The sequence below is a fragment of the Rutidosis leptorrhynchoides genome, chromosome 4 (genome assembly GCF_046630445.1).
Source record: "Rutidosis leptorrhynchoides isolate AG116_Rl617_1_P2 chromosome 4, CSIRO_AGI_Rlap_v1, whole genome shotgun sequence".
NCBI lineage: Eukaryota > Viridiplantae > Streptophyta > Magnoliopsida > Asterales > Asteraceae > Rutidosis > Rutidosis leptorrhynchoides.
Window position 1 is genome coordinate 162,741,604 of NC_092336.1, and position 72,089 is coordinate 162,813,692.

Sequence of the window (72,089 nt, forward strand, 5' to 3'; positions counted from 1 at the left end):
TCAATACTGAGATACGTATACACTGGATCGTGGATTGATTCAAGATAATATTTATCAATTTATTTCTGTACATCTAACTGTGGACAACTAATTGTAGGTTACTAACGAGGACAGCTGACTTAATAAACTTAAAACATCAAAATGTATAAAAAGTTTTGTAAATATATTTTGAACATACTTTGATATATATGTATATATTGTTATAGGTTTGTGAATCAACCAGTGGCCAAGTCTTACTTCCCGACGAAGTAAAAATCTGTGAAAGTGAGTTATAGTCCCACTTTTAAAATCTAATATTTTTGGGATGAGAATACATGCAGGTTTTATAAATGATTTACAAAATAGACACAAGTACGTGAAACTACATTCTATGGTTGAATTATCGAAATCGAATAAGCCCCTTTTTATTAAGTCTGGTAATCTAAGAATTAGGGAACAGACACCCTAATTGACGCGAATCCTAAAGATAGATCTATTGAGCCTAACAAACCCCATCCAAAGTACCGGATGCTTTAGTACTTCAAAATTTATATCATATCCGAAAGGTGTCCCGGAATGATGGGGATATTCTTATATATACATCTTGTTAATGTCGGTTACCAGGTGTTCACCATATGAATGATTTTTATCTCTATGTATGGGATGTGTATTGAAATATGAAATCTTGTGGTCTATTGTTACGATTTGATATATATATAGGTTAAACCTATAACTCACCAACATTTTTGTTGATGTTTAAAGCATGTTTATTCTCAGGTGAATACTAAGAGTTTCTGCTGTTGCATACTAAAATAAGGACAAGATTTGGAGTCCATGTTTGTATGATATTGTGTAAAAACTGCATTCAAGAAACTGATTTTGATGTAACATATTTGTATTATAAACCATTATGTAATGGTCGTGTGTAAATAGGATATTTTAGATTATCATTATTTGATAATCTACGTAAAGCTTTATAAACCTTTATTTATGAAATAAAGGTTATGGTTTGTTTTAAAAATGAATGCAGTCTTTGAAAAACGTCTCATATAGAGGTCAAAACCTCGTAACGAAATCATTTAATATGGAACGTTTTTAATCAATAAGAACGGGACATTTCAGTTGGTATCCGAGCGTTGGTCTTAGAGAACCAGAAAAATTTGCATTAGTGTGTCTTATCGAGTTTGTTAGGATGCATTAGTAGTCTGGACTTCGACCGTGTTTTCTTTAAAAATGATTGCTTAACATTTTTGTTGGAAACTATATATTATTAACATGTAAATATTATGTGATATATTAATCTCTTAACGTGTTTGATATTATGTGATAGATGTCTACCTCTAGAACAAGTCCCATTGACTCACCTAATAATAATGAAGAGTCAAATGTAAATTGGAATAATTCGTGGACTGATTCACAAGTTCCCGAAGAGGAACCGGAAGAAGAGTCAGAACCGAAAGAAGAGTCAGAACCGGAAGAAGAATCGGAACCGAAAGAAGAATCGGAACCTGAAGAAGAAATAGAACCAGTGGGAGAAATAATAAAACGGTTAAGTAGAAGAAAATCCTCAACCAACCGACCAAAGTTAATTATGGTCAATGGTGTTTCCGCCAAGGAAGCAAAGTATTGGGAGGATTACCAATTCTCCGATGAATCGGATCCCGACAAGGAACCCGATGATGTTATAGAAATTACCCCAACACAATTTAATAAGGCAAAAGAGAACAATAAGGGAAAGGCATAAAAATAGAGAAATTTGATTCCAAACCCGATGAACTTTATATGCATCGTCAACACCCGTATTTCTTAAGTTGTGACAATAACCCAGGAACCTCTAAACCACCAGGTTTTTCTAAATCAATGTGGAAAACGACGGCTCGTATTAGGGGAACATCATATATCCCTAGAAACTTTTCAAAACGAACCAAAACCGAAGAAGAAGAAACGAGCGAGTCGGAATAAGATAGTTGTATTCGTGTGGTGTAATATATGTAATATAGTGTGCTTATGCTTTATGATATATGTAAAAATTGCTTGTATTAATAAGTATTTTTTTTTTATTAATCTAACACTTATCTATTTTACAGTATAGAAACACAAAATGGATAGACAACCCAATATTTTAAGACACCTACCCGGAGACATGATTGATGAAATCTTGTCTAGAGTCGGTCAGAATTCCTCGGCACAACTATTTAAGGCGAGATCAGTTTGTAAGACATTCGAAGAACGTTCCAAGAATTCCTTGGTTTATAAAAGGCTTTCGTTCGAAAGATGGGGGATATCACATTGGGAAATCCATAAGTTACGATGTGTTTACTTTGACGCATATATTGCGGGGAACCCAAATGCTATTTTACGCAACGGGTTAAGAAATTATTTTGACTCAATATATCCGAATATAGGACTTTGTGATTTAGAAAAAGCGGCTAACATGCAACATAAAGAAGCATGTTATACTTACGGGTTAGTAATGTTCGCTTCTCACCAAAGTGAGAACAAGAACATCGGGATACAACTATTAAACAAAACGTTCCCACAAGTGACGGAGTCGGTAATTGGGGTAAGAAATGAGGTTTTTAGATTGTTAAGGGACTGTTGGATATTAGGTAACCCTCGTCCCTTTGATGACTTTACAACACGCTGTCTTATCAACGGCCATAACGGTTATGTTCCACAAGACCAAGGATGAGAAGTAGTCCTAGTAAAACCAGAATGCATGACTTGTTTCTGGAAGTATGAATTACGTGTCTTTATTGCCTTTACTGAACGACTTGTGTACTAGCTAGAATTATCTTCACAACTATCTCGTATCAAAGTTATTGTGTGCTATATTTCATGATATATGTAAAATAAGCGGTATTGTAAGTTTGTAAAATATTGTGTAAAAGTTTGAACGCGAAATATTATTATAATCAGTTTTTCATATAGAATTGTAGTAGTTGAATTGTATATTAGCTACTAAGTATGAATTTAACGGGTAGGTACTACCCGAATTTAAACTTATAAAATGCTAATATGAAGAAAAAGCTTTTATAAATGAGTTCATATTATGCTACGAGATACTATTGACTACTCTTAATATTCTGTATGATTAACTTGTTTCATTTGACTATTTGAAGGAAATGGCACCGACTACTCGACAAACCTTGAATATGAGCGAAGAGGAATTTTATGCCTTTCTTGCTTCAAACATAGCCGCAGTACAGGCTGTGCTACATACCAACAATAACCTTGGATCTAGCAGTACAGGAAATCGTGTAGGATGCACCTACAAAGAATTCACTACCTGCAAACCTTTGGAATTTGATGGAACCAAAGGACCGATCGGATTGAAACGGTGGACCGAGAAGGTCGAATCGGTGTTTGCCATAAGTAAGTGTACTGAAGAGGATAAAGTGAAGTACGCTACGCATACCTTCACAGGTTCTGCGTTAACATGGTGGAATACCTATCTAGAGCAAGTGGGACAAGATGATGCTTACGCACTACCGTGGGCAGCATTCAAGCACTTGATGAACGAGAAGTACCGTCCCAGAACCGAGGTCAATAAGCTCAAGACTGAACTTAGAGGGTTACGAACCCAAGGATTTGATATTACCACGTACGAAAGACGATTCACAGAATTGTGCCTATTGTGTCCGGGAGCGTTCGAAGATGAGGAAGAGAAGATCGACGCGTTTGTAAAAGGATTACGGGAAAGAATCCAAGAAGATATAAGTTCACACGAGCCCGCCTCCATACAACAGGCATGTAGAATGGCTCACAAACTAGTGAACCAGATTGAAGAAAGAATTAAAGAACAGACTGCTGAAGAGGCCAATGTGAAGCAAGTCAAAAGAAAGTGGGATGAAAACGGTGATAAAAATCACCAATATAACAATAACAGTAATTACAACAATAATCGCAACAACTATCCCAACAATCACAACATCAATCGTAACTACAACAAACGGCCCAACAACAACAACAACAACAACAACAACAGCAGCAACAGCAACTACAACAATCATCCCAACAATAATAATAACCGCAACAACAACAACAATCAGAAGCAGCTATGCCAAAGGTGTGAAAAGTATCACTCGGGGTTCTGCACCAAATTTTGCAACAAGTGTAAAAGAAATGGTCATAGTGCGGCGAAGTGTGAGGTCTACGGACCAGGGGTTAACAGAACGAAAGGAACAAATGGTGTCGGAACGAGTAATGGCGGAGCAAGTAGTGTCAGACCAAGTTATGCCAATGTAGTTTATTATAAATGTGGAAAACCGGGCCACATTATTAGAAATTGCCCGAACCAGGAGAACACGAATTGACAAGGCCGTGGAAGAGTTTTCAATATTAATGTGGCAGAGGCACAGGAAGACCCGGGGCTTGTTACGGGTACGTTTCTTATTGACAATAAATCTGCTTACGTTTTATTTGATTCGGGTGCGGATAGAAGCTATATGAGTAGAGATTTTTGTGCTAAATTAAGTTGTCCATTGATGCCTTTGGATAGTAAATTTTTACTCGAATTAGCAAATGGTAAATTAATTTCAGCAGATAATATATGTCGGAATCGAGAAATTAAACTGGTTAGCGAAACATTTAAGATTGACTTGATACCAGTAGAGTTAAGGAGTTTTGATGTGATAATCGGTATGGACTGGTTGAAAGAAGTGAAAGCAGAGATCGTTTGTTACAAAAATGCAATTCGCATTATACGAGAAAAAGGAAAACCCTTAATGGTGTACGGAGAAAAGGGCAACACGAAGCTACATCTTATTAGTAATTTGAAGGCACAAAAACTAATAAGAAAAGGTTGCTATGCTATTCTAGCACACGTCGAGAAAGTACAAACTGAAGAAAAGAGCATCAATGATGTTCCCATCGCAAAAGAATTTCCCGATGTATTTCCGAAAGAATTACCCGGATTACCCCCACATCGATCTGTTGAATTTTAAATAGATCTTGTACCAGGAGCTGCACCAATAGCTTGTGCTCCTTACAGGCTCTCACCCAGCGAGATGAAAGAACTGTAAAATCAATTACAAGAACTTTTAGAACGTGGTTTCATTCGACCAAGCACATCACCGTGGAGAGCTCCTGTTTTGTTTGTCAAGAAGAAAGATGGTACATTCAGGTTGTGTATCGACTACCGAGAGTTGAACAAACTTACCATCAAGAACCGCTACCCACTACCGAGAATCGACGACTTATTTGATCAACTACAAGGCTCGTCTGTTTATTTAAAGATTGACTTACGTTCCGGGTATCATCAAATGCGGGTGAAAGAAGATGATATTCCAAAGACTGCTTTTAGGACTCGTTATGGTCATTACGAGTTTATGGTTATGCCGTTTGGATTGACTAACGTACCAGCTATGTTCATGGAACTTATGAACCGAGTGTGTGGGCCATATCTTGACAAGTTTGTCATTATTTACTCAAAGAATGACCAAGAACACGGTGAACATTTGAGAAAGGTGTTAGAAGTATTGAGGAAGGAAGAATTGTACGCTAAGTTTTCAAAGTGTGCATTTTAGTTGGAAGAAGTTCAATTCCTCGGTCACATAGTGAACAAAGAAGGTATTAAGGTGGATCCGGCAAAGATAGAAACTGTTGAAAAGTGGGAAAACTCGAAAACTCCGAAACACATACGCCAATTTTTAGGACTAGCTGGTTACTACAGAAGGTTTATCAAAGACTTTTCCAGAATAGCAAAACCCTTGACTGCATTAACGCATAAAGGGAAGAAATTTGAATGGAAGGATGAACAAGAGAAAGCGTTCCAGTTATTGAAGAAAAAGCTAACTACGGCACCTATATTGTCATTGCCTGAAGGGAATGATGATTTTGTGATTTATTGTGACGCATCAAAGCAAGGTCTCGGTTGTGTATTAATGCAACGAACGAAGGTGATTGCTTATGCGTCTAGACAATTGAAGATTCACGAACAAAATTATACGACGCATGATTTGGAATTACGCGCGGTTGTTTTTGTATTAAAGACTTGGAGGCACTACTTATATGGGGTCAAAAGTATTATATATACCGACCACAAAAGTCTTCAACACATATTTAATCAGAAACGACTCAATATGAGGCAGCGTAGGTGGATTGAATTGTTGAATGATTACGACTTTGAGATTCGTTACCACCCGGGGAAGGCAAATGTGGTAGCCGATGCCTTGAGCAGGAAGGACAGGGAACCCATTCGAGTAAAATCTATGAATATAATGATTCACAATAACCTTACTACTCAAATAAAGGAGGCGCAACAAGGAGTTTTAAAAGACGGAAATTTAAAGGATGAAATACCCAAAGGATCGAAGAAGCATCTTAATATTCAGGAAGACGGAACCTGGTATAGGGCTAAAAGGATTTGGGTACCAAAATTTGGAGATATGAGAGAAATGGTACTTAGAGAAGCTCATAAAACCAGATACTCAATATATCCTGGAACGGGGATGATGTACAAGGATCTCAAGAAACATTTTTGGTTGCCGGGTATGAAAGCCGATGTTGCTAAATACATAGGAGAATGTTTGACGTGTTCTAAGGTCAAAGCTGAGCATCAGAAACCATCAGGTCTACTTCAACAACCCGAAATCCCGGAATGGAAATGGGAAAACATTACCATGGATTTCATCACTAAATTGCCAAGGACTGCAAGTGGTTTTGATACTATTTGGGTAATAGTTGATCGTCTCACCAAATCAGCACACTTCCTGCCAATAACAGAAGATGACAAGATGGAGAAGTTAGTACGACTGTATTTGAAGGAAGTCGTCTCCAGATATGGAATACCAATCTCTATTATCTCTGATAGGGATGGCAGATTTATTTCAAGATTCTGGCAGACATAACAGCAAGCATTAGGAACTCGTCTAGACATGAGTACTGCCTATCATCCACAAACTGATGGGCAGAGCGAAAGGACGATACAAACGCTTGAAGACATGCTACGAGCATGTGTTATTGATTTCGGAAACAGTTGGGATCGAAATCTACCGTTAGCAGAATTTTCCTACAACAACAGCTATCATTCAAGTATTGAGATAGTGCCATTTGAAGCACTTTATGGTAGAAAGTGTAGGTCTCCAATTTTTTGGAGTGAAGTGGGGGATAGACAGATTACGGGACCGGAGATAATACAAGAAACTACCGAGAAGATCATCCAAATTCAACAACGGTTGAAAACCGCCCAAAGTCGACAAAAGAGCTACGCCGACATTAAAAGAAAATATATAGAATTTGAAATTGGAGAGATGGTCATGCTTAAGGTTGCACCTTGGAAAGGCGTTGTTCGATTTGGTAAACGAGGTAAATTAAATCCAAGGTATATTGGACCATTCAAGATTATTGATCGTGTCCGACCAGTAGCTTACCGACTTGAGTTACCTCAACAACTCGAGGCTGTACATAACACTTTCCACGTCTCGAATTTGAAGAAATGTTTTGCTAAAGAAGATCTCACTATTCCGTTAGACGAAATCCAAATCAACGAAAAACTTCAATTCATCGAAGAACCCGTCGAAATAAAGGATCGTGAGGTTAAAAGACTTAAACAAAACAAGATACCAATTTTTAAGGTTCGATGGAATGCTCGTAGAGGACCCGAGTTCACCTGGGAATGAGAAGATCAGATGAAAAAGAAATACCCGCACTTATTTCCAGAAGATACGTCAACACCTCCAACTGCTTAAAATTTCGGGACGAAATTTATTTAACGGGTAGGTACTGTAGTGACCCGAACTTTTCCATGTTTATATATATATTAAATGAAATTGTTATTTACATGATTAAATGTTTCCAACATGTTAAGCAATCAAACTTGTTAAGACTTGATTAATTGAAATAGGTTTCATATAGACAATTGACCACCCAAGTTGATCGGTGATTCACGAACGTTAAAACTTGTAAAAACTATATGATGACATATATATGGATATATAGATATAGTTAACATGATATTATGATAAGTAAACATATCATTAAGTATATTAACAATGAACTAAATATGTAAAAGCAAGACTACTAACTTAATGATTTTGAAACGAGACATATATGTAACGATAATCGTTGTAACGACATTTAATGTATATATATCATATTAAGAGATATTCATACATAATATTATCATGATAATATAATAATTTAAGATCTCATTTGATATTATAAACATTAGGTTAACAACATTTAACAAGATCGTTAACCTAAGGGTTTTAAAACAACACTTACATGTAACGACTAACGATGACTTAACGACTCAGTTAAAATGTATATACATGTAGTGTTTTAATATGTATTCATACACTTTTGAAAGACTTCAAGACACTTATCAAAATACTTCTACTTAACAAAAATGCTTACAATTACATCCTCGTTCAGTTTCATCAACAATTCTACTCGTATGCACCCGTATTCGTACTCGTACAATACACAGCTTTTAGATGTATGTACTATTGGTATATACACTCCAATGATCAGCTCTTAGCAGCCCATGTAAGTCACCTAACATATGTAGGAAATATCATTTGGCAACTAACATGAAATATCTCATAAAATTACAAAAATATGAGTAATCATTCATGACTTATTTACATGAAAACAAAATTACATATCCTTTATATCTAATCCATACACCGACGACCAAAAACACCTACAAATACTTTCATTCTTCAATTTTCTTTATCTAATTGATCTCTCTCAAGTTCTATCTTCAAGTTCTAAGTGTTCTTCATAAATTCCAAAAGTTCTAGTTTCATAAAATCAAGAATACTTCCAAGATTTCAAGTTTACTTCCAAGTTTTCTAAATCCATTCCAAGTAATCATCCAAGATCAAGAAACCTTTGTTACTTACAGTAGGTTATCTTTCTAATACAAGGTAATAATCATATTCAAACTTTAATTCAATTTCTATAACTATAAAAATCTTATTTCGGGTGGAAATCTTACTTGAAATTGTTTTCGTGTCATGATTCTGCTTCAAGAACTTTCAAGCCATCCAAGGATCCTTTAAATCTAGATCTATTTTTCTCATTTCCAGTAGGTTTATCCAAGGAACTTGAGGTAGTAATGATATTCATAACATCATTCGATTCATACATAAAAAGCTGCCTTATTCAACGTTATAAACTTGTAATCACTATAACATAGTTTAGTTAATTTTAAACTTGTTCGCAAATAAAGTTAATCCTTCTAACTAGACTTTTAAAATCAACTAAACACATGTTCTATATCTATATGATATGCTAACTTAATGATTTAAAACCCGGAAACAAGATAAACACCATAAAACTGGATATACGCCGTCGTAGTAAAACCGGGGCTGTTTTGGTTGGGGTAATTAAAAGCTAAGAAGAACTTTGATTTAAAAGCTATACTTCTGGAAAAATGATTTTTATTATGAACATGAAACTATATCCAAAATTTATGGTTAAACTCAAAGTGAAAGTATGTTTTTCAAAATGGTCATCAAGATGTCGTTCTTTCGACGAAAATGACTACCTCTTTTAAAAATGACTTGTAATTTGTATTTCCGACTATAAAATTATACTTTTTCTATTTAGATTCATAAAGTTAAGTTCAATACGAAACCGTGGCCACTGGAATCACTTAAAACGGATTAGAAACGAAGAAATGGCGAGTAAAACAAGATTGATAAAAACTACTCATTTTACGTACGTGAAAGTTAGTAATAAATCTATTCCAACCATAACCTAATCAACTTATATTGTATATTATGTAATCTTGAGATACCATAGACACGTATACAATGTTTCGACCTATCATGTCGACCCATCTATATATATATTGCGGAACAACCATAGACACTCTATATGTGAATGTTGGAGTTAGCTATACAGGGTTGAGGTTGATTCCAAAATATATATATAGTTTGAGTTGTGATCAATACTGAGATACGTATACACTGGGTCGTGGATTGATTCAAGATAATATTTATCGATTTATTTATGTACATCTAACTGTGGACAACTAGTTGTAGGTTACTAACGAGGACAGTTGACTTAATAAACTTAAAACATCAAAATGTATTAAAAGTTTTGTAAATATATTTTGAACATACTTTGATATATATGTATATATTGTTATAGGTTTGTGAATCAACCAGTGGCCAAGTCTTACTTCCCGACGAAGTAAAAATCTGTGAAAGTGAGTTATAGTCCCACTTTTAAAATCTAATATATTTGGGATGAGAATACATGCAGGTTTTATAAATGATTTACAAAATAGACACAAGTACGTGAAACTACATTCTATGGTTGAATTATCGAAATCAAATATGCCCCTTTTTATTAAGTCTGGTAATCTAAGAATTAGGGAACAGACACCCTAATTGACGCAAATCCTAAAAATAGATCTATTGGGCCTAACAAACCCCATCCAAAGTACCGGATGCTTTAGTACTTCGAAATTTATATCATATCCGAAGGGTATCCCGGAATGATGGGGATATTCTTATATATGCATCTTGTTAATGTCGGTTACCAGGTGTTCACCATATGAATGATTTTTATCTCTATGTATGGGATGTGTATTGAAATATGAAATCTTGTGGTCTATTGTTACAATTTGATATATATATATATAGGTTAAACCTATAACTCATTAACATTTTTGTTGATGTTTAAAGCATGTTTATTCTCAGGTGAATACTAAGAGCTTCCGCTGTTGCATACTAAAATAAGGACAAGATTTGGAGTCCATGTTTGTATGATATTGTGTAAAAACTGCATTCAAGAAACTGATTTCGATGTAACATATTTGTATTGTAAACCATTATGTAATGGTCGTGTGTAAACAGGATATTTTAGATTATCATTATTTGATAATCTACGTAAAGCTTTTTAAACATTTATTTATAAAATAAAGGTTATGGTTTGTTTTAAAAATGAATGCAGTCTTTGAAAAACGTCTCATATAGAGGTCAAAACCTCGCAACGAAATCAATTAATATGGAACATTTTTAATCAATAAGAACGGGACATTTCATGACTCGTCCTAATCCATCCAGACGAAGTCCATATCGATTATAAACGATTAACAACAGTTGATTACATCGCGAGGTACTTGACCTCTATATGAAAAGACAATCTTTCATTACATCAAAAGTTGACGACAGGCATACCATTTCATAATATATCTAACTATAATTGACTTAATAATAATCTTGATGAATGCAACGACTCAAATGCAACGTCTTTTGAAATATGTCATGAATGACTCCAAGTAATATCTCTAAGATGAGCAAATGCACAGCGGAAGATTTCTTTCATACATGAGAATAAACATGCTTTAAAGTGTCAACCAAAAGGTTGGTGAGTTCATTAGTTTATCATAAATATTTATTTTCATCATTTTAATAGACCACAAGATTTTCATTTCTCATAAATATACGTCCCATGCATAGAGACAAAAATAATCATTCATATGGATTGAACACCTGGTAACCGACATTAACAAGATGCATATAAGAATATCCCCTATCATTCTGAGAAATCCTACGGATATGATATAAAACAACATCGAAGTACTAAAGCATCCGGTACTTTGGATGGGGTTCGTCGGGCCCATAGATCTATCTTTAGGATTCGAGTCAATTAGGCGTGCACTAATTCTCAAAATTAGTGATGTTCCCTAATTCTTAGGCTACCAAGCAAAAAGGGGCATATTCGGCTTCGATCATTCAACCATATAATGTAGTTTCGATTACTTGTGTCTATTTCGTAAAATATTTATAAAAATTGCGCATGTATTATCAGCCCAAAAATATAAAGGGTAAAAAGGCAAATGAAACTCACCTAATGTATTTTGTAGTAAAAATACATATGACTATATTGAACAACTGAACAATGCAGGGTTGGCATCAGATTCACGAACCTATATAATTTGTATATATATATTAAGACATTTAATCGTAACTGAACCAATTTATTTATTATATCCTTAATTTATATCTTATTTATTTTTAATTTGCATATATATTCAGAATGGTTAATATTTATATAGTTATATTAATTTATTTGTATACATACTTGTTTAATATTATTTTTAAAAATCGATAGTTTGCTATTTATAAGTATTTATATAAATAATCTTAGTAGGTTTAATATATATAGTTATGTGAAATTCTAATATAAGTATAGTATATATAATAAGTATATTTTTATGTACTTAATATTTATCTGCTTAAAATAATAGTGTTGCTGTTAATGATTTACCAATAATAATAATAATAACTTTATTAAAAAAATGATAATATTAATGATAATAATAATATTGATATTGTTAATAATAATATTAATAGTTACAAAAGTGTTACTAATACTAATAATATTAATGAAATGATATCTTATATTATTTTCGTAATAATGATAATAATAATAATCCTAATCATGATAATAGTGATAATACAACTGTTATTGATAATAATAATAATGTTCATACTTGTGTTTATAATCATAATAAATGAAAATTTTATCATAATACATATATTGGTGGTAATAATTGTATTAATAATTATAATACTTGTAGTAATAACATTAATTAGTAATGATAATCATAATCCTAAAACTGATAATAATACTAAATATAATAATAATTATATAATTAATACTTGTAATAATACTAATAATAATAATAATAATAATAACAATAACACTAATAATTATAATAACAATAATAATTATAATGATAATGGAAATGAAATAAAAATATATACCATTAAAAATGCTTTCCTAAAAAAAAGATTTTCCCAGGACGAGACTCGAACCCAAGACCTCTCGATTATCCGCAGACACCTCCCACCACTCCTTCGTTTCATATAATCTGGTTAGTATCTATCCTAAATACATATAACCCATTTCTTGCAACTTCTATTTCTTCTTCTTCTTCAAATCATAAGTCGATCAGGAGGCTCATCAAATTTCTAACAACGAATACTAAATTGAGTTTTTGGACTTGTAACGAAATCTAATCAATCTATATAGATTCCTAAGTTAATTAAAAGCAAAAAAAAAAAAAAAAAAATAAGATGTTACCGTCGCTGGTATGAAGGAGGAAAAAAAATTAAACTTTGATTTCAAGAACGTTTTAGGTAAAGCTTTCAACACAAAGTATGTTCCAAATCACGTCTAAAAACCTTATAAATTGTCAATTTAACTTAAATTGAAACGAATAATGCGAATTCAATTGATGAACAAAATTTGACTTTTTATCTCAAAAACTTTGACTCGAAAATTCTCGCTCGATATCAGGAATTAAGACTTGAGATTTTGCAGAAAGACTGAGTAAAAGATTGTTAACAAAACTGCATTATTTCTTTTTGAACTTGAATTCAAATTCGGGCTGTTGTAATTCGGGTTCATGAACAGAACAGGAATGTGTTTTCTTTTTATATTTTCTCTCTTAATTCAGGAATTGCAGTAGCAATCTTATATAAAATGTGATGATTAATTGAAGTAGAAAGATGAATTGATTGCTTTGAAGTCGACTGGTAACGATGCTCTGACAAGAAAGACAGAAATATTCAACGAGAAATAAAATAGAGGAAAAGCAATTTAACAGGTAGTGAATTTAATATTCTTCGTACAAATTCTGTTTTCGTATTTTATATTTAAGTAATATTAATAATTAATAAATATATTAATAATAATACTATTAATAATAATTATATCAATACTAATAATAGTAAATAATAGCAATGATAATAATAATTATAAAAATGATAATAATAATAATAATATTAATGTTAATAACAATAAAATGTATTATTTTCTCATAAATATTAATAACAACACTGATTATAATAATATTAAATAATAATAATGATATTACTATAAAAAAATATGGTAACAAGAACGTAACTCATAATACTATTATAATAATATTAATATTATTAATAATAATAATATTAATGATAATAATAATATATCACTTTACCTATATCAACTTCACATCTATAAATTATAATTAAAATAATATTAATAATACCAGTATTGATATTGATATTATTACTGAAAGTAATAATAATATTATCATAACCTTGGGGTGATACTATTCTTAATTATGTCGTATCTTTATATTGCTATTCCTATTAATATCCACGGTTTGTAACTTCCGTGTTGCTATTGAGCTTTATATTTTCTCTTATATTTTGGGGCTCTTTGCCTTTTTATTCTCCTCTCGACCTCTAGTAAAATGAGTAATGGTCCAAAATTCATAAGTATGGAGTTTCGAATGAACTTAACGTTCTAACCAAGAAAGAACGTAATTGCACGATTTGATTTGTCAAATTATCAGAATCACTGAGAATAGAACTATCAAGAATATACTTTCTTGATATGTTCAGAGGTTAAGCAGAATGAAAGAGTTATGTAACATGGCACATGATGATGTTAAAATCTGTGAATCATCACGTTCCATTAGAAACTCAGCATGACTTACTGTAATATAATCACGTTGATCAAGTGTCATTATATTATACTAACTCATGCATCAGTTCCCAACATTACTTCAATAACATTCATATTTTAAGCTCGAAAGTTTACAGAATATAGAAAATAACAGTTTCTATATGATGTAACACTGTTAGCACGAAGAGATTAATGATTTCAGATAAGAATAGTTATAAAAATATCTTCAGAAATATGGAGGATATTTATAATGAAAGATACGATGATATCTTAGAATTTCTAATATCGAAGGATGGTGAAGAAAATTTGTCTGCAAGAGTTTGGAGTCAGAAGCAAGGTATTCGCTAAAGATTTCATCAGAAACAGAATCATCAGGATTCTTAATGTACAAGTTTAGTCCTTGTGATTTGTTCAGAGACTCCTTCCTGGTTAGCTCAATCCGTTTTCGCTTGCCAACATACTATTCTTTATTGTCAAACTTTTGACTGTTAAGGTAGTTTACGTTTTTGTTGTTGTTGTTGTTTCATTCAACTTTTTCAGCATTTCGAGTATTGATTCGTAGACTGGGTGCTTTTCAAAATGGAAAATCATAATTCTAAGAGGTAAATGTTATATATATCGGTTGATTAGAAAAGCTGCGAGATTCAAAATACGGATTGCTGATTTCTGGCAATTAGTATGGCAACTCTCGTTACAAGGTGCATATGGGTATATGATAAGACTTCAATAGATAAATATAGTGATTTGTCGGAGAGATTTAAGCCAAGGAGCAACGAGGTTGCTGGTACGTCTACTGATAATATGGTGGGATATAAAAGGTTCCCCGGTAACAACAAAAGAGCACGCATATATATCAAGATTATAATAAGGTTAATCCGAATAAAAATTGAAGTTGACTTGCTGGAGCTGTGACAAAATTGGCTACTTTGAAAAAGGATTGCAAGTTATTTTCGGTAATAACAATGCCAATGGGACTAGCACAGATACGTATTAAACGTTTACTCAGGTTCCGAGTGTTTTCAGGTGCATAACTATATTAATCAATCCTTTCTCCCGTAGATGAAGTGCGGTTGGTTCATCTTCTCGATTGAGGTGTTTTCAAGAATCATGAAAGGTTTGAACGCAGATTGTAATCATCACGATACAAATGAGGTTTAAGATGAAATCAAGTGGCAAACTTGAAGAATTGTTTAGTTTCATATGTTATAATCAATATTTTAATTCATTTTAATTGTCCAATGTTATTAGTCCACAGTCGATAGTCCACAGTTAATAGTCCAATAATTCATATATAGTTTAATATATAATATTCGAATTATTTAATACGTATCGTGACCCGTGTACATGTCTCAGACTCGATCACAACTCAAAGTATATATATTATTATAGAATCAACCTCAACACTGTATAGCGAACTCTAACATTACAGCATATAGAGTGTCTATGGTGATTCCAAATAATATATATATATATATATATATATATATATATATATATATATATATATATATATATATATATATATATATATATATATATATATATATATATATATGCGTCGATATGATATGTCAAAACCTTGTATACGTGTCCCGATATTTAAATGCGTAAATAACAGTATTTAAATGACGATAAATAAAGTGCGTAAAATAAATAACAGAAATTAAATGACGATAAATAAAATTGCGAGAATTAAAATTGCGATAAAATAAATTGCGATAATTAAATTGAGATAATTAAAATGTAATACGGAATTAACAGTTAGCTAGGAACAGTTAGCGTGGATTCTTAACAAAATTTCTCATAATTAATTTGTTTGTTTCTAACAAATTTTATTTGTCCAATGTTTTCTTCATTATGCCACTTGTTGGATTCTGATAGGTCAAAATCCAAATATGAAATTGAATGAAAATGGTTATTCTGTGGTGAACGAATTCGTATATCTGGAGATGTAAGTAGGATAGTAAATGACCGTTGAATCAGATTCGAAGAATATACATTGTAACTTATTAATGTGAAGTCTAAATATTTCTAGGATATTACCTACCCGTTAAAATATTTTCACCATTAACAGTTTGTACAAAAGAATTTTTAATTACAATCTTTATGAAAACATATATACATATATATTTTCTTCAGATGTAGTCATGGATTTAATGAGTCAATATGGTATTAAACTCATTTGATTTATCATTAGAACAAGAATATATAATCTCTAAAACGTTAGAGATTACATAATCATCATGAAGACGAAGATAATTGATGCAGAACGATACGGAGAACGATGATTATACTCGAGTACAGAATGAGATGTTGAGGCATAGTTTGTTGATGGTACTGGTGCTGTCAGTACCGATGTTGGTGGTACTGTTAGTGCCGGTGATGTTGCTGAAGTTGGTAAATGTTGGTGCCGGTGATGTTGCTGAAGTTGGTAAATTTTGCACTCTATTATCCATATTGATTACTCGAGCACGAAGTTCGTTGACTTCTTATATTATTCCGGGATGATTGTCGATCGAAACGAGCGGATGAATAAGATCTTGAATTTTATATAGAATATAATCGTGGCGAGATATTCTGGAAATGAGAGAGAAAATAGTATCATGAACAGGTTCGCGGGTAAGTGCTTCAGGTTCTTTGCTAAGAGGTGAATTAGTTTGATGGAAAAGATCGCCTTCTTCTCGTCTACATTGATTAAGTCGACTACGAACACATCCTCAATTCATCCAAAATAGATGATGGTTAATTGGTTGATCCATTCTGGTCATACTGCTTTCGGAGCTCGAGTGAAAATCCATGTCGGAATAGCTATCGAAATAACTATCGGAATAGCTATCAGAATCTGAGGGACTCGAACTGGTTGAGGGATTCATCTCGTACGATCAGATGAAGTATTTTCGATAGGAAATATATTATAAGATGTAGATTAGTATCCTGCAATACATAATTTACATATGCATATGAAATACTAAAATCTCATAAATTACGGAGGAATCTACGGAATCCGTCAGGCAAAGGTAACAATAACAGATACACTAAGATATGAATTAGCAGATACGCTAAGATATGAATTTTTTCTATACACTATTCATGCAATCATTGTAGTATGATGTGCCTAGACTAAGAATGATAAGCAAGTGATTCCCTAAGATTGATAAGGAGGTAATTTTCTACACGAAATGATAAGCAAAACTTTGGACATGCAGACACGATCGAAGTCCAGACTTACTAACGCATCTAAATAACTATTAGTTAGACACACTAATGCAAGACCTGGTTCGCTAAGACCATCGCTCTGATACCAACTGTAGAGACCCGTCTTAATCCATCCGGACGAAGTCCATATCGATTATAAATTATTCACAACAGTTGATTACATATCGAGGTACTTGACCTCTATATGATACATTTTACAAACATTGCATTCGTTTTTGAAAAGACAATCTTTCATTACATCGAAAGTTGATGACAGGCATAACATTTCATAATATATCTAACTATAATTGACTTAATAATAATCTTGATGAACGCAACGACTCAAATGCAACATCTTTTGAAATATGTCATGAATGACTCCAAGTAATATCTCTAAGATGAACAAATGCACAGCGGAAGATTTCTTTCATACATGAGAATAAACATGCCTTAAAGTGTCAATCAAAAAGTTGTTGAGTTCATTAATTTATCATAAATATTCATTTTCATCATTTTAATAGACCACAAGATTTTCATTTCCCATAAATATACGTCCCATGCATAGAGATAAAAATAATCATTCATATGGATTGAACACCTGGTAACCGACATTAACAAGATGCATATAAGAATATCCCCTATCATTCCGGGAAATCCTTCGGACATGATATAAAACAACATCGAAGTACTAAAGCATCCGGTACTTTGGATGGGGTTCGTCGGGCCCATAGATCTATCTTTAGGATTCGCGTCAATTAGACGTGCACTAATTCTCAAAATTAGTGATGTTCCCTAATTCTTAGGCTACCAAGCAAAAAGGGGCATATTCGGCTTCGATCATTCAACCATATAATGTAGTTTCGATTACTTGTGTCTATTTCGTAAAAAATTTATAAAAATTACGCAAGTATTCTCAGCCCAAAAATATAAAGGGTAAAAAGGAAAATGAAACTCACCTAATGTATTTTATAGTAAAAATACATATGACTATATTGAACAACTGAACAATGCAGGGTTGGCCTCGGATTCACGAACCTATATCATTTGTATATATATATATATATATATATATATATATATATATATATATATATATATATATATATATATATATATATATATATATATATATATATATATATATATATATATATTAAGACATTTAATCGTAACTGAACCAATTTATTTATTATATCCTTAATTTATATATTATGTATTTTTAATTTGTATATATATTCAGAATGGTTAATATTTATATAGTTATATTAATTTATTTGTATACATACTTGTTTAATATTATTTTTAAAAATCGATAGTTTGTTATTTATAAGTATTTATATAAATAATCTTAGTAGGCTTAATATATATAGTTATGTGAAATTCTAATATAAGTATAGTATATATAATAAGTATATTTTTATGTACTTAATATTTATCTGCTTAAAATAATAGTGTTGCTGTTAATGATTTACCAATAATAATAATAATAACTTTATTAAAAAATGATAATATTAATGATAATAATAATATTGATATTGTTAATAATAATATTAATAGTTACAAAAGTGTTACTAATACTAATAATATTAATGAAATGATATCTTATATTATTTTCATAATAATGATAATAATAATAATAATCCTAATCATGATAATAGTGATAATACAACTGTTATTGATAATAATAATAATGTTCATACTTGTGTTTATAATCATAATAAATGAAAATTTTATCATAATACATATATTGGTGGTAATAATTGTATTAATAATTATAATACTTGTAGTAATAACATTAATTAATAATGATAATCATAATCCTAAAACTGATAATAATACTAAATATAATAATAATTATATAATTAATACTTGTACTAATACTAATAATAATAATAATAATAATAATAATAATAATAATAATAATAATAATAATAATAATAATAATAATAACAATAACACTAATAATTATAATAACAATAATAATTATAATGATAATGGAAATGAAATAAAAATATATACCATTAAAAATGCTTTCCTAAAAAAGAGATTTGCCCAGGACGAGGCTCGAACCCAAGACTTCTCGACTATCCGTAGATACCTCCCACCACTCCTCCGTTTCATAGAATCTGGTTAGTATCTATCCTAAATACATATAACCCATTTCTTGCAGCTTTTATTTCTTCTTCTTCTTCAAATCATAAGTCGATCAGGAGGCTCATCAAATTTCTAACAAAGAATACTAAATTGAGTTTTTGGACTTGTAACAAAATCTAATCAATCTATATAGATTCCTAAGTTAATTAAAAGCAAAAAATAAAAATAAAAAGAAAACAAAATAAGTTGTTACTGTCGCTGGTATGAAGGAGGAAAAAAAATTAAACTTTGATTTCAAGAACGTTTTAGGTAAAGCTTTCAACACAAAGTATGTTCCAAATCACATCTAAAAACCTTATAAATTGTCAATTTAACTTAAATTGAAACGAATAACACGAATTCAATTGATGAACAAAATTTGACTTTTTATCTCAAAAACTTTGACTCGAAAATTCTCGCTCGATATCAGGAATTAAGACTTGAGATTTTGCAGAAAGACTGAGTAAAAGATTGTTAACAAAACTGCATTATTTCTTTTTGAACTTGAATTCGAATTCGGGCTGTTGTAATTCGGGTTCATGAACAGAACATGAATGTGTTTTCTTTTTATATTTTCTCTCTTAATTCAGGAATTGATGTAGCAATCTTATATAAAATGTGATGATTAATTGAAGTAGAAAGATGAATTGATTGCTTTGAAGTCGACTGGTAATGATGCTCAGACAAGAAGGACAGAAATATTCAACGAGAAAGAAAATAGAGGAAAAGCAATTTAATAGATAGTGAATTTAATATTCTTCGTACAAATTCTGTTTTCATATTTTATATTTAATTAATATTAATAATTAATAAATATATTAATAATAATAATACTATTAATAATAATTATGTCATTACTAATAATAGTAAATAATAGCAATGATAATAATAATTATAAAAATGATAATAATAATATTATTAATGTTAATAACAATAAAATGTATTATTTTCTCATAAATATTAATAACAACACTGATTATAATAATATTAAATAATAATAATGATATTACTATAAAAAAATATGGTAATAATAATGTAACTCATAATACTATTATAATAATATTAATATTATTAATGATAATAATAATATTAATGATAATAATAATAATAATAATATAACACTTTACCTATATCAACTTCACATCTATAAATTATAATTAAAATAATATTAATAATACCAGTACTGATATTGATATTATTATTGAAAGTAATAATAATATTATCATAACAACTACATTTATACTTATATTATATATATATGTATTATACTTATGTAATATTTAATAATCATAGAGTATCTTATATAATAACTTTTTTTGAATATCTATTATTTATACTTTTCATACATAATACAAAATTAACATGATTATATATATTTATATATATAACTTCCTTTTAAATTATCCTTAGTTATTTATATCTTATTTTTACATATTTAATTCTAATATTTAAATTATATTTTATGATCTTAAATTATATATATATAAATATATCTTTACATTTATAGATATATATTTATTTATAAACAATTATTCGTGAATCGTCGGGGATAATCAAAAGGGTAATTGATTATATTAACACAGTTCAAAGTTTTTGAGATTTCAACATTACAGACTTTGCTTATTATGTCAGAATTATATAAAGATTAAGTTTAAATTTGGTCGGAATTTCCCGGGTCATCACACGAAGGATTTCCCGGAATGATAGGGGATATTCTTATATGTATCTTTTTAATGTTGGTTACCAGGTGTTCAATCCATATGAATGATTTTTGTCTCTAGCCATGGGACGTATATTTATGAGAACTGGAAATGAAATTCTTATGGTCTATTAAAATGATAGAAATGATTATTTATGTTAAACTAATGAACTCACCAACCTTTTGGTTGACACTTTAAAGCATGTTTATTCTCAGGTATGAAAGAAATCTTCCGCTGTGCATTTGCTCATTTTAGAGATATTACTTGGAGTCATTCATGACATATTTTAAAAGACGTTGCATTCGAGTCATTGAGTTCATCAAGATTATTATTAAGTCAATTATAGTTGGATATATTATAAAATCGTATGCATGCTGTCAACTGTCGATGTAATGAAAGTTTGTCTTTTAAAAACGAATGCAATGTTTGTAAAATGTATCATATAGAGGTCAAGTACCTCGCGATGTAACCAAATGTAATGTATTCGTCCAGATGGATTAGGATGGGTCGCTTCAGTTAGTATCAGAGCGATGGTCTTAGCGAACCAGGTCTTGCATTAGTATGTCTAACTGATAGATGTTTAGATGCATTAATGAGTCTGGACTTCGACCGTATCTACATGTCAAAAGTTTTGCTTATCATTTCATGTCGAAACTTACCTGCTTATCATCCTTAGGAAATTACTTGCTTATCATCCTTAGTCTAGACACATCTTATTGCATTGATTGCATGATTAGTGTATAGACCAAATTCATATCTTAACATATCTACTAATTCATATCTTAGCATATCTGTTATTGTTACCTTTGCCTGACAGCTTCCGTAGATTCCTCCGTAACTTATGGGATTTTAGTATTATATATGCATATGTAAATTATGTATTGCAGGGTACTAATCTACATCCTATAATCATTTCATATCGAAAAATCCTTCATTCAATCGAACAAAATGGAACTCGTAACTAGTTCAAGTCCCTCGAATTCCGACAGCTATTCCGACATGGATGTTGTGACGACCCGGGAATTTCTGACTAAATTTAAACTTTATCTTTATATGTTTCCGACACGATAAGCAAAGTCTGTAATTTTTAACCTCAAAAGTTTTGGAACTATAGTCACGTAATCAATTACTCTCTGACTAATTTCGATGATTCACGAACCATTGTTTGTAAATAAAATTGTACATATATATATGTAAATATAAATATGTGTAGTAATTTAAAATTATAAAATATAATTTAAACATTGGAATTAGATATGTTAAATAAGATACAAAATAATTAAGTAAAATTTAAAATGAATATATAGACATATGATATTTATGTATATTATTAAATAATATATATATAGTTAAATGATAAAGATTCAGTAAAAGTTACTATATAATATATTATATGATTATTAAATATTACATAATTAACAATATATTATTAAACAAATTAAATAAGATTTTATTACTTTCATTATTATTATTAATACTAATATTAATATTAATAATTAATATCAGTATTAGTTATACTGTTATAGATAATAGATATATATAAGAAATCTAATGCAATTAAGTTGTTACCTTTACTAATATTAATATTACTTTCACTACTATTATTAGAATATGTAGTTACTATTAATAACAAAGTTATTATTAATATTTTGTATATTACATAAATATGAAATTGATACAACTGAATTGTTACATAACTACTATTAATATTAGTGTTATTAGTATTGTTGTTATCATTATTCATATCATAATTAGTAGTAAGATTATAATTTTAATTACTATAAATGGTTATGTATTATTATTATCTTTATTAAGATTATTAATATCATTAGTATTATAACTAATAATAAAATTTTAATTTTAGTATTTATGATTAATATTAGTATTATTATTGGATATTATTATTACCATTACCATTAATAATTAGTATTATTATTATTATAAATTATTATTGATATCATTTTTAGTATTATTTGATAATATTAACATTATTATTATTATTACTATTATTATTATTAATTCAATTATTAATAGGATTTTAATTAATTATAATTACTAATAATTAATATATTAATATACATTATATTATAGAACGTACTCATTTGGAATCAGGATCTGTTATTAGTAGCTCTCAATCTGTAGCATTATCTTGTTTCTGTCCCCTATTGTGATTAAATCAATAGAAAACATCCAAACTCAGTAGATAACGTAATCTGCTTTTATATATTTTTTTCTTATTTAATTCCTGTTATATTTGTACTGGCTGTCGACTGATTCCATTATAAGATTGACTAATTCATTGTAATATTGGATCCATTCGAACTACCTTCCATTTCCAATATCAATTTCAACAACCCAATACTGTTAAATTAGTTAAATTAATAATATTTTTTTTTAAACAGACTGCAAAACCCATTCTTCAACTTTTGAGCCAAATCACGATTCTGTGTCGCATTTAAAAATCTATAAATGGAGGATTGTTAGAAATCCTTCATTTAATCTATATATAAAGTTTCAGTTCTTAATTCATAAAATCAAAGTCGAATTTCGAAGTCAAAGATATATTTTCAAAAGTCAAAATAATAGTTCTTCTCAAAATTCGTTTTTAATTCGATGTTTCAGATTCAATTAGGTACACAGATAGTTTCTAAAGGGGTTTTGCAACCTATTTCATGAAGTAAGTTTTTGTTAAAACGATCTCTAATTAAAAATCAAGATTTTTTTTTCTGTATGCGTCGAGACTGCAGTAGCAGTTTTTATTTTTTATTTTTTTCTCGTTTTCCTTTTAATGCTAACATCTGACATCTGATTTCTATTATTTACAAATGTTTTAAAATATCTTAATTGGGACAATTTAAAACTGTCTTGGCCGATTTATATGTTTGAAGAGAAGATGAAAGGGAAACAGAAGTTAATAGGTTAAATAATATTTAGAAGAGTTATGATCAGTAAAAATTGAATGGATCAGTTGGTTAAGGTTGTTTGTGTGTATCCGAGAGGTCTCGGGCTCGAGTCCGGGCAAGGGCAATTATATTCTTTTTGGAACCTATTCTTGTGAGGTAGTAGTCTTTTATTGTTATTGTTATTACTTCATTATTATTATAATTATTATTATTATTATTATTATTATTATTATTATTATTATTATTATTATTATTATCATTATTATTATTATTATTATTATTATTATTATTATTATTATTGATTATGGTTATTATTAAGATAAGTGTTATTAGTTCCTAAGAATTAAAGTATAATTATTATTATTATCATTTATCTAATTAATAGTATTATCATTATTATTATTACTAATATTATCATTAAGTATTATTATTATTATTATTATTATCACTATATTATTATTATTATTACTAGTATTAGTATTAGTATTATTATTATTATTAATATTATTATGATTATTATTATTATTGTAATATTATGATTATCGTCATTAAGATGATTATGAACATATTAACAACATTCATGCTACAAAATTAATAATAAAAGTGATACGATAAAAATTATGAAAAATGGTCATAATTATTTAAATATAGGTACAATTATGAATACGATTACAAATTTAAGTTATAGAAACTGTAGTCATAAGTTTAGAAATTATAAGAAACTTAAGATAAATCTGATATGTATTATTAGCACTGATATTATTATCATTTACTAAAAGTATCATTTTAATTAAAATTATCAAAATTAGCATTTTTATTAAGATTACCATATACATTAAAATAGATACTATTACTACTAATATTATTACTATTATTATTATCATTACTATTATCATTCTTGTCAATACTGGTATTATTACAAATAGATATTTTATACAACAATACATTACAATAATATTAATATTACGTATCATTATATGGTTATTATTAAAATGATAATTACTAAATTATATATATAAAATGTATCAGTTAATACACAAATATATATTGTTATCATATATAAAACCTTACATATATATGTATAATATAAATAATGATAAATATTAACTATATAAAATATATAAATTAAATATATTAAAATGATCCAAATAACATGAAATATAACAAGTATATTATTAATAATAATATATATAAACTTGCTCGATTACGATTATATATTTTAATAAATATACAATTGATATAGGTTCGTGAATTCGAGGCCAACCCTGCATTGTTCAATATAGTCATATGTATTTTTACTACAAAATACATTAGGTGAGTTTCATTAATCCCTTTTTAAATGCTTTTGCAATATATATATTTGGGACTGAGAATACATGCGCTGTTTTTATAACTGTTTTACGAAATAGACACAAGTAATTGAAACTACATTATACGGTTGAATGACCGAAACTGAGTATGCCCCTTTTTATTAAGTCTGGTAATCTAAGAATTAGGGAACAGACACCCTAATTGACGCGAACTCTAAAGATAGATCTATCGGGCCCAACAAGCCCCATCCAAAGTACCGGATGCTTTAGTACTTCGAAATTTATATCTTGTCCGAAGGAGGATCCCGGAATGATGGGGATATTCTTATATGCATATTGTGAATGTCGGTTACCAGGTGTTCAATCCATATGAATGATATTTTTGTCTCTATGCATGGGACGTATGTTTATGAGAAATGGAAATATGAAATCTTGTGGTCTATTAAAATTATGAAATGATTATTTATGATAAACTAATGAACTCACCAACCTTTTGGTTGACAATTGAAAGCATGTTTATTCTCAGGTATGAAAGAAATCTTCCGCTGTGCATTTGCTCATTTTAGAAACATTACTTCGAGTCATTCATGGCATATTTCAAAAGACGTTGCATTCGAGTCGTCGAGTTCATCAAGATTATTATTAAGTCAATTATAGTTGGATATATTCTGAAATTGTATGCATGCCGTCAATTTTTGTTGTAAAGAAAGAATGTCTTTTAAAATTGAATGCAATGTTTGTAACATGTGTCATATAGAGGTCAAATACCTCGCGATGTAATCAACTGTTGTGAATCGTTTATAATCGATATGGATTTCGTCCGGATGGATTAGGATGGGTCTTCACAGTTGGTATCAGAGCAGAGGTCTTAGCGAACCAGGTCTGCATTAGTGTGTCTAACTGATAAGTCGTTAGGATGCATTAGTAAGTCTGGACTTCGACCGTGTCTGCATGTCAAAAAGTTTTGCTTATCATTTTGTGTCGAAAATTATCTGCTTATCATTCTTAGTCTAGACACGTTTTGCTGCATTGACTGCATGAATAGTGTATAGACAAAATTCATATCTTAGCGTATCTGACAATTCATATCTTAGCGTATCTGTTACTGTAGACCTTGCCTGATATCTCTCGTAAATTTCTCCTTAATTTAAGGGATCCTGGTACTATATATATCTATGCAAATTATGCATTGAGAATACCATCCAACTATAAATTGCTGTCACTAAACTCTTCATACCAAAAATCTTTCCTGAGATCGCGTAAGATGGCCTCTACGAATCAACCAAGTTCCTCTGACTCCGAAGACAGCGTGACAGGAGCACACCAACCAATCAACTACCGTGATTACTGGAGAAAATGGGGGTGGGTTCGCCACATACTCACCCTATGGAGAAGGGAAGAAGGTACTCCATATCATGAATCGAATCTACCACCTAACCTTGGAGTACTTGACCCGCTCACCGACGAACCCGTTCGCAACACCGTTTATACCCTATTTGCAAGAATTTTTCGTCTTGAATCTACCATTAACGGAACTAGAGAAGATATCCGACCACTACCTCACACTGATAAGCAACCAGGGTTAGTAGAAGAAGTTAGAGAACTCCGAGCTCGAGTATTAACTTTAGAGAGCACGATATACAATTTGCAAGCACCAGCTATATCACCAACACCGGTACCATCACCAGCCTCAGCACCAATGGGACCAGTACAACCAACAACCCAAGTTTCAACAATCCATGCCTCAACATCTCATTCTGTACCTCGAGTATAATCATCGTTCTACGAATCGTTCTACATCATTTATCTTCGTTCGACATGGCGATTAGGTAATCTCTAATGTTTTAGAGATTATATATTCTTATTCTAACGGTAAATCAAATGATTTTAATATCATATTGACTCATTAAATCCATAATTACGTCTGAAGAAAATATATATGTATATATGTTTTCATAAAGATTGTAATTAAAATTTTTATTGTACAAACTGTTAATGGTGAAAATATTTTAACGGGTAGGTAATACCCGAGGAATATTTAGATTTCGCATTAATAAGTTACACTGTACATTGTTCGAATCTGATTCAACAGTCATTTACTATCCTACTTGCAACCACAGCTATACGAATTCGTTCATCACAGAATAACCATTTTCATTCAATTTCATATTTGGATTTTGACCTATCAGAATCCGACAAGTGGCATAATGAAGAAAATATTGGACAAAATAAAATTTGTTAGAAACAAACAAATTAACTATGAGAAATTTTGTTAAGAATCCACGCTAACAAAATCCTAGCTAACTGATTACATTTTATTTATCGCAATTTATTTTATCGCAATTTACATTCTCGCAATTTTATTTATCATCATTAAATTTCTGTTATTTACTTTACGCACTTTATTTATCATTATTTAATTTTCTGTTATATATTTTACGCACTTTAAATATCGGGACACGTATACAAGGTTTTGACATATCATATCGACGCATCTATATATATTATTTGGAATCACCATAGACACTCTATATGCAGTAATGATCGAGTTCTCTATACAGGGTTGAGGTTGATTCTACAATAATATATATAGTTTGAGTTGTGATCGAGTCTGAGACGTATACGGGTCACGACACGTATTAATTAATACGTATATTATATATTAAACTATATATGAATTATTGGACTGTCAACTGTGGACTATCGACTGTGGACTAATAACATTGGACAATTAAAATGAATTAAAATATTGATTATAACATATGAAACTAAACAATTCTTCAAGTTGCCACTTGATTTCGTCTTAAACAACATTTGTATCTTCACGATTACATTCTGCGTTCAAACCTTTCATGATTCTTGAAAACACCTCAATCGAGAGGATGAACCAACCGCACTTCATTTACGGAAGAAAAGATTGATGCATATAGTAATGCACTTGAAAGACTCTCGGAAACTGAGTAAACGTTCAATACATAACTGTGCTAATTTCTTTAGTGTTATTATTACCCAAAATAACTTTGCAGTTCTTCTTCAAAATAGCCAAATTTTGTCACAGCTCCAGCAAGACAACTTCGACTTTTCGTACGAAACAACCTTATTATAACGTTGATATATACACGTGCTCTTTTATTGTTACCAGGGAACCTTTCATATTCCACCATATTACCATCAGCGTTTAATCATCTAAAAACATAATTTTCCTGAAACCACCTCGAATTAATAACCGATGATTCAGATATCATAGCATTAAATGCAGAAGAAACAGAATAATGGTAGATGGTCTAAATGGCCAAAAGTTTGATGATAAAGAAAGGAGTGTTAGGAACGCTCGAAATTGGGTATTGAAAAACAGATTGAGCTACCCATGAAGGAGACCAAGGACAAATACAAGGACCAAACCCTATATTCAAAGGATTCAGGTAATTCTGGATCCGTTGAAATCTTTAGAGAATATCTTGCTCCGGAGTCATGTTAAAATCTTGCGGAAAATCTTTCTCCATCAACCATCGAACTTAGAAATTCCAAAATATCATCAATATCTTCGATATTTCTGAGGATATTTTCATAAATATTCTCGTCCGAAATTATATACCTCTTCGTGCTTCCTGTGTGTCATTATATTGGAAACATTCAATAGAAAAATTTAGTACCGAAAAGCAGATTATGCGAAACTATGAAGAAAGCCGTGGAAAAATCACAAAGAATAAGTTTGACTTCAAAGAATCCAAATGATTCAATGTCTGCTAAAGTCTTTAGTGAATATCATGCTCCTTACTCTAAACCCTTGCGGATAATAGTTTCTATCATCCTCTGATCTTAGATATTCCGAGATATTATCGTATCTTTCATTATAAATATCCTTGATATTTCTGAATATATTTTCATAACTATTCTTATATGAAATCATTAATCTCTTCGTGCTATCAGTGTTACATCATATAGAAACTGTTAGTTTCTATATTCTGTAAACTTTCGAATTTAAAATATGAATGTTTTTGAAGTAGTGTTGGGAACTGATGTATGAGTTAGTATAATATAATGACACTTGATCAACGTGATTATATTACAGTAAGTCATGCTGAGTTTCTAAATGGAATGTGATGATTCACAGATTACAACGTCATCATGTGCTATGTTACACGACTCTTACGTTCTGTCTAATCTATAAACATATCAAGAACATATTTTTCTTGATAGTTCTATCTTTCCTGGATATTCTGGTAATTTGACGAATCAAGATCGTGCTATTACCATTTCTATCTTAGAACATTAACTATGTTCATTTCGAAATTCATATCTACGAATTCTGGACCATTATTCGCTTGACTTAAAGTCGGGAAGAGAAAACAAAAGTATGAAGCTCCAATACATAGGGGAAAATATAAAGCCCAACAACAACACCGAAATTACAAACCGTGTATGTCGATGTTTATCGCAACATAAAGACACGGGAGAATTAAAAACACTATAACCCCAAGGGCGAAGTAGAAGAAAGCAGATTCCTCTGGTGAAAGTTGGAAAAGGAGTATGATTGTTGCGATAGAAAGGATAATGACAAGGATCGAAACTGGATTAAGCACTTTCGGAATCTTTTGGATGTATGAAACAAGAAGGAAAGTATAGGAATGGTGAAAATAATGGAACGGAAGAGTTTAATTTATAATGGAAATATCAGATAGAGTAATCGAAGCAGATCATCGTATTTAATTAGAGAGATCTTAATTTCCTTATTCGCCGAAGAATCAGATCTTATAGATTTCCAAGATTTTCTTTTAAATCCCTTGAATTCCGGAATTCAACCCAGGCAACGTCAAAAGTTAAAACGAAACTTCATTTATTCATTTCACTTTATTGTGATAGCTTCATTCGTGCTCTTCGAATAATCGAATTATTTTTTCTGTATTAATCAATAATGATAAAACTCTATTTATCAACTCATATGCGTCATGAAAACATTTTTATTGTTAACCATGACGACCATACTCAAATTTCGGGACGAAATTTCTTTAACGGGTAGGTACTGTAACGACCCGGGAATTTCTGACTAAATTTAAACTTTATCTTTATATGTTTCCGACACGATAAGCAAAGTCTGTAATTTTTAACCTCAAAAGTTTTGGAACTATAGTCACGTAATCAATTACTCTCTGACTAATTCCGATGATTCACGAACCATTGTTTGTAAATAAAATTGTACATATATATATATGTAAATATAAATATGTGTAGTAATTTAAAATTATAAAATATAATTTAAACATTGGAATTAGATATGTTAAATAAGATACAAAATAATTAAGTAAAATTTAAAATGAATATATAGACATATGAGATTTATGTATATTATTAAATAATATATATATAGTTAAATGATAAAGATTCAGTAAAAGTTACTATATAATATATTATATGATTATTAAATATTACATAATTAACAATATATTATTAAACAAATTAAATAAGATTTTATTACTTTCATTATTATTATTAATACTAATATTAATATTAATAATTAATATCAGTATTAGTTATACTGTTATAGATAATAGATATATATAAGAAATCTAATGCAATTAAGTTGTTACCTTTACTAATATTAATATTACTTTCACTACTATTATTAGAATATGTAGTTAATATTAATAACAAAGTTATTATTAATATTTTGTATATTACATAAATATGAAATTGATACAACTGAATTGTTACATAACTACTATTAATATTAGTGTTATTAGTATTGTTGTTATCATTATTCATATCATAATTAGTAGTAAGATTATAATTTTAATTACTATAAATGGTTATGTATTATTATTATCTTTATTAAGATTATTAATATCATAACTATTATAACTAATAATAAAATTTTAATTTTAGTATTTATGATTAATATTAGTATTATTATTGGATATTATTATTACCATTACCATTAATAATTAGTATTATTATTATTATAAATTATTATTGATATCATTTTTAGTATTATTTGATAATATTAACATTATTATTATTATTACTATTATTATTATTAATTCAATTATTAATAGGATTTTAATTAATTATAATTAATATACTAATATACATTATATTATAGAACGTACTCATTTGGAATCAGGATCTGTTATCAGTAGCTCTCAATCTGTAGCATTATCTTGTTTCTGTCCCCTATTGTGATTCAATCAATAGAAAATATCCAAACTCAGTAGATAACGTAATCTGCTTTTATATATTTTTTTCTTATTTAATTCCTGTTATATTTGTACTGGCTGTCGACTGATTCCATTATAAGATTGACTAATTCATTGTAATATTGGATCCATTCGAACTACCTTCCATTTCCAATATCAATTTCAACAACCCAATACTGTTAAATTAGTTAAATTAATAATATTTTTTTAAACAGACTGCAAAATCCGTTCTTCAACTTTTGAGCCAAATCACGATTCTGTGTCGCATTTAAAAATCTATAAATGGAGGATTGTTAGAAATCCTTCATTTAATCTATATATAAAGTTTCAGTTCTTAATTCATAAAATCAAAGTCGAATTTCGAAGTCAAAGATATATTTTCAAAAGTCAAAATAATAGTTCTTCTCAAAATTCGTTTTTAATTCGATGTTTCAGATTCAATTAGGTACATAGATAGTTTCTAAAGGGGTTTTGCAACCTATTTCATGAAGTAAGTTTTTGTTAAAACGATCTCTAATTAAAAATCAAGATTTTTTTTTCTGTATGCGTCGAGACTGCAGTAGCAGTTTTTATTTTTTATTTTTTTTCTCGTTTTCCTTTTAATGCTAACATATGACATCTGATTTCTATTATTTACAAATGTTTTAAAATATCTTAATTGGGACAATTTAAAACTGTCTTGGCCGATTTATATGTTTGAAGAGAAGATGAAAGGGAAACAGAAGTTAATAGGTTAAATAATATTTAGAAGAGTTATGATCAGTAAAAATCGAATGGATCAGTTGGTTAAGGTTGTTTGTGTGTATCCGAGAGGTCTCGGGCTCGAGTCCGGGCAAGGGCAATTATATTCTTTTTAGAACCTATTCTTGTGAGGTAGTAGTCTTTTATTGTTATTGTTATTACTTCATTATTATTATTATTATTATTATTATTATTATTATTATTATTATTATTATTATTATCATTATTATTATTATTATTATTATTATTATTATTATTATTATTATTATTATTATTATTATTATTATTATTATTATTATTATTGATTATGGTTATTATTAAGATAAGTGTTATTAGTTCCTAAGAATTAAAGTATAATTATTATTATTATTATCATTTATCTAATTAATAGTATTATCATTATTATTATTACTAATATTATCATTAAGTATTATTATTATTATTATTATCACTATATTATTATTATTACTAGTATTAGTATTAGTATTATTATTATTATTAATATTATTATGATTATTATTATTATTGTAATATTATGATTATCGTCATTAAGATGATTATGAACATATTAACAACATTCATGCTACAAAATTAATAATAAAAGTGATACGATAAAAATTATGAAAAATGGTCATAATTATTTAAATATAGGTACAATTATGAATACGATTACAAATTTAAGTTATAGAAACTGTAGTCATAAGTTTAGAAATTATAAGAAACTTAGATAAATCTGATATGTATTATTAGCACTGATATTATTATCATTTACTAAAAGTATCATTTTAATTAAAATTATCAAAATTAGCATTTTTATTAAGATTACCATATACATTAAAATAGATACTATTACTACTAATATTATTACTATTATTATTATCATTACTATTATCATTCTTGTCAATACTGGTATTATTACAAATAGATATTTTATACAACAATACATTACAATAATATTAATATTACGTATCATTATATGGTTATTATTAAAATGATAATTACTAAATTATATATATAAAATGTATCAGTTAATACACAAATATATATTGTTATCATATATAAAACCTTACATATATATGTATAATATAAATAATGATAAATATTAACTATATAAAATATATAAATTAAATATATTAAAATGATCCAAATAACATGAAATATAACAAGTATATTATTAATAATAATATATATAAACTTGCTCGATTACGATTATATATTTTAATAAATATACAATTGATATAGGTTCGTGAATTCGAGGCCAACCCTGCATTGTTCAATATAGTCATATGTATTTTTACTACAAAATACATTAGGTGAGTTTCATTAATCCCTTTTTAAATGCTTTTGCAATATATATATTTGGGACTGAGAATACATGCGCTGTTTTTATAACTGTTTTACGAAATAGACACAAGTAATTGAAACTACATTATACGGTTGAATGATCGAAACTGAGTATGCCCCTTTTTATTAAGTCTGGTAATCTAAGAATTAGGGAACAGACACCCTAATTGACGCGAACTCTAAAGATAGATCTATCGGGCCCAACAAGCCCCATCCAAAGTACCGGATGCTTTAGTACTTCAAAATTTATATCATGTCCGAAGGAGGATCCTGGAATGATGGGGATATTCTTATATGCATATTGTGAATGTCGGTTACCAGGTGTTCAATCCATATGAATGATATTTTTGTCTCTATGCATGGGACGTATGTTTATGAGAAATGGAAATATGAAATCTTGTGGTCTATTAAAATTATGAAATGATTATTTATGATAAACTAATGAACTCACCAACCTTTTGGTTGACAATTGAAAGCATGTTTATTCTCAGGTATGAAAGAAATCTTCCGCTGTGCATTTGCTCATTTTAGAAACATTACTTGGAGTCATTCATGGCATATTTCAAAAGACGTTGCATTCGAGTCGTCGAGTTCATCAAGATTATTATTAAGTCAATTATAGTTGGATATATTCTGAAATTGTATGCGTGCCGTCAATTTTCGTTGTAAAGAAAGAATGTCTTTTAAAATTGAATGCAATGTTTGTAAAATGTGTCATATAGAGGTCAAATACCTCGCGATGTAATCAACTGTTGTGAATCATTTATAATCGATATGGATTTCGTCCGGATGGATTAGGACGGGTCTTCACAGATGTTCACCTAAGCTCCAAAAACAGCATCACCAGAATGAATCAACCAAACATCTATCCCCAAATCATTAGATGGGTTCGTAGTCGACTCAATCAATGGAGACGCGAAGAAGACGATCCCTTTCACCAACCAAATTCACCTATTGGCGATGAACCTGAAGCACTTACCGGCGAACCTATCTGAAACACCATTTTCAGCCTCATTTCCAGAGTAGCTCAACACGATTATATTCTATCTAAAATTCTAAACCTTATTCATTCACTCGTTCCGACCGACAATCATCCCGGAATAATAGAAGAAGTCAACGAACTTCGCGCTCGAGTAATCAATTTGGAGAATATGGTGCAAAATTTACCAGCTTCAGCAACATCATCGGCACCAACAGTACTACCAACATCAATACCAGTATCACCAACAACCCAAGTTTCAACATCACACGCCTCAACATCTCATTCTGTACCTCGAGTATAATCATCGTTCTACATGACGTTCTACATCATTTATCTTCGTTTGACATGGCGATTATGTAATCTATAATGTTTTAGAGATTATATATTCTTGTTCTAACGGTAAATCAGATGAGTTAATATTATATTGACTCATTAAATCCATGATTACATCTGAGAAAAATATATATGTAAGTATATTTTCATAAAGATTGTAATTAAAAATTCTTTAGTACAAACTGTTAATGGTGAAAATATTTTAACGGGTAGGTAATACTCGAGGAATATTTAGATTTCACATTAATAAGTACACTATACATTCTTTCAAATCTAATTCAACAGTCATTTACTATCCTATTTACAACCACCGATATACGTATCCGTTCACCGCAGAATAACCCTTTTCATTCAATTTCATATTTGGATTTTGATCTATCAGAATCCAACAAGTGGCATAATGAAGAAAACATTGGACCAAAAATAAAATTTATTAGAAACAAAAAAATTAACCATGAGAAACTTTTGTTAAGAATCCACGCTAACAAAATCCTAGCTAACTGTTCCTAGCTAACTGTTTACATTTTTATTTATTGCAGTTTATTTATCGCAATTTAATTATCACAATTTTATTTATCGTCATTTAATTTCTGTTATTTACTTTACACACTTTATTTATCTTCATTTAATTTCTGTTATTTATTTTACGCACTTTAAATATCGGGACATGTATACAAGGTTTTGACATATCATATCGACGCATCTATATATATTATTTGGAATAACCATAGACACTCTATATGCAGTAATGATCGAGTTAGCTATACAGGGTTGAGGTTGATTCTACAATAATATATATAATTTGAGTTGTGATCGAGTCTGAGACATGTACACGGGTCACGATACGTATTAATTAATTCGAATATTATAAACTATATATGAATTATTGAGTTAGTGACTGTGGACTACTAACTGTGGACTACCAAGATTGGACAATTAAAATGAATTAAAATATTGATTATAACATATGAAACTAAACAATTCTTCAAATTTGCCACTTAATTTCATCTTAAACCTCATTTGTATCTTGACGATTACAATCTGCATTCAAACCTTTCGTAATTCTTGAAAACACCTCAATCGAGAGGATGAACCAACCGCACTTCATCTATGGAAGAAAAGATTGATGCATATAGTTATGCACCTAAAAACACTCGGAACCTGAGTAAACGTTTAACACGTATCTGTGCTAGCTCCTTTGGCATTGTTATTACCGAAAATAACTTTACAATCCCTTTTCCAAAATAGCCAAATTTGTCACAGCTCCAATAAGTCAACTTCGACTTTTCGTTCTAAACAACCTTATGATAACCTTGATATATATGCGTGCTCTTTTATTGTTACTGGGGAACCTTTTATATTTCATCATATTACCAGCAGACATACCAGCAACCTCGTTGCTCCTTGGCTTAAATCTCTCTGACAAATCACTATATTTATCTATTGAAGTCTCATCATGTACTCATTCGCATCTTGTAACAAGAATTGCCATAACAATTACCGAGAATCAGCAAATCTGTATTGTGAGTCTCGTAACTTGTATATTAAGAATCCTGATGATTCTATTTATGATGAAATCTTTAGCGAATACCTTGCTTCTAACTCCAAACTTTTGCGAAAAAAATTTCTTCACCATCCTTCGATATTAGAAATTTCAAGATATCATCGTATCTTTCATTATAAATATCTTCCATATTTCTAAAGATATTTTCATAACTATTCTTATCTGAAATCACTAATCTCTTCGTGCTATCAGTGTTACATCATAAAAAAACTGTTAGTTTCTATATTCTATAAACTTTCAAGCTTAAAATATGAATGTTATTAAAGTAGTGTTGGGAACTGATGCATGAGTTAGTATAATATAATGACACTTGATCAACGTGATTATATTATAGTAAGTCATGCTGAGTTTCTAATGGAACGTGATGATTCACAGACCATAACGTCATCATGTGCCATGTTACACGACTCTTACATTATATCTAATCTCCAACCATATCAAGAACATAGTTTCTTGATAGTTCTATCTTTCTCTTAAATTCTGGTAATTTAACCAATCAAGATCGAGCTATTACAATTTCTCTCTTAGAACATTATCCACGTTCATTTGAAAACTCCATACTTACAAATTCTGGACCATTACTCGCTTTACTAGAGGTCGAGAGGAGAATAAAAAGGCAAAGAGCTCCAAAATATAAGAGAAAATATAAAACCCAATAACAACCCGGAGGTTACAAACCGTGGATATTAATACGAATAGCAATATAAAGACACAGTAGAATTAAAAATAGTATCACCCCAAGGTAATAGTAAAAATAAATAGATTTTTTTGGTGGAAGATTTAAAAGAAGGATAACAGAAATGATAATTAGGAAAATATCAAGGATTAGAATTGGATTAAGCATTTTTACAAATCTTTTGGATGTATGAACTAAGAAAGAAAGTATAGGAATGGTGAAAATAATGGAACGGAAAAAGTTTAATTTATAATGGAAATATCAGACAGAGTAATCGAGGCAGATCACCATATTTAATTATAGAGATCTTAATTTCTTACTCGCCGAAGAATCAAATCTTTTAGATTTCGAAGATTTTCTTTAAATTCCTTGAATTCCAGAATTCAACCGAGACAACGTCAAAAGTTAAGACGAACCTTATTTTCTGAATTCAAACGTGACTACGTCAAAAGTTATGACGAACCTTTATTTCATTCATTTCACTATTTTGTGATAGCTTCATTCGTACTCTTCGAATAATCGAATTATTTTATCCTTATTACTCAAGGGTAATAAAACTCTATTTATCAACTCATATTCGTCATAAAAACATATTTATTGTTAATTATGACAACCTCACTCAAATTTCAGGACGAAATTTCTTTAACGGGTAGGTACTGTGACGACCCGGAAATTTCCGACCAAATTTAAACTTAATCTTTATATGTTTCCGACATGATAAGTAAAGTCTGTATTGTAGAGTCTCAATAGTTCTTGAACTGTTTATATGAATACATTTAACCTTTGACCATTCCCGACGATTATCGAACAATTGTGTGTAAATATATATATATATATATATATATATATATATATATATATATATATATATATATATATATATATATATATATATATATATATATATATATATATATATATATATATATATATATATATATATATATATATATATATATGAATACTATACATAAGTAATATTACGTATTGAAAATATATAAAATGTATAAATATTAAATATTCAATATATGTTGTTATACATTAAATAATTATTAGATATTACAAAATTAATAATATGTGATAATAATATATTAAATGAAATTACAAGTTAAGACGTAGTTGTTTTTATAATAATATTATCACTTTCAGTATTAATATTAATATTATTATCATTGTTTGTAAAACTATGATTATCAAAATAAAGATTTTATATATAGATTATTATAAGAAAAATTAAAAGTATAATTTAATTAAGATTTAAATATCCTTAGTTATTATTATTATTATTAAAAATTTCATTGTTTATATTGTTATTAACAATTATCATTATTCTCATTACTAACATTATTTATTCTTTATCATTATTTTTATAAGTATTATTATAAAAACTACCAGTTATATTATTAATACTAATATTATTATTATTATTATAATTATGATTCTAGTTATTAAAATGATTAGTATTATTATTATTATTAGTATCATTAACAAGATTACTATTATCATTTTTATTATTATCTTTATTATTATTATTAATATTATTATTAGTGTTATTAATAATATTAATATATTTATACTTGATAATTATCAAAATATATAAATTATATATATATATATATATATATATATATATATATATATATATATATATATATATATATACAGCTAATTACATATACATATACAGAATAAAATACTGATATATAAACATATATATATATATATACAGTCATACGCGTAATTTTTTTATTTTATTATTCAGTTTTCTTCCTTTTTTTTTCTTTTTAAATGTATTATGCTATTACACCTGTGAATACATGTAGCCCACCATCACAAAATTACAAACTCGAATCTAATCAATTTGTTGTTTCGCTTATTTGATTATGAGTATGATTATCATATAAATATTATTGTTATTATAATCCTTACTAATATTATTGTTATTAAAGATTATTATTGTTTTCTTAAATATTATTATTATAACAGTATTATTATTATTATTTTTATTTTTAATTATTTTTATTTGTTTATTATTATAGTAATATTACTATTAATATATTTATATTTATTAATTATTAATAATAATTCATAATATATAAAATTAAAATATTTATGCGTATGAGAATCACATCAGACTTAATATTTTTTTTAGTTATTTGTGCTTTCCCTGTCATTCTGTTCGTTTGTGAGTCTGTGACTCCATGTCGACCCATCTTCACAACAAAACAATAATTAACCAATAATATATGCTACGTCCATCCATCAATTACTGATATATATTATTTATTTGCTGCTATTCAAAAAGATAACATCAAAATTCAATTAAACAAAACCGCTACCCTGTTCGTATTATCTTTTTACCAAAAATTCGAATTCGAATGATTTGTCAAAATGTGTTAATGTAGTCTTGTTAGGAATAATGTATACAATCTTTCTGCAAAGCTTCAAGTGCCAATTCCTTGTTTTGATCGAGAATTGTGGAGTCAAAGTTTAAAAGGTAAAAAGTCAAACGAATGTTCTTTGATCAAATTTGAGATATCTGTTATAATTTGAGTTCAATTGATGATTGAAAACGTTTTTATTGATCATTTGAAACACAAGTCGTTTTATAACCTTTTGTTAAAACTTTGTAAAACTCAAAAATCAATTTTTTTTTGTTTTGTGACTTGCGAAGAGGAACAGCAGGCTGGCTGCTGTTTATTTATTTAATTTTTTTTGTAAGTCTATTATTTTGAATGCACAAGTTTTAAATCGTTTCTGTAAACTTCTTAAAACTTAATAAAATAAATTCATAACCTATTTCGATCTCTGGTTAAGCTTTGGGGTAAAGAAGAAGAGGATACAGAAATATTGAATAAATAGGTATTAGATTCGTATTTAATCAGAAAGGCAAGTATGGCGTGATGGTTTAGAGGATGGTGTCGGGTTTGAGAGGTCACGGGTTCAAGCCCTGCAGTGGCCTATTTTTTTTAGAAATTGATTTGAAGGTAGTTTACTATCTTTTCCTATTATTATTATTATTATTATACTTGTTAATACTAATTGTTACTATTATTTTTATTATTGTTATAATAAGTAAGGTTATTATTAACATTAATATTATGATTATCATTAACATAATTATTATTATTATCATTATCATTATTACTAGTATTATATTGTTAGTATTATTATTACTAGCCTTATAAATGTTATCATCGTTGATATTGATAATATTATCATTTTAATATTGCCCTTAAGATTTATTGTTATTATCGTTACTAACATTATTATTAACTCTATCATATTATTATTATAAGTATTATTAATAATATTACCAAATTTATCATTTTTAGTATTATTATCACTATTATGATTTTGAATATTATTATTATAGTTTTATAAATATTAGAACTATTATTATTAACATAATTATATTATTAGTATTAGTATCATTTTATAATTATTAGTATTATTAGTATTGACATAAAGTATTATTATTAATATTATCATTTTCATTAAAATGATTATCATTAACGAGTACTGTTATTATTAAAAATTAATATAATCATTACTAAAAAGTATCATTTCTTTGAATATGTATTTTTTAATACTATCAATATTATTATTAAGAAAATTATTATTTTTATCATTATACCTATTCTAGTATTATTATAACTATATTATGTAAACAAAAGATTGCTTATATAAAAAGATATATAATATAAAATGTAACTATATTGAAATTGTTAAATATATAAAACAACATATAATTTATTAATATAAAAATTATACCATTAATAATAATATATAAAAATTTGTTTGATTACGATTATATGTATTAATACACATATGAATGATATAGGTTCGTGAATCCGAGGCCAACCCTGCATTGTTCAGTTGTTCAATGTCGTCATATGTATTTTTACTACAAAATACAGTATTGTGAGTTTCAGTACTCCCTTTTTAAATGATTTTGCAATATATTTTTTTGGGACTGAGAATACATGCGCTGCTTTTATAAATGTTTTATGAAATAGACACAAGTAATTGAAACTACATTATATGGGTGAATGAGCGAAGCCGAATATGCCCCTTTGCTTGGTAACCTAAGAATTAGTAAACCGATCTACTAATTGACGCGAATCCTAAAGATAGATCTATTGGGCCTAACGAACCCCATCCAAAGTACCGGATGCTTTAGTACTTCGATGTTGTTTTTATCATGTCCGAAGGATTTCTCGGAATAATAGGGGATATTCTTATATGCATCTTGTTAATGTCGGTTACCAGGTGTTCAATCCATATGAATGATTTTTGTCTCTATGCATGGGGCGTATATTTATGAGAACTGGAAATGAAATTCTCGTGGTCTATTAAAATGATGGAAATGATTATTTATGTTAAACTAATGAACTCACCAACCTTTTGGTTGACACTTTAAAGCATGTTTATTCTCATGTATGAAAGAAATCTTCCGCTGTGCATTTGCTCATTTTAGAGATATTACTTAGAGTCATTCATGACATATTTCAAAAGACGTTGCATTCGATTCGTTGAGTTCATCAAGATTATTATTATGTCAATTATAGTTGGATATATTATGAAATGGTATGCATGCTGTCAACTGTCGATGTAATGAAAGTTTTTCTTTTAAAAACGAATGCAATGTTTGTAAAATGTATCATATAGAGGTTAAGTACCTCGCGATGTAACCAAATGGAATGTATTCGTCCAGATGGATTAGGACGGGTCGCTTCACTTTGGAATATCATCCTCCTTCACCCGCATTTGATGATACCCAGAACGTAAATCAATCTTCGAATAAACCGACGAGCCCTGTAGTTGATCAAATAAGTCGTCGATTCTCGGTAGTGGGTAGCGGTTCTTGATGGTAAGTTTGTTCAACTCTCGGTAGTTGATACACAACCTAAATGTACTATCCTTCTTCTTGACAAACAAAACAGGAGTTCCCCACGGTGATGTGCTTGGTCGAATGAAACCACGCTCTAAAAGTTCTTGTAATTGGCTCCAAAGTTCCTTCATTTCGCTGGGTGCGAGTCTGTATGGAGCACGAGCTATTGGTGCAGCTCCCGGTACAAGGTTCGGAAATGCATCAGAAAATTCTTTTGTGACGGGAACATCATTGATGTTCTTTTCTTCGGAATTGACTTTCTCAACGTGTGCTAACACAGCATAGAAACCTTTTCTTATTAGTTTTTATGCCTTCAGGTTACTAATAAGATTTAACTTCGCGTTGCTCTTTTCTCCGTACACCATTAAGGGTTTTCCTTTTTCTAGTATAATGCGAATTGCATTTTTGTAACAAACGATCTCTGCTTTCACTTCTTTCAACCAGTCCATACCGACTATCACATCAAAACTCCCTAACTCTACTGGTATCAAGTCAATCTTAAATGTTTTGCTAACCAGTTTAATTTCTCGATTCTGACATATATTATCTGCTGTAATTAATTTACCGTTTGCTAATTCGAGTAAAAATTTATTATCCAAGGGCGTCGGTGAGCAACTTAATTTAGCACAAAAATCTCTACTCATATAACTTCTATATGCACCCGAATCAAATAAAACATAAGCAGATTTATTGTCAATGAGAAACGTACCCGTAACAAGTTCCGGGTCTTCCTGCGCTTCTGCCGTATTAATATTGAAAACTCTTCCACGACCCTGCCCATTAGTATTCCCCTGATTCGGGCAATTTCTACTAAAGTGGCCCAGTTTTCCACATCCTAAACAAACTATGGCGGTGTTATTTGTTCCGGCATTATTTGTTCTTTTAGTTTTGTTATGCATTGGTCCGTAGATTTCGCACTTATTCGCGCTATGACCATTTCTTTTACACTTGTTGCAAAATTTCGTGCAGAACCCCAGGTGATGCTCTTCGCATCTTTGGCATGGCTATTTTTGGTTTTTGTTGCCATTGTTGTTATTGAGATTCTTGTTGGGATTGTTATTGTTGCTGCTGTTGTTGTTGTTGTTGTTGTTGTTGTTGTTGTTGTTGTTGTTGTTGTTGTTGTTGTTGTTGAGACGGTTATTGTAGTTGTTGTTGGGACGTTTGTTGAAGTTGTTATTGCGATTGATGTTGCGGTTATTGGGATAGTTATTGCAATTGTGGTTGTGATTGTTGTTGTTGTATTGGTGACTCTTGTCATTGGTTTCTTCCCACTTTCTCTTGACTTGTTTCATGTTAGCCTCTTCGGTTGCCTGCTCTTTAATCCTTCCTTTGATCTGGTTCACTAATTTGTGAGCCATTCGACTTGCCTTTTTTATGGAGGCGGGCTCGTGTGAACTCACATCTTCTTGAATTCTTTCCGGTAACCCTTTTACAAAAGCGTCGATCTTCTCTTCTTCGTCTTCGAACATTCTGGGACACAATAGGCACAATTCTGTGAATCGTCGTTCGTACGTGGTGATATCGAAACCTTACATTAGTAATCCTCTAAGCTCTACCTTGAGCTTATTGACCTCGTTTCTGAGACGATAATACTCGTTCATCAATTGCTTGAATGCTGACCATGGTAGTGCGTAAGTAGCATCTTGTCCTACCTGCTCGAGATAGGTATTCCACCATGTTAACGCCGTACCTGTGAAGGTATGCACAGCATACTTAACTTTGTCCTATTCAGTACACTTACTTATGGCAAACACCGATTCGACCTTCTCGGTCCACCGTTTCAATCTAATTGGTCCTTCGGTTCCATCAAATTCCAAAGGTTTGCAGGAAGTGAATTCTTTGTAGGAGCATCCTACACGATTTCTTGCAGAATTAGTTCCACTGCTAGATCCAGAGTTATTGTTATTTTGCATCGCAGCCTGTACTGTGGCTATGTTTGCAGCAAGGAAAACACGAAAGTCTTCCTCATTCATGTTCAAGTTCTGACGAGTCACCGGTGCCATTTCCTTCAAAAATAGCCAAAAGAATTGAGTTAATCATATAGAATTTAAGAATAGTCAATAGTATTTCATAGCATAATATGAACTTATTTATAAAAGCTTTTTCTTCATATTAGTATTTTATAGTTTTAATTCGGGTAGTACCTACCCGTTAAGTTCATACTTAGCAGCTATTATACAATTCAACTACTACGATTCTATATGAAAAACTTATTACAAAAATATTTCGCGTTCAAACTTTATACAATATTTTACAAACTTACAATACCACTATTATACATATAGGATGAAATATAGCACATAATAACTTTGCTACTTGGCAGCTATGAAGGCAATTCTAGTTAATACGCAAGTTGTTCAGCAAAAGAAATAAAGACACGTAATTCATAAGTCCAGAAACAAGTCATGCATTCAGGTTTTACTAAGACGACTTCCCATCCTTGATCTTGTGGAAAGTAACCGTTATGACCATTTGTGACGATCCAGAAATTTCTGACCAAATTTAAACTTAATCTTTATATAATTCTGACATGATAAGCAAAGTCCATTATGTTGTGTCTAAAAATTTTAGAACTTTTAATATTTTTACCAGAATCGAGCGAGGACAGTTGATTTATTTTTATTTAATAATCTTAAACAGTTAAGGACCAATATTATACCATAATGACTGAAATATAAAAATTTAGAATTTTTGTGAATAATTTTATCTGCCACTAATTATTAACGGACCATGATATACTCTCTGCGAATAAACGGTTGGCACAATAATCTAATTAAGTGGCTACCAAATGTCTCCATTCACTCACGTTGATTCTTGATTATTAAAATTATAGGATTATTATTAATTGATATATTAGAATTATGATCATATACATATATGTACACCCACGGGTCTAATAGCATGAAATAGACATCGAACATCTTCTTTTGTCTACCTCCTTTTCATTCCACCAGATTGCTATTACTATTATTAACGTATCAATCAATTCACTTAATCCACTTGCTCTTTTTATATATAGCAATATATACATATACATAGAGAGGCAAGAAAACCCATGATAACATTCAAAATTTAATCTATTACTCTCTTTTCTTTCTCTTTGGTAATCGACTAACAAACCAAGATTTGAGGCATGAATACAAAACCCTCCCACCACCATCCAACGCCGGCCACTCATCACCACTACACCACCGTGACTAACCACCTTCACCCTAATAAATAACCGCCTTTCCCATCGCTAAAACTCAACCACCATCATGAACCCTACCACTATAAATTACTACTACCACTTCTATCATGTTTCTGTATTCTATCAAAAAGGACTCAAGCCAACCATCTTTGCTTCAGCTTCTGCTTTTTGGTTTCCATCGAATGTCATCACCACCAAAGTTAAACCCATATTGCTGCTATTCTGTTTTGATTGATTAGCCCAACCCAACACCATTATCATCTTCATCAAGAAGCATACCTACAGTATGCAACCCCCACACGAATACTATCACCATCCTCAATTGCCACTTTCCACCATCTTTAATCTCTCTCATTCTCTCCCTCTCTCTCTTCTCTCTCTCATATTTTTTTTACAACTCGCATCATGATCATGTCACACACACATCACCACCATAAACTGTTATTCTGATTCTTGTAAACCGAATATAAAAGAAGAACCTGCAACTATACTATTAGGGGTTCGTTCCTGTCTAATGTTCATTCGAAAATCACACAATCCAACCTCTGTAGTTATATCACTGTCACGATATACTTGAAATTGCAATCTCCTAAATAACGTTATCATTCACACTAATATTGCGTAACTTTTCCTGGGTGGCCGACAGTTACCAATTCGTAACCCCACTGGAATATTTAAGAAGAAAAGGAACCACTTTGTTTTTAACCGTGATATTTTTATTTTTACGAACATCCATCAGTTTAGGTATTTGATATAATTGGACCGATATATTAAACTTGGGACGTATTCTTGTTGGGCTGTTATGATCTTATATATTTTTTTTTGGGCCGTAAACTGTTTAGTGTTACTGGGCCGAGAACTCTTTTGTATTTTATGTTGGACCATAAGAATTGATGGTGAAAGATGAAGTGAATGACGATGACGATGATAGTAAGCTGTGATGTCGTATGATGATATTATGTAGATGAAGACCGTAAGATGATGGTGATGATAATTTGATGATGTTGATGACTGACCCTGGGATGATGAATAGGATGATAAGGATAGAAAATGTAATATAAAAAAATAAATAGTTGGATATAATAAATAATTAAACGATCTAGTTATCACAAGAAAAACACTTTTGCTTCAATGGTTTGGAGGTGTTTGCGAGGAGCGAGAGGTTACGGGTTTGAGTCCGGGCTGAGGCGTCATTTTTTTTATAAGGCCTATTCTATTGAGGTAGCTATTTTATTATTTCTATTATTATTACTACTATTATTTTTATTATTATTATTATTATTATTATTGTTATTATTATTAATTAAAATTGTCATCTTACTAAGATTAACATTATTAGTAAAATTATTATTATTATTATTATTATTATTATTATTATTATTAATATTATCATTATCAAAAATTTTATATATTATTATCATCATTTTTACTAACACTATTATTATTTATTATTATTAGTATCCTTATTTTTATAAAAATATTACAACTTTCTATTATAAATATTATTTTACCAAATAAAGTAGTAGTTATATAAAAACATTTCTTAATATAATCCTATATATATATATAAAGATATTAATCTTCATACATTACATAATATAAATAAACTTAGTCGATTAAATATGATATGTGTTAATATATATATGATATAGGTTCATGAATCAGAGGCCAACCCTTCATTGTTCAATATAGTCATATGTATTTTTACTACAAAATACATTAGGTGAGTTTCATTACTCCCTTTTTATATATATTTTTGGGCTGAGAATACATGCGCTGTTTTTTAAATGTTTTACGAAATAGGCACAAGTACTAAAACTAATTCTATGTGGGTTTAAACCAGAAATATACCCTTAGCTTGGTAACATTAAACTACTTGTCTATGTATGGTAGGCGCGAATCCTAATGATAGATCTTTTGGGCCTGACAAACCCCATCCTGACTATGGGATGCTTTAGTACTTCGAAGTTATATTAAACACACCTGATCTGGTGTACTTCAGAAGGTAAAACATGAATGTTAAGGCTTGTTACCGGGTGCCTATAACATATAGAATACTTTTATACACTTACGAGTGTACATATATATATAAACGAAAATCTTGTGGTCTATTAATATATTGAAACGATTGTTATGATAAACCTATGAACTCACCAACCTTTTGGTTGACACTTTTAAGCATGTTTATTCTCAGGTATGAAAGAAATCTTTCGTTGTGCATTTGCTCATTATAAAGATATTATATGAAGTTATCTTTATAATGAGCAAATGCACAGCGGAAGATTTCTTTCATACCTGAGAATAAACATGCTTAAAAGTGTCAACCAAAAGGTTGGTAAGTTCATAGGTTTATCATAACAGTCGTTTTAATATATTAATAGACCACAAGATTTCCGTTTATATATATATGTACACTCGCAAGTGTATAAAAGTATTCTATAAGTTGTAGGCACCCGGTAACAAGCCTTAACGTTCATGTTTTACTCTCTGAAGTACACCAGATCAGGTGTGTTTAATATAACTTCGAAGTACTAAAGCATCCCATAGTCAGGATGGGGTTTATCAGGCCCAATAGATCTATCTTTAGGATTCGCGCCTACCTTACATAGACAAGTAGTTTAATGTTACCAAGCTAAGGGTATATTTCTGGTTTAAACCCACATAGAATTAGTTTTAGTACTTGTGCCTATTTAGTAAAATATTTATAAAACAGCGCATGTATTCTCAGCCCAAAAATATATATATATAAAGGGAGTAATGAAACTCACCTAATGTATTTTGTAGTAAAAATACATATGACTATATTAAAAAATGAATGGTTGGCCTCTGATTCACGAACCTATATCATATATATATATATATATATATATATATATATATATATATATATATATATATATATATATATATATATATAACACATATCACATTTAATCGACTAAGTTTATTTATATTATGTAATGTATGAAGATTAATATCTTTATATATATAGGATTATATTAAGATATGTTTTTATATAACTACTACATTATTTGGTAAAATAATATTTATAATAGAAAGTTGTAATATTTTTATAAAAATAAGGATACTAATAATAATAAATAATAATAGTGTTAGTAAAAATGATGATAATAATATATAAAATTTTTGGTAATGAAAATATTAATAATAATAATAATGATAATAATAATAATAATAATAATAATAATAATAATAATAATTTTACTAATAATGTTAATCTTAGTAAGATGACAATTTTAATTAATAATAATAACAATAATAATAATAATAATAAAAATAATAGTAGTAATAATAATAGAAATAATAAAATAGCTACCTCAATAGAATAGGCCTTATAAAAAAAATGACGCCTCAGCCAGGACTCGAACCCGCAACCTCTCGCTCCTCGCAAACACCTTCAAACCATTGAAGCAAAAGTGTTTTTCTTTTTTTCTTTTTTTTTTTTAACGAGGAACCCCACTATGGGCTAGAGCACATTGGCCCCCCCACCGCAGGTAAACCCCGGGTAAACGGCAAGCCAACCCTCCACCGCTACCGGGTAAAGCATCCTCCAGCTTTGGTCATTAAATGCGGGCACCCCTTGGAGTTGAACCCGAGACCTCCACCTTCATGGGAAGTGTTGGTGGCCACCCAGGCTAGGCCTGGATGGTTAGCAAAAGTGTTTTTCTTGTGATAACTAGATCGTTTAATTATTTATTATATCCGACTATTTATTTTTTTATATTACATTTTCTATCCTTATCATCCTATTCATCATCCAAGGGTCAGTCATCAACATCATCAAATTATCATCACCATCATCTTACGGTCTTCATCTACATAATATCATCATACGACATCATGGCTTACTATCATCGTCATCGTCATTCACTTCATCTTTCACCATCAATTCTTATGGTCCAACATAAAATACAAAAGAGTTCTCGGCCCAGTAACACTAAACAGTTTACGGCCCAAAAAAATATATAAGATCATAACAGCCCAGCAAGATTACGTCCCAAGTTTAATATATCGGTCCAATTATATCAAATACCGAAACTGATGGATGTTCGTAAAAATAAAAATATCACGGTTAAAAACAAAGTGGTTCCTTTTCTTCTTAAATATTCCAGTGGGGTTACGAATTGGTAACTGTCGGCTACCCAGGAAAAGTTACGCAATATTAGTGTGAATGATAACGTTATTTAGGAGATTGCAATTTCAAGTATATCGTGACAGTGATATAACTGCAGAGGTTGGATTGTGTGATTTTCGAATGAACATTAGACAGGAACGAACCCCTAATAGTATAGTTGCAGGTTCTTCTTTTATATTCGGTTTACAAGAATCAGAATAACAGTTTATGGTGGTGATGTGTGTGTGACATGATCATGATGCAAGTTGTAAAAAAATATGAGAGAGAGAAGAGAGAGAGGGAGAGAATGAGAGAGATCAAAGATGGTGGAAAGTGGCGATTGAGGATGGTGATAGTATTCGTGTGGGGGTTGCATACTGTAGGTATGCTTCTTGATGAAGATGATAATCGTGTTGGGTTGGGCTAATCAATCGAAACAGAATAGTAGCAATATGGGTTTAACTTTAGTGGTGATGACATTCGAAGGAAACCAAAAAGCAGAAGCTGAAGCAATGATGGTTGGCTTGAGTCCTTTTTGATAGAATACAGAAACACGATAGAAGTGGTAGTAGTAATTAATAGTGGTAGTGTTCATGATGGTGGTTGAGTTTTAGCGATGGGAAAGGTGGTTATTTATTAGGGTGAAGGTGGTTAGTCACGGTGGTGTAGTGGTGATGAGTGGCCGGCGTTGGATGGTGGTGGGAGGGTTTTGTATTCATGCCTCAAATCTTGGTTTGTTAGTCGATTACCAAAGAGAAAGAAAAGAGAGTAATAGATTAAATTTTAAATGTTATCATAGGTTTTCCTGCCTCTCTATGTATATGTATATATTGCTATATATAAAAAGAGCAAGTGGATTAAGTGAATTGATTGATACGTTAATAATAGTAATAGCGATCTGGTGGAATGAAAAGGAGGTAGTCAAAAGAAGTTGTTTGATGTCTATTTCATGCTATTACACCCGTGGGTGTACATATATGTATATGATCATAATTCTAATATATCAATCAATAATAATCATATAATTTTAATAATCAAGAATCAACGTGAGTGAATGGAGACATTTGGTAGCCACTTAATTAGATTATTGTGCCAACCGTTTATTCGAGAAGAGTATATCATGGTCCGTTAATAATTAGTGGCAGATAAAATTATTCACAAAAATTCTAAATTTTTATATTTCAGTCATTATGGTATAATATTGGTCCTTAACTGTCTAAGACTATTAAATAAAAATAAATCAACTGTCCTCGCTCGATTCTGGTAAAAATATTAAAAGTTCTAAAATTTTTAGACACAACATAATGGACTTTGCTTATCATGTCAGAATTATATAAAGATTAAGTTTAAATTTGGTAAATTTCCGGGCCGTCACAATATCTACGCGTTAAAGAAATTTCGTCTCGAAATTTGATCGAGGTGGTCATGGCTAACAATAAAAATGTTTCTATGATGAATATGAGTTGATAAATAGATTTTTTTATCATCATTGAGTAATTTGAATAAAATAATTCGATTACTCGTAGAGTACGAATGAAGCTATCACTAAATAGTGAAATGATAAAATAGAGATTTGTCTTAGCTTTTGATGTAGTCAGGTTTGAATTTAGAAAATAAGGTGTGTCTAATCTTTTGACGTTGTCTTGGTTGAATTTCTGGAATTCAAGGGATTAAGGAAATCTTCGAAATCTAAATAAGATCTGAGTCTTCGGAATTTAAAGATATTAGGATCTTTTTAATTAAATGTGGCCATCCATCTTGATTGCTACATCTGATATTTTCATTATAAATTTACCCTCTTCCGTTCCATTCTTTTCACCGTTCCTTTACTCAATTCATACTTCCAAAAGATTCTGGAAATGCTGAATCCAGTTCTAATACTTTGTATTTTCCGGACTATCGCTTCTGTCATTCTTCTCTTTCATTTATCACCAGAGGAATCTGTTTTCTTCTACTTCGCCCTTGGGGTTATAATATTTTTAATTCTCCCGTGCCTTTATGTTGCGATAAGCATTGATATACACAGTTTGTAATTCCTGTGTTTTGATCGGCTTTATATTTTCCTTTATTTTTCGGAGCTCCATGCTCTTGTTTTCTCTTCTCGAATTTAAGTCAAGTGAATAATGGTCTAGAATTCGTAGATATAGAGTTTCGAATGATTATAATGTTTTAAGCAGGGTAGAACGTGATAGCACGATTTGATTTACAAATTTATCAAAATTACAGAAGATAGAACTATCAAGAATACATTTTCTTGATATGTTCAGAAGTTAAGTAGAATGAAAGAGTTATGTAACATGGCACATGATGACGTTATTATCTGTGAATCATCACGTTCCATTAGAAACTCAGCATGACTTACTGTAATATAATCACGTTGGCCAAGCGCATTATATTATACTAACCCATGTTTCAATTCCCAACACTTCTCCGCAATTCATTCATAATTTATACAAAGATTTTACAGAAGTTTCCAATATAATGGAATAAAGATAGCACGAAGAGGTATATATTTTCGGACAAGAATATTTATGAAAATATCCTCAGAAATATCGAAGATATTTATGATGATATTTTGTAATTTCTAAGTTCGAAGGTTGATAAGGAAAAATTTTCCGCAAGATTTTAACGTGGGTATGGAGCAAGATATTCTCTAAAGATTTCATCGGATCCAGATTTACCTGGATTCTTTAAATATAGGGTTTGGTCCTTGTATTTGTCCATGGTTTCCTTCAAGGTTAGCTCAATTCGTTTTTCAATACCAAATTTTCTATCGAGCGTTCCCTACACTCCATTCTTTATCATCAAACTCTTGGCCATTTAGGTCATCTATAATTTTACTGTTTCCTCTGCATTTAATGCAGCCATATCTGAATTATCGGTTATCAATCTGAGGTGGTTTCAAGAGAATTGTGTTTTTAGATGATTAAACGCTGATGGTAATCGTCAAGATACAAATGAGGTTTAAGATGAAATCAAGTGGCAAACTTGAAGAATTGTTTAGTTTCATATGTTATAATCAATATTTTAATTCATTTTAATTGTCCAATGTTGGTAGTCCTCAGTTGATAGTCCACAGTTAACAGTCCAATAATTCATATATATAGTTTAATATATAATATTCGAATTAATTATTACGTATCGTGACCCGTGTACATGTCTCAGACTCGATCACAACTCAAACTATATATATTATTGTAGAATCAACCTCAACCCTGTATAGCTAACTCCAGTATTACTGCATATAGAGTGTCTATGGTTATTCCAAATAATATATATAGATGCGTCGATATGATATGTCAAAACCTTGTATACGTGTCCCGGTATTTAAAGTGCGTAAAATAAATAACAGAAATTAAATGACGATAAATAAAATTGCGAGAATATAAATTGCGATAAATAAAATGTAATCAGTTAGCTAGGAACAATTAGCTAGGAATAGTTAGCGTAGATTCTTAACAAAAATTTTCTCGTAGTTAATTTGTTTGTTTCTAACAAATTTTATTTTATCCAGTGTTTTCTTCATTATGCCACTTGTTGGATTCTGATAGGTCAAAATCCAAATATGAAATTGAATGAAAATGGTTATTCTGTGGTGAACAGATACGTATATCGATGGTTGTAAATAGGATCGTAAATGACTATTGAATTAGATTTGGAAGAATGTACAGTGTACTTATTAATGTGAAATCTAAATATTCCTCGGGTATTACCTACCCGTTAAAATGTTTTCAACATTAACAGTTTGTACAAAAGAATTTTTAATTACAATCTTTATGAAAATATACTTACATATATATTTTCTTCAGATTTAATCATGGATTTAATGAATTAATATGATATTAATCTCATTTGCTTTTCGATTTGAGCTAGAATAGCTAATCTCTAAGACTTTAGAGATTACATAATCGCCATGTTCCGTGAAGATAAATGATATAGAACTATTCGTAGAACGAAAATTAATCGATGTAGAACAAGGTGTAAAATGAAGATTATGCTCGAGGTACAGAATGAGATGTTGAGGCATGGATTGTTGATGGTACTGGTGCTGTTACTGATGGTACTATTGGTGCCGGTGATGTTGCTGAAGCTGGTAAATTTTGCACCATATTCTCCCAATTGATTACTCGAGCGCGAAATTCGTTGACTTCTTCTATTATTCTGGGATGATTGTCGGTCAGAACAAGCGGATGAATAAGGTTCAGAATTTGTGGATAGAATATAATCGTGTCGAACTACTCTGGAACTGAGGCTAAAAATGGTGTTTCGGATAGATTTGCCGGTAAGTGCTTTAGGTTCTTCGCCAAGAGGGCAATTTGGTTGGTGGAAAGGACCGCCTTCTTCACGCCTCCATTGATTAAGTCGACTAAGAACCCATCAGATGAATTGGGGATGGCTGATTGATTGATTCATTCTGGTGACACCGCTTTCGAAGCTTAGTTGAATATCCATGTCAGAATAGCTATCGGAATAACTATCGGAATAGCTATCGAAATCTGATGGACTCGAACTGGTTGAGGGATTCATCTCATACGATCAGATGAAGGATTTTGATAAGAAATAGATTATAGGATGTAGATTAGTACCCTGTAATACATAATTTACATATGCATATATAATATTAAAATCCCATAAGTTACAGAGGAACCTACGGAAGCTGTCAGGTAAAGGTAACAATAACATATACGCTAAGATATGAATTTGTCTATACACCGTCTATGTAATAGAGGCAGTAAGACGTGTCTAGACTTTAAGGATGATAAGCAAATAATTTTTTGACACTAAATGATAAGCAAAACTTTTGACATGCAGACATGGTCGAAGTCCAGACTCACTAATGCATCTTAACAACTATCAGTTAGACACACTAATGCAAGACCTGGTTCGCTAAGACTACCGCTCTGATACCAACTGTGATGACCCGTCCTAATCCACCGGGAAGAAGTCATCAACATCTGGTCCCATTGCGAAGTACTGACCTAAATATGCAATGTACGACTTCATATAATATCTTTATAATGAGCAAATGCACAGCGGAAGATTTCTTTCATACCTGAGAATAAACATGCTTAAAAGTGTCAACCAAAAGGTTGGTGAGTTCATAGGTTTATCATAACAATCGTTTCAATATATTAATAGACCACAAGATTTCCGTTTATATATATGTACACTCGCAAGTGTATAAAAGTATTCTATAAGTTGTAGGCACCCGGTAACAAGCCTTAACGTTCATGTTTTACCCTCTGAAGTACACCAGATCAGGTGTGTTTAATATAACTTCGAAGTACTAAAGCATCCCATAGTCAGGATGGGGTTTGTCAGGCCCAATAGATCTATCTTTAGGATTCGCACCTACCGTACATAGACAAGTAGTTTAATGTTACCAAGCTAAGGGTATATTTCTGGTTTAAACCCACATAGAATTAGTTTTAGTACTTGTGCCTATTTCGTAAAACATTTATAAAACAGCGCATGTATTCTCAGCCCAAAAATATATATAAAAAGGGATTAATGAAACTCACCTAATATATTTTGTAGTAAAAATACATATGACTATATTGAACAATGAAGGGTTGGCCTCTGATTCACGAACATATATATATATATATATATATATATATATATATATATATATATATATATATATATATATATATATATATATATATATATATATATATATATATATATATATATATATATATATATATATATATATATATATATATATACATATACATATATATATATATATATATATATATATATATATATATATATTATCACATATCACATTTAATCGACTAAGTTTATTTATATTATGTAATGTATGAAGATTAATATCTTTATATATATAGGATTATATTAAGATATGTTTTTATATAACTACTACTTTATTTGGTAAAATAATATTTATAATAGAAAGTTGTAATATTTTTATAAAAATAAGGATACTAATAATAATAAATAATAATAGTGTTAGTAAAAATGATGATAATAATATATAAAAATTTTGATAATGATAATATTAATAATAATAATAATGATAATAATAATAATAATAATAATAATAATAATAATAATAATAATAATAATAATTTTACTAATAATGTTAATCTTAGTAAGATGACAATTTTAATTAATAATAATAATAACAATAATAATAATAATAATAATAATAATAATAATAATAATAATAATAATAATAATAATAATAATAATAATAATAATAATAATAATAATAATAATAATAATAATAATAATAAAAATAATAGTAGTAATAATAATAGAAATAATAAAATAGCTACCTCAATAGAATAGGCCTTATAAAAAAAATGACGCCTCAGCCCGGACTCGAACCCGCAACCTCTCGCTCCTCGCAAACACCTCCAAACCATTGAAGCAAAAGTGTTTTTCTTGTGATAACTAGATCATTTAATTATTTATTATATCCGACTATTTATTTTTTTTATTACATTTTCTATCCTTATCATCCTATTCATCATCCCAGGGTCAGTCATCAACATCATCAAATTATCATCACCATCATCTTACGGTCTTCATCTACATAATATCATCATACGACATCACGGCTTACTATCATCGTCATCGTCATTCACTTCATCTTTCACCATCAATTCTTATGGTCCAACAGAAAATACAAAAGAGTTCTCGGCCCAGTAACACTAAACAGTTTACGGCCCAAAAAAAATAAATAAGATCATAACAGCCCAACAAGAATACGTCCCAAGTTTAATATATCGGTCCAATTATATCAAATACTTAAACTGATGGATGTTCATAAAAATAAAAATAACACGGTTAAAAACAAAGTGGTTCCTTTTCTTTTTAAATATTCCAGTGGGGTTACGAATTGGTAACTGTCGGCCACCCAGGAAAAGTTACGCAATATTAGTGTGAATGATAACGTTATTTAGGAGATTGCAATTTCAAGTATATCGTGACAGTGATATAACTGCAGAGGTTGGATTGTGTGATTTTCGATGAACATTAGACTGGAACGAACCCCTAATAGTATAGTTGCAGGTTCTTCTTTTATATTGAGTTTACAAGAATCAGAATAACAGTTTATGGTGGTGATGTGTGTATGACATGATCATGATGCGAGTTGTAAAAAAAATATGAGAGATAGAAGAGAGAGAGGGAGAGAATGAGACAGATCAAAGATGGTGGAAAGTGGCGATTGAGGATGGTGATAGTATTCGTGTGGGGGTTGCATACTGTAAGTATGCTTCTTGATGAAGATGATAATGGTGTTGGGTTGGGCTAATCAATCGAAACAGAATAGCAGCAATATGGGTTTAACTTTGGTGGTGATGACATTCGAAGGAAACTAAAAAGCTGAAGCTGAAGCAAAGATGGTTGGCTTGAGTCCTTTTTGATAGAATACAGAAACACGATAGAAGTGGTTGTAGTAATTTATAGTGGTAGTGTTCATGATGGTGGTTGAGTTTTAGCGATGGGAAAGGTGGTTATTTATTAGGGTGAATGTAGTTAGTCACGGTGGTGTAGTGGTGATGAGTGGCCGGCATTGGATGGTGGTGGGAGAGTTTTGTATTCATGCCTCAAATCTTGGTTTGTTAGTCGATTACCAAAGAGAAAGAAAAGAGAGTAATAGATTAAATTTTGAATGTTATCATGGGTTTTCCTGCCTCTCTATGTATATGTATATATTGCTATATATAAAAAGAGCAAGTGGATTAAGTGAATTGATTGATACGTTAATAATAGTAATAGCGATCCGGTGGAATGAAAAGGAGGTAGGCAAAAGAAGTTGTTTGATGTCTATTTCATGCTATTACACCCGTGGGTGTACATATATGTATATGATCATAATTCTAATATATCAATTAATAATAATCATATAATTTTAATAATCAAGAATCAACGTGAGTGAATGGAGACATTTGGTAGCCACTTAATTAGATTATTGTGCCAACCATTTATTCGCGAAGAGTATATCATGGTCCGTTAATAATTAGTGGCAGATAAAATTATTCACAAAAATTCTAAATTTTTATATTTCAGTCATTATGGTATAATATTGGTCCTTAACTGTCTAAGATTATTAAATAAAAATAAATCAACTGTCCTCGCTCGATTCTGGTAAAAATATTAAAAGTTCTAAAAATTTTTGACACAACATAATGGACTTTGCTTATCATGTCAGAATTATATAAAGAATAAGTTTAAATTTGGTCGGAAATTTCCGGGTCATCACAGTATCTACCCGTTAAAGAAATTTCGTCCCGAAATTTGATCGAGGTGGTCATGGCTAACAATAAAAATATTTCTATGACGAATATGAGTTGATAAATAGATTTTTTTATCATCATTGAGTAATATGAATAAAATAATTCGATTACTCGTAGAGTACGAATGAAGCTATCACTAAATAGTGAAATGATAAAATAGAGATTCGTCTTAGCTTTTGATGTAGTCAGGTTTGAATTTAGAAAATAAGGTGCGTCTAATCTTTTGACGTTGTCTTGGTTGAATTTCCGGAATTCAAGGGATTAAGGAAATCTTCGAAATCTAAATAAGATCTGAGTCTTCGGAATGTAAAGATATTAGGATCTTTTTAATTAAATGTGGTCATCCGTCTTGATTGCTACGTCTGATATTTTCATTATGAAGAGGTAAATTTATAATGAAAATATCAGACGTAGCAATCAAGACGGATGACCACATTTAATTAAAAAGATCCTAATATCTTTAAATTGCGAAGACTCAGATCATATTTAGATTTCGAAGATTTCCTTAATCCCTTGAATTCCGAAAATTCAACCAAGACAACGTCAAAAGATTAGACGCACCTTATTTTCTAAATTCAAACCTGACTACATCAAAAGCTAAGACGAATCTCTATTTTATCATTTCACTATTTAGTGATAGCTTCATTCGTACTCTACGAGTAATCGAATTATTTTATTCATATTACTCAATGATGATAAAAAAATCTATTTATCAACTCATATTCTTCATAGAAACATTTTTATTGTTAGCCATGACCACCTCGATCAAATCTCGGGACGAAATTTCTTTAACGGGTAGATACTGTGACGACCCGGAAATTTTCGACCAAATTTAAACTTAATCTTTATATAATTCTGACATGATAAGCAAAGTCCATTATGTTGTGTCTAAAAATTTTAGAACTTTTAATATTTTTACCAGAATCGAGCGAGGACAGTTGATTTATTTTTATTTAATAATCTTAAACAGTTAAGGACCAATATTATACCATAATGACTGAAATATAAAAATTTAGAATTTTTGTGAATAATTTTATCTGCCACTAATTATTAACGGACCATGATATACTCTCCGCGAATAAACGGTTGGCACAATAATCTAATTAAGTGGCTACCAAATGTCCCCATTCACTCACGTTGATTCTTGATTATTAAAATTATATGATTATTATTAATTGATATATTAGAATTATGATCATATACATATATGTACACCCACGGGTGTAATAGCATGAAATAGACATCAAACAACTTCTTTTGTCTACCTCCTTTTCATTCCACCAGATTGTTATTACTATTATTAACGTATCAATCAATTCACTTAATCCACTTGCTCTTTTTGTATATAGCAATAAATACATATACATAGAGAGGCAGGAAAACCCATGATAACATTCAAAATTTAATCTATTACTCTATTTTCTTTCTCTTTGGTAATCGACTAACAAACCAAGATTTGAGGTATGAATACAAAACCCTCCCACCACCATCCAACGCCGGCCACTCATCACCACTACACCACCGTGACTAACCACCTTCACCCCAATAAATAACCACCTTTCCCATCGCTAAAACTCAACCACCATCATGAACACTACCACTATAAATTACTACTACCACTTCTATCGTGTTTCTGTATACTATCAAAAAGGACTCAAGCCAACCATCTTTGCTTCAGCTTCTGCTTTTTGGTTTCCTTCGAATGTCATCACCACCAAAGTTAAACCCATATTGCTGCTATTCTATTTCAACTGATTAGCCCAATCCAACACCATTATCATCTTCATCAAGAAGCATACCTACTTAAAAGACCCGTCCTAATCCATTCGGACGAAGTCCATATCGATTATAAACGATTCACAACAGTTGATTTCATCGCGAGGTACTTGACCTCTATATGATACATTTTACAAACATTACATTCGTTTTGAAAAGACAATCTTTCATTACATCGAAAGTTGACAGGCATGCATACCATTTCATAATATATCCAACTATAATTGACTTAATAATAATCTTGATAAACTTGACGACTCGAATGCAACGTCTTTTGAAATATGCCATGAATGACTCCAAGTAATATCTATAAAATGAGCAAATGCACAGCGGAAGATTTCTTTCGTACCTGAGAATAAACATGCTTTCAAGTGTCAACTAAAAGGTTGGTGATTTCATTAATTTAACATAAATAAACATTTCCATCATTTTAATAGCCCACAAGATTTTCACTTCTCATAAATATACGTCCAATGCATAGAGACAAAAATAATCATTCATATGGATTGAACACCTGGTAATCGACATTCACGATATGCATATAATAATATCCCCATCATTCCGAGATCCTCCTTCGGACATGATATTAATTTCGAAGTACTAAAGCATCCGGTACTTTGGATGGGGCTTGTTGGGCCCGATAGATCTATCTTTAGAGTTCGCGTCAATTAGGGTGTCTGTTCCCTAATTCTTAGATTACCAGACTTAATAAAAAGGGCATATTCGATTTCGATAATTCAACCATAGAATGTAGTTTCGATTACTTGTGTCTATTTCATAAAACATTTATAACACAGCGCATGTATTCTCAGCCCAAAAATATATAATGCAAAAGCAATTAAAAAGGGAGCAAATGAAACTCACCTAATGTATTTTGTAGTAAAAATACATATGACAATATTGAGCAATGCAGGGTTGGCCTCGGATTCACGAACCTATATTATTCATATATATATTAAAACATATAATTGACGTCGAGTAAATCTATATATTATTATTAATATAACTGTTAGTTTTAGTAATTCATGTGTTTCATTATTAACCTAAGTATATTTACTTTAAATACTTTGAATAAATAATTAAAAAAATGTAGTTTTATTAAATATAACTAACTTTTATAATAATAATAATATTAATAGTAATATTGATACTAATAATAATATAGTTGTAACAATAATAATGGTAAAAGTAATAATAATGATAATAATAATACTACTTATGATAATAATGATAAAATAATAATTTAACTAATAATGTTAATCTTAATAACATGGTAATTTTAATTAATAATAATACTTGTTATGATAATAATAATAATAATAATAATAATGATAATAATAATAATAATAATAATAATAATAATAATAATAATAATAATAATAATAATAATAATAATAATAATAATAATAATAATAATAATAATAATAATAAAAGATTACTACCTTTGAAGAAAGGCTAAAAAAAATAAGCCATCAATAAGACTCGAACCCAAGACCTCTAGCTAACCCAAGTACCTCCTTAACCACTCTACCGTAATAGTTTTTCTGATTTAAATAGAATCCCCATATATATAACCCGTATATTATGAAATTTTATCTTCTACAAAGATGATTCCAGTTTCCCTTTCAATATTTCTGGCCCAACATCGGCCCAACTACAATTTGATAATAAAATTGAATGGCAGCCCAATTAAACTCTCACAGCCCAACTGCAAAGTAAAGGCCCAATGGAACTTATAAATCCTCGTCCCATCAGATAGGTTAGCCTCGACCCAACCACACAATAGAAGTATGGCCCAACAGATTTTTATTACTAAAAAGGAAATTAAAGTTGTGGCCTAGTTTCGAACCTAGGACCTCTCGGTAACACACGCACGTCTCAACCATCGATCTGTTATTTCATTTCTGTCTTAACTCCTAATTAAAAGCTTATTACCTATATATCTATCTGCTAGTCTTGTTCTTCTTTATCTAACTCGATCGTCATCATCTTCAATCATCTTTATTAACATTATATCATCACCATCATCTTTTCGTTCATGATCATCATTAAACACAACATCTTACGTATTCCATTAACATCATCATCGTTGCATATTTTCACCACCTCTCCTCATCAACGTTCTTCATCTCCTTCGTTCATCAACATATCGATCATCACATTATCATCAAATGATCATTATTATCACGTTTCCCCTCTTGATTATCATGATCGTCCCTCTTGTTATTTGTCTCCAAAAAATCATTTCATTGAAACAGTATTATCTCCATCACCCAGCACTATTCATCATCACCTTCACTTCACTTTATCATCATCATCATTAATCTTTATGATTATTATGCAGATCATCATTTTCTTCCTTATGTTATTATTTGTATGCTCGTTTCATTATTTATTAACAACAAGGTTTTCTAGTTCCTTGATTGTTGGATATTTTGACATGAAACGATAATTCAACCACAACCGTAAGTACGTGGGTGTTGTCTTTGGTTGCACCTTTCGAAACATGAGCAACAGAAATAATAAATGGTAGCAACGGAAGCAAACAATGATGGTCTTGGGGTCCTATGGTGGCGGTTTACATCGAAAGTGAAAGAGAGGAAAGAGGGAACAGAAAAAGAAAATAATATATAGAAATAGGAGAGTGTGGTGGTCATGCAAAGTGGTGGGGGTTGGAATGGTTGAAACCGAAAAGTACAGCAGCAGGAGATAAGCGACGGTGGTGGTGGTGAGTTGTGGGTTTGATGGTGGATAGAAGGTGGTAGTGGTGGTGATCTTGAGTAGAGATAGTAGAAAAAGAGGAGAGAGTTCTCGATTGGCAAGATGATCGAAGGTGGTCCATGGTGCTTAACCGAATAATACTAGAGAAGGATAGATGATGGTTTGTGAATTTTTGTGTTGATCAAAGATGATTGTGGTTAGGAAATGCAACTGTATGAATTCATATATATAATTCATATAAAGTAATCATATGAATATTTTAATGATCCTAAACAGTAATCCCACATGATTAAATAAATCAAACAGTTAAGCAGCCGTTTGATTTGGATTATCGTACCGACACTGAGTATATTTCGTACCCCGTTGCTACACAGTGGCGGATAAAAGTTCTTAGAAAAATCCCAATTTTTTTATAACAATTAACTTTATTTATTTCAGTCACTATGGTATAAAATTCAATCATTAGTTCTTAAATAAAAAAAATACATCAACCGTCCCTCTCAATTTTGGGTAAAATATAAAAAGTGTTAAAATTAAATAACTAGATCCTAAATATACTTTTAATAAGCCTATAACTTATATAACACATTTTTGGATCACTTTTTATTTTAAAATTAGATAAGTTTAAATTTAACTTGTTTAATATCAATCTGAAAATCAAACGAGTATTACAAGCATTTAATATTTATTTAATATACTTTATTTATATACAGAGATATATTTTAAATAATAATTATTATAATATCATATCTTTATTTTATTAATTTTTTTATAACAACAACATATAATACTTCAAATTTTATTTCGAATTATTATTTATATATACATACACACATATCTATTTACAATTAATTGTTCGTGAATCATCGAGAGCAGTCGAAGGTCAAATGAATTTATGTAAACTGTTCCAAAGTTTTCGAGACTCAATATTACAGACTTTGCTTATCGTGTCGAAACCATATCAAGATTAAGTTTAAATTTGGTCGGAAATTCCCGGGTCATCACAGTACCTACCCGTTAAAGAAATTTCGTCCCGAAATTTGAGTGAAGTAGTCATGGCTAACAATAAAAATCTTTTCATGACAAATACGAGTTGATAAATTGAGTTTTATCATCATTGAGTAATATGAATAAAAAAAATTCGATTATTCGAAGAGTACGAATGAAGCTATTACCAAAGAGTGAAATAGGAAAGTAAAGATTCATCTTAACTTTTGACAGATTCAGGGTTGAATTTAGGAAAATAAGTTGCGTCTTAACTTTTGACGTTGTCTTGGTTGAATTCTGGAATTCAAGAAATTTAAAAGAAAATCTACGAAATCTATAAGATCTGATTCTTCGGGATTTATGGAAATTAAGATCTTTTTAATTAAATGTGATCATTTGTCTCAATTGCTCTGTCAGGTATTTCCATTATAAATGAACTTCTTCCGTTCCATTATTTTCACCATTCCAATACCTTCTTTCTTAGTTCTTACATCCAAAGGATTGTGAAAGTGCTTAATCCAGTTCTAATCCTTGATATTTTCCTAATTATCATTTCTGTCATCCTTCTTTTCAATCTTCCACCAGAAGAATCTATTTACTTCTACTATTACCTTGGGGTGATAGTGCTTTTAATCCTCCCGTGTCTTTATGTTGCTATAAACATTGATATACACGGTTTGTAATTTATGTGTTGTTATCGGGCTTTATATCTTCCCTTATACCTCGAAGTCCTTGCTTCTGTTTTCTATAATCATTGTCATCCCCAGTTAATACTTCCCCCTATTTGCTGCGATTTATACTCCAATTTATATTTCAGAGCTTTGTCCCTTCGTTTCTTCTTCTTCTTGCGATTGGGAATCTCTTGTAATGGTCCAGAATTCGCAAATATAAGTTTCGGAATGAACATTGTTAGTGTCCTAAGAAAGAAACGGTATTAGCACAATTTGATTTGTCAAATTACTAGATTTCAAGGAAAGATAGGACTATCAAGAAAAAAAAAATATGTTCTTGATATATTTATAGATTAGACAGAACGTAAGAGTCGTGTAACATGGCACATGATGACGTTATGATCTGTGAATCATCACGTTCCATTTAGAAACTTAGCATAACTTAATGTAATATAATCACATTGATCAAGTGTCATTACATTATACTAACTCATGCATCAGTTCCTAACATTACTTCAATAACATTCATATTTTAAGCTCGAAAGTTTACAGAATATAGAAACTAACAATTTCTATATGATGTAACACTGATAACACGAAAAGATTAATGATTTCAGATAAGAATAGTTATGAAAATATCTTCAAAAATATGGAGGATATTTATAATGAAGGATACTATGATATCTTGGAATTTCTAATATCGAAGGACGGTGAAGAAAATTTGTCCGCAAGAGTTTGGAGTCTGAAGCAAGGTATTCGCTAAAGATTTCATCAGAAACAGAATCATCAGGATTCTTAATGTACAAGTTTAGTCCTTGTAATTTGTTCAGAGACTCCTTCGTGGTTAGCTCAATCCATTTTTCAGTTCCAATATTTTTGAGCTTTGCCAACATACAATTCTTTATCATCAAACTTTTGGTTGTTAAGGTCGTTTACAGTTATCTACGGCTTCTGCTGCTTCATTCAGCTTTTTCAAAGTTCAATGTATTGATTCGTAGGCTGTGTGCTTTTCAAAATTTCAGAATTGAAGATCACATTTCCAGAAGTTATATGTTATATGTATATATATATATATATATATATATATATATATATATATATATATATATATATATATATATATATATATATATATATAACTGTTGAAGTGAAAACGATGCGGGATTCGAGATTGATGATTGATGATTCCTAGTAGTTGGTATGGCAATTATTGTTACATGATGTAGATGAGTACATGGTAGGGTTTCAATGGATAAATTTAGTGATTTATCAGAGAGATTTAAGCCACGGAGCGACGAGGTTACTGAAACGTCTGTGGTTATAAAGGTGGAATATAAAAGGTTCCCCGGTAACAATAAAAGAGTTTGTATATATATCAAAGTTATAATAAAGTTGTTTCGAATGAAAAGTCGAAGTTGTCTTGCTGGAGCTGTGACAAAATTGGCTATTTTGAAAAAGAACTGCAGAGTTATTTTAGGTAATAATAACACCAAAGGAATTGGCACAGCTACGTGCTAAACGTTTACTCAGTTTCCGAGAGTTTTTCAGGTCTAACTATATGCATAAATCTTTCCTTCTGTAGATGAAGTGTCGTTGGTTCATCCTCTCGATTGAGGTGTTTTCAAGAACCATGAAAGGTTTGAACGCAGAATATAATCGTGAAGATACAAATGATGTTTAAGACGAAAACAAGTGGCTAACTTGAAGAATTGTTTAGTTTCATATGTTATAATCAATATTTTAATTCATTTTAATTGTCCAATGTTATTAGTCCACAGTCGATAGTTCACAGTTGATAGTCAATTAATTCATATATAGTTTAATATATAATATTCGAATTAATTAATACATGTCGTGACCCTTATACGTCTCAGACTCGATCACAACTCAAACTATATATATAATTGTAGAATTAACCCCAACCCTGTATAGAGAACTCGATCATTACTGCATATAGAGTGTCTATGGTTATTCCAAATAATATATATAGATGCGTCGATATGATATGTCAAAACCTTGTATACGTGTCCCGATATTTAAAATGCGTAAAATAAATAACAGAAATTAAATGACGATAAATAAAATTGCAATAACTAAATTGCGATAAATAAACTGCGATAAATAAAATGTAATGAGGAATTAACAGTTAGCTATGAACAGTTAGCTAGGATTTTGTTAGCGTGGTTTCTTAACAGGATTTCTTATAGTTAATTTGTTTGTTTCTAACAAATTTTATTTTGTCAAATGTTTTCTTCATTATGCCACTTGTTGGATTCTGATAAATCAAAATCCCAATATGAAATTGGATGAATATGGTTATTCTGTGGTGAACGGATACGTATATTGGTGGATGTAAGTAGGATAGTAAACGACTGTTGAATCAGCTTCGAAGAATGTACAGTGTAACTTATTATTATGAAATCTGAATATTCCTCGGGTATTACCTACCCGTTAAAATATTTTCACCATTAACAGTTTGTACAAAAGAATTTTTTTTTTAATTACAATCTTTATAAAAATATACTTACATATATATTTTCTTCATATGTAATATAGATTTAATGAGTTAATATTAAACTCATTTGATTTACGGTTGCAACTAGAATTGCATAATCTCTAAAAAATTTAGAAATTACATCACTTTTACGGAGTATTTCTTCAATAATATTATGAATTTATACTATGCGTGATGTTGGTGTTCGTGGAATTCTTGTGAACTTCGCAAGATACGAATGATGTTATCTGAAAAGTTTCGAGTACATCGATGATGAAAGTGTAAAATCAAACATATATTTGAATAATATGCTTGATTATTATGAAATGGAATTCATTAAATTGAAACAGAGATTGTAGTTAAATGGTTAAGTCGTTGTCGAAGGATGTACATTATAGTATATTAGTAGTATGAATTAACCGAGTAGTTAAGATTCACACATAATAGCTTAGTACGGAAAGATTTATTATGGTTTAAAAATTTTTTTTTATATATATATAAGATATACATATAAATTCTTCAGTGGCAATGCGTTAATACTTCATAACTCGTTGATACAAGGTATGTGTTATTGATTCATAATGGTGTCCACGGTGATTCTTGAACTGGCAGAGCTTTTGATGTTATAGGTGTTGCTTATTCTGACGATGCTGATGGCACTGAATGTGCTGGTGATGTTAACGATACTATTGATGCTGCTGGTAAAACAAGTCTAGCTTGCGAATCACGCATCATTCTTGTCAGGGTTTCTACTCTTCCTTCTATCATTTTTGGTTCATTCATCTGATTTATGGTTAGGGCTAGAATAGATAATCTTTAAGACTTTAGAGATTACATAATTGCTGCAGAACATTTTCTCCAATGAAGTTATGAATCAATACTTCATCGTTTGTGGCTGTTTGTATTCCTTGGTATCTACAGGGCATAAGACGTCGATGCTCCTGGGATGGATTGTGAAGTTGAGGTTTGCGATGCAGTTGTTGTTGGTGGTCATAATGGTTATGCTACTGGGGCTGCTGCTGGTGTTTGTAACCTTTGCACCATATTCTCCAAAGCCACTAACCGAGCGCGAAGCTCGTTGACTTCTTCTATCACACTGGGGTGATTGTCGGTTCGAATAAGCGGATAAATGAAATCTAGAATTTGATGTAGTATGTAGTCGTGACGAGACACTCTGGAAATGAGAGAGAAAATGGTGTTTCAGATAGGTTCGTCGGTAAGTGCTTCAGGTTCTTCTCCAAGAGGGCAATGTGGCGGATGGAAAGGATCACCTTCTTCTTGTCTCCAATGATTGAGGAGGCTACGAACCCATCCCCAATTCATCCAAAATAGATGATGGCTGATTAGTTGATCCATTCTGGTCACACTACTTTCGGAGCTTGAGTGAGATTCCATTTCGGAATCCGAGGGACTTGAACTAATGACGAATTCCATTTCGTACTATTTGAATAAGGGATTGATTTTTTAATATTGGATGGTACTCTAACTATATAGAATATATATATATATATATATATATATATATATATATATATATATATATATATATATATATATATATATATAGCAAAAGGTTTCGTAGATTACGGCGGAATTTACGAGATATGTCAGGAAAAGTTTACAGTAATATATACGATAACATATGATTTAGCAGATACGCTAAGATATGAATTTTGTCTATACACTATTCATGCAATCAATGCAGCAAGACGTATCAAGACTAAGAATGATAAGTGGATAATTTTCGACACCAAATGATAAGAAAAACTTTTTGACATGCAGACCAGGTTCAAGTCCAGACTTATTAATATAACCTAACAACTATTAAGTCGAAGTCCAGACTCACTAATGCATCATAACAACTCCTAGTTAGACACACTAATGCAAGACCTGGTTCGCTACGACCACCGCTCTGATACCAACTGTCAAGACCCATCCTAATCCATCCGGACGAAGTCCATATCGATTATAAACGATTCACAACAGTTGATTTCATCGCAAGGTACTTGACCTCTATATGATACATTTTACAAACATTGCATTCATTTTGAAAAGACAATCTTTCATTACATCAAAAGTTGACAGGCATGCATACCATTTCATAATATATCCAACTATAATTGACTTAATAATAATCTTGATAAACTTGACGACTCGAATGCAATGTCTTTTGAAATATGCCATGAATGACTCCAAGTAATATCTATAAAATGAGCAAATGCACAGCGGAAGATTTCTTTCGTACCTGAGAATAAACATGCTTTCAAGTGTCAACCAAAAGGTTGGTGAGTTCATTAGTTTTGATGGAATTCAACATAACAACAAGTTCATAATGTTTATATAATCACAAAACCAATTTATGAGTATTAAGGCAAGCGGAAGCAATATTTCATTTAGAAACAAGTGTATATGTTAAACCATTTTAATTGAATTCCATGTAATATCAAGTCTTGGAATTATGCTTACATATAACAATAAAGGAAGAAGTTTATACCTCCTTAATGAAGAGTAAAAGCTGAATTGGACAGCTAAAATGATGAAGAAGATAATGGCAAATAAGCTTCTAACTTGAAGCCTCAAGTGTGTAATACCCCAAGCCTTTAATTACCAAACCTTTACACTTTAGTTAGGACTTATTAGCACTTGATTAGAGCTTTCAAAAACCAAATATTGAACCTCTTTTGAACACAAACAGGCCACGGCAGCCAGCAGCTCCAAAGGGACTGTTTTCAGTTTTTTTTTTTTTTTTGCTCTCTCACTTGAAATGTTTGCATGTGTATGTTGCTACTAGTCAAAGGACATGTATATGTGGAGTTGTGTTATGGAAAGCAACAAGAATAAGCATGGGATAGACTTTCTTGGGGCTCCAAAATCTGCCCACCATCCATTATTTTATAACAAGAATAAATTTATAAAACTTGTAATTATTTTATAAACTTGTATAAAATAAACATGTATTTGTTACTTGCAATAATTTTATAAACCATTTTATAAAATATAACATAACATAATTATTTAAACCTATAAATAATTAAATCCACATCATATATAAATTATCCAAATAATTTATCTCAAGTGATTATAATTTAGAAAACCGATTTTCTAAAGTTCAAGTGTCGCGTATTTATTTAACAATCCATCCGTTAAAATAAATACATATAAAGTGTTGGTAAGCTTGTTATTGGGTATGACCCGACTTGGATCATAACATAGTGGCCACGTTAATTTAATATGTCTCTCGGGCATACGAAATACCTTCAATCTCCCACTTGCACGAGAAACATAAGAAGTTAATGCAAGTGATGGATACCACCTAACAACCGTCCATCACCCTCAATATGTTATGACTTTGTGCCATTCAATAACATCATCCTCTTCGAGTTCCCATCTCGAATATGAATAGGTGAATCTTTCATTATTTCCTTTCGTCCTAGATGTCATGTTAAATCCAAGAGACACAGAGTGATCACTCTCTTCTAGATTTAACTTTATCAGGCCTTAGACATCTGACTCTCAACGAATAAGAGGGACAAATTCCATCTTGACTACATACGTCCTAAATATGTACCTTGCATTGTACCTGAGCTCTTCCTTATGAACTACCATATTTCAAAATAGCGAAGGAAAGAATCGAGGCACAATACTTGGTAAATATCTGAACCCAATATGTATCTCAGGTCAGAGGATACAATGATATTCGCCTTTACTCAAGATTACATGTGATCAACCACAAAGGCTCCATTTAGCAAATCTTGAGGGCGGGTCTTCCAATATTTGCATCCCACAAATATCTATGAACCTTGGTAGCAACCTTCCCCCACATTCAGTCCGTGAATGTATATCAATCCAAGTTCATAATAGTCTAAACCTCACATTTGTTCCCACGAATGTGATCGACTACGGAATTTAGAATAATTACTTATTCATGGATAAAATATGCAAAATAGGAACATGACTCAAAATAAATTAATACCATAATTATATTAATGAGTTTGAACAATTTCGTTCTGTTACAATACTTAAAACAGATCATGACCAATCACTAGAATATCGAAGCCCTAATGCACAAACATGTCCAGTATGTTTTGATCCATGTAAGAGCTTCGTGAGAGGATCCGCTATATTAAGATCTGTGTGAACTTTGCGAATACATATCTTTCCCTTTTCAACTTCATCCCTTATGTAGTTGAATCTCCGCTCAATGTGACGGGTCTTTTGGTGAGCACGAGGTTCTTTGATTTGAGCAATCGCACCCTCGTTGTCACAAAAGATCTCAAGAGGGTCCTGAATGGAAGGGACTACTCCTAAGTCGTCGATGAATTTCTTCATCCATGCAGCTTCCTGGGCTGCTAATGAGGCGGCAATGTACTCCGACTCTGTAGTGGATAATGCAACAACATCCTGTTTTGAACTCTTCCAAGAGACCGCACCTCCATTTAACGTGAAGACATAACTGGACTGTGATCGAGAATCATCTCGATCAGTTTGGAAACTCGCGTCCACGTAACCTTTTACAGCGAGTTCCTCCTCACCAGATCCATATATTAGAAACATATCCTTAGTCCTCCTAAGGTATTTCAATATACTTTTAACCGCAATCCAATGACTGTTTCCTAGGTTATTTCAATATACTTTTAGGGCACATATCCTTAGTCCTCCTAAAGTATTTCAATATACTTTTAGGGCACATGACACATCCGGTCTAGTGCATATCATTGCATACATGATTGACCCAATAGCAGATGCATAAGGGACTCTCTTCATTCTCTCTTGTTCATCTTTCGTAGTGGGCACTGAGATGAACTGAGAGGCGTTCCTCTTTGAATAGGTACCAAACCACTCTTAGAGTTCTCCATTTTGAACCTTTTCAAGACCTTTTCAATGTATGCACTTTGATTCAAACCTATCAGTTTCTTAGATCTATTCCTGTAGATCCCAATCCCCAAAATGTATTGTGCTTCTCCAAGATCCTTAATGGAGAAGCATTTACTTAGCCAAGTTTTAACTCCTTGCATTGCCGGAATATCATTTCCAAATAACAATATATCATCCACATATAGTACAAGGAACATGATAGTGCTCCCACTAGCTTTCTTATATACACAAGCTTCATCACCATTTTTAATGAAGCCAAATTTCTCGGCTTCCTCATTAAAACGATGATTCCACATTCTAGATGCTTGTTTCAATCCGTAGATTGACTTCTTTAACTTTCATACCTTTTTAGGATATTTTGGATCAACAAAACCTTCAGGCTGAACCATATAGACATCTTCCACAAGATATCCATTTAGGAAAGCGGTCTTGACATCCATTTGCCATATTTCATAATCATAATGAGCAGCAATGGCAAATAATATCCTAATAGACTTTAGCATTGCCACAGGCGAAAAAGTTTCATCATAGTCAACCCCTTAAGTTTGAGTGAAACCTTTTGCTACAAGTCTAGCTTTATACGTATCCAAGT